Raw genomic sequence first — 72089 nt, 5'->3', positions numbered from 1 at the left:
TCAGTAACAGGGGGCGGAGCTGTGACAACCTCTCACACATGATATACAGGCTGGTTGTCCGTAGTAATAGATGAATAGCTGTGACTGTATATAAGATGTGTGGATCTCATGTCTGATCACAGTGTAATTATATTATATATCAGTGATGTCAGTAACAGGGGGCGGGGCTGTGACAACCTCTCACACATGATATACAGGCTGGTTGTCAGTAGTAATAGATGAATAGCTGTGACTGTATATAAGATGTGTGGATCTCATGTCTGATCACAATGTAATTATATTATATATCAGTGATGTCAGTAACAGGGGGCGGGGCTGTGACAACCTCTCACACATGATATACAGGCTGGTTGTCAGTAGTAATAGATGAATAGTTGTGACTGTATATAAGATGTGTGGATCTCATGTCTGATCACAGTGTAATTATATTATATATCAGTGATGTCAGTAACAGGGGGCGGGGCTGTGACAACCTCTCACACATGATATACAGGCTGGTTGTCAGTAGTAATAGATGAATAGCTGTGACTGTATATAAGATGTGTGGATCTCATGTCTGATCACAATGTAATTATATTATATATCAGTGATGTCAGTAACAGGGGGCGGGGCTGTGACAACCTCTCACACATGATATACAGGCTGGTTGTCAGTAGTAATAGATGAATAGCTGTTACTGTATATAAGATGTGTGGATCTCATGTCTGATCACAATGTAATTATATTATAGATCAGTGATGTCAGTAACAGGGGGCGGGGCTGTGACAACCTCTCACACATGATATACAGGCTGGTTGTCAGTAGTAATAGATGAATAGCTGTTACTGTATATTAGATGTGTGGATCTCATGTCTGATCACAATGTAATTATATTATAGATCAGTGATGTCAGTAACAGGGGGCGGGGCTGTGACAACCTCTCACACATGATATACAGGCTGGTTGTCAGTAGTAATAGATGAATAGCTGTTACTGTACATAAGATGTGTGGATCTCATGTCTGATCACAGTGTAATTATATTATATATCAGTGATGTCAGTAACAGGGGGCGGGGCTGTGACAACCTCTCACACATGATATACAGGCTGGTTGTCAGTAGTAATAGATGAATAGCTGTTACTGTATATAAGATGTGTGGATCTCATGTCTGATCACAATGTAATTATATTATATATCAGTGATGTCAGTAACAGGGGGCGGGGCTGTGACAACCTCTCACACATGATATACAGGGAGGTTGTCAGTAGTAATAGATGAATAGCTGTTACTGTATATAAGATGTGTGGATCTCATGTCTGATCACATGTAATTATATTATATATCAGTGATGTCAGTAACAGGAGGCGGGGCTGTGACAACCTCTCACACATGATATACAGGCTGGTTGTCAGTAGTAATAGATGAATAGCTGTTACTGTATATAAGATGTGTGGATCTCATGTCTGATCACAGTGTAATTATATTATATATCAGTGATGTCAGTAACAGGGGGCGGGGCTGTGACAACCTCTCACACATGATATACAGGCTGGTTGTCAGTAGTAATAGATGAATAGCTGTGACTGTATATAAGATGTGTGGATCTCATGTCTGATCACAGGTAATTATATTATATATCAGTGATGTCAGTAACAGGGGGCGGGGCTGTGACAACCTCTCACACATGATATACAGGCCGGTTGTCAGTAGTAATAGATGAATAGCTGTTACTGTATATAAGATGTGTGGATCTCATGTCTGATCACAGTGTAATTATATTATATATCAGTGATGTCAGTAACAGGGGGCGGGGCTGTGACAACCTCTCACACATGGTATACAGGCTGGCTGTCAGTAGTAATAGATGAATAGCTGTTACTGTATATAAGATGTGTGGATCTCATGTCTGATCACAGTGTAATTATATTATATATCAGTGATGTCAGTAACAGGGGGCGGGGCTGTGACAACCTCTCACACATGATATACAGGCTGGTTGTCAGTAGTAATAGATGAATAGCTGTTACTGTATATAAGATGTGTGGATCTCATGTCTGATCACAGTGTAATTATATTATATATCAGTGATGTCAGTAACAGGGGGCGGGGCTGTGACAACCTCTCACACATGATATACAGGCTGGTTGTCAGTAGTAATAGATGAATAGCTGTTACTGTATATAAGATGTGTGGATCTCATGTCTGATCACAATGTAATTATATTATATATCAGTGATGTCAGTAACAGGGGGCGGGGCTGTGACAACCTCTCACACATGATATACAGGCTGGTTGTCAGTAGTAATAGATGAATAGCTGTTACTGTATATAAGATGTGTGGATCTCATGTCTGATCACAATGTAATTATATTATATATCAGTGATGTCAGTAACAGGGGGCGGGGCTGTGACAACCTCTCACACATGATATACAGGCTGGTTGTCAGTAGTAATAGATGAATAGCTGTTACTGTATATAAGATGTGTGGATCTCATGTCTGATCACAATGTAATTATATTATATATCAGTGATGTCAGTAACAGGGGGCGGGGCTGTGACAACCTCTCACACATGATATACAGGGAGGTTGTCAGTAGTAATAGATGAATAGCTGTTACTGTATATAAGATGTGTGGATCTCATGTCTGATCACAGTGTAATTATATTATATATCAGTGATGTCAGTAACAGGGGGCGGGGCTGTGACAACCTCTCACACATGATATACAGGCTGGTTGTCAGTAGTAATAGATGAATAGCTGTTACTGTATATAAGATGTGTGGATCTCATGTCTGATCACAGTGTAATTATATTATATATCAGTGATGTCAGTAACAGGGGGCGGGGCTGTGACAACCTCTCACACATGGTATACAGGCTGGTTGTCAGTAGTAATAGATGAATAGCTGTGACTGTATATAAGATGTGTGGATCTCATGTCTGATCACAGTGTAATTATATTATATATCAGTGATGTCAGTAACAGGGGGCGGGGCTGTGACAACCTCTCACACATGATATACAGGGAGGTTGTCAGTAGTAATAGATGAATAGCTGTTACTGTATATAAGATGTGTGGATCTCATGTCTGATCACATGTAATTATATTATATATCAGTGATGTCAGTAACAGGGGGCGGGGCTGTGACAACCTCTCACACATGATATACAGGCTGGTTGTCAGTAGTGATAGATGAATAGCTGTTACTGTATATAAGATGTGTGGATCTCATGTCTGATCACAATGTAATTATATTATATATCAGTGATGTCAGTAACAGGGGGCGGGGCTGTGACAACCTCTCACACATGGTATACAGGCTGGTTGTCAGTAGTGATAGATGAATAGCTGTGACTGTATATAAGATGTGTGGATCTCATGTCTGATCACATGTAATTATATTATATATCAGTGATGTCAGTAACAGGGGGCGGAGCTGTGACAACCTCTCACACATGATATACAGGCTGGTTGTCAGTAGTAATAGATGAATAGCTGTTACTGTATATAAGATGTGTGGATCTCATGTCTGATCACAGTGTAATTATATTATATATCAGATGTCAGTAACAGGGGGCGGGGCTGTGACAACCTCTCACACATGGTATACAGGCTGGTTGTCAGTAGTAATAGATGAATAGCTGTTACTGTATATAAGGTGTGTGGATCTCATGTCTGATCACATGTAATTATATTATATATCAGTGATGTCAGTAACAGGGGGCGGGGCTGTGACAACCTCTCACACATGATATACAGGCGGGTTGTCAGTAGTAATAGATGAATAGCTGTTACTGTATATAAGATGTGTGGATCTCATGTCTGATCACATGTAATTATATTATATATCAGTGATGTCAGTAACAGGGGGCGGGGCTGTGACAACCTCTCACACATGATATACAGGCTGGTTGTCAGTAGTAATAGATGAATAGCTGTTACTGTATATAAGATGTGTGGATCTCATGTCTGATCACATGTAATTATATTATATATCAGTGATGTCAGTAACAGGGGGCGGAGCTGTGACAACCTCTCACACATGATATACAGGCTGGTTGTCAGTAGTAATAGATGAATAGCTGTTACTGTATATAAGATGTGTGGATCTCATGTCTGATCACAGTGTAATTATATTATATATCAGTGATGTCAGTAACAGGGGGCGGGGCTGTGACAACCTCTCACACATGATATACAGGCTGGTTGTCAGTAGTAATAGATGAATAGCTGTGACTGTATATAAGATGTGTGGATCTCATGTCTGATCACAGTGTAATTATATTATATATCAGTGATGTCAGTAACAGGGGGCGGAGCTGTGACAACCTCTCACACATGATATACAGGCCGGTTGTCAGTAGTAATAGATGAATAGCTGTGACTGTATATAAGATGTGTGGATCTCATGTCTGATCACAGTGTAATTATATTATATATCAGTGATGTCAGTAACAGGGGGCGGAGCTGTGACAACCTCTCACACATGATATACAGGCTGGTTGTCAGTAGTAATAGATGAATAGCTGTGACTGTATATAAGATGTGTGGATCTCATGTCTGATCACAATGTAATTATATTATATATCAGTGATGTCAGTAACAGGGGGCGGGGCTGTGACAACCTCTCACACATGATATACAGGCTGGTTGTCAGTAGTAATAGATGAATAGCTGTTACTGTATATAAGATGTGTGGATCTCATGTCTGATCACAATGTAATTATATTATATATCAGTGATGTCAGTAACAGGGGGCGGGGCTGTGACAACCTCTCACACATGGTATACAGGCTGGTTGTCAGTAGTAATAGATGAATAGCTGTGACTGTATATAAGATGTGTGGATCTCATGTCTGATCACATGTAATTATATTATATATCAGTGATGTCAGTAACAGGGGGCGGGGCTGTGACAACCTCTCACACATGATATACAGGCTGGTTGTCAGTAGTAATAGATGAATAGCTGTGACTGTATATAAGATGTGTGGATCTCATGTCTGATCACAGTGTAATTATATTATATATCAGTGATGTCAGTAACAGGGGGCGGGGCTGTGACAACCTCTCACACATGATATACAGGCTGGTTGTCAGTAGTAATAGATGAATAGCTGTTACTGTATATAAGATGTGTGGATCTCATGTCTGATCACAGTGTAATTATATTATATATCAGTGATGTCAGTAACAGGGGGCGGGGCTGTGACAACCTCTCACACATGGTATACAGGCTGGTTGTCAGTAGTAATAGATGAATAGCTGTGACTGTATATAAGATGTGTGGATCTCATGTCTGATCACAGTGTAATTATATTATATATCAGTGATGTCAGTAACAGGGGGCGGAGCTGTGACAACCTCTCACACATGATATACAGGCTGGTTGTCAGTAGTAATAGATGAATAGCTGTGACTGTATATAAGATGTGTGGATCTCATGTCTGATCACATGTAATTATATTATATATCAGTGATGTCAGTAACAGGGGGCGGGGCTGTGACAACCTCTCACACATGATATACAGGGAGGTTGTCAGTAGTAATAGATGAATAGCTGTTACTGTATATAAGATGTGTGGATCTCATGTCTGATCACAGTGTAATTATATTATATATCAGTGATGTCAGTAACAGGGGGCGGGGCTGTGACAACCTCTCACACATGATATACAGGCTGGTTGTCAGTAGTAATAGATGAATAGCTGTTACTGTATATAAGATGTGTGGATCTCATGTCTGATCACAGTGTAATTATATTATATATCAGTGATGTCAGTAACAGGGGGCGGGGCTGTGACAACCTCTCACACATGGTATACAGGCTGGTTGTCAGTAGTAATAGATGAATAGCTGTGACTGTATATAAGATGTGTGGATCTCATGTCTGATCACAGTGTAATTATATTATATATCAGTGATGTCAGTAACAGGGGGCGGGGCTGTGACAACCTCTCACACATGATATACAGGGAGGTTGTCAGTAGTAATAGATGAATAGCTGTTACTGTATATAAGATGTGTGGATCTCATGTCTGATCACAGTGTAATTATATTATATATCAGTGATGTCAGTAACAGGGGGCGGGGCTGTGACAACCTCTCACACATGATATACAGGCTGGTTTTCAGTAGTAATAGATGAATAGCTGTTACTGTATATAAGATGTGTGGATCTCATGTCTGATCACATGTAATTATATTATATATCAGTGATGTCAGTAACAGGGGGCGGGGCTGTGACAACCTCTCACACATGATATACAGGCTGGTTGTCAGTAGTGATAGATGAATAGCTGTTACTGTATATAAGATGTGTGGATCTCATGTCTGATCACAATGTAATTATATTATATATCAGTGATGTCAGTAACAGGGGGCGGGGCTGTGACAACCTCTCACACATGGTATACAGGCTGGTTGTCAGTAGTGATAGATGAATAGCTGTGACTGTATATAAGATGTGTGGATCTCATGTCTGATCACATGTAATTATATTATATATCAGTGATGTCAGTAACAGGGGGCGGAGCTGTGACAACCTCTCACACATGATATACAGGCTGGTTGTCAGTAGTAATAGATGAATAGCTGTTACTGTATATAAGATGTGTGGATCTCATGTCTGATCACAGTGTAATTATATTATATATCAGATGTCAGTAACAGGGGGCGGGGCTGTGACAACCTCTCACACATGGTATACAGGCTGGTTGTCAGTAGTAATAGATGAATAGCTGTTACTGTATATAAGGTGTGTGGATCTCATGTCTGATCACATGTAATTATATTATATATCAGTGATGTCAGTAACAGGGGGCGGGGCTGTGACAACCTCTCACACATGATATACAGGCGGGTTGTCAGTAGTAATAGATGAATAGCTGTTACTGTATATAAGATGTGTGGATCTCATGTCTGATCACATGTAATTATATTATATATCAGTGATGTCAGTAACAGGGGGCGGAGCTGTGACAACCTCTCACACATGATATACAGGCTGGTTGTCAGTAGTAATAGATGAATAGCTGTTACTGTATATAAGATGTGTGGATCTCATGTCTGATCACAGTGTAATTATATTATATATCAGTGATGTCAGTAACAGGGGGCGGGGCTGTGACAACCTCTCACACATGATATACAGGCTGGTTGTCAGTAGTAATAGATGAATAGCTGTGACTGTATATAAGATGTGTGGATCTCATGTCTGATCACAGTGTAATTATATTATATATCAGTGATGTCAGTAACAGGGGGCGGAGCTGTGACAACCTCTCACACATGATATACAGGCCGGTTGTCAGTAGTAATAGATGAATAGCTGTGACTGTATATAAGATGTGTGGATCTCATGTCTGATCACAGTGTAATTATATTATATATCAGTGATGTCAGTAACAGGGGGCGGAGCTGTGACAACCTCTCACACATGATATACAGGCTGGTTGTCAGTAGTAATAGATGAATAGCTGTGACTGTATATAAGATGTGTGGATCTCATGTCTGATCACAATGTAATTATATTATATATCAGTGATGTCAGTAACAGGGGGCGGGGCTGTGACAACCTCTCACACATGATATACAGGCTGGTTGTCAGTAGTAATAGATGAATAGCTGTTACTGTATATAAGATGTGTGGATCTCATGTCTGATCACAATGTAATTATATTATATATCAGTGATGTCAGTAACAGGGGGCGGGGCTGTGACAACCTCTCACACATGGTATACAGGCTGGTTGTCAGTAGTAATAGATGAATAGCTGTGACTGTATATAAGATGTGTGGATCTCATGTCTGATCACATGTAATTATATTATATATCAGTGATGTCAGTAACAGGGGGCGGGGCTGTGACAACCTCTCACACATGATATACAGGCTGGTTGTCAGTAGTAATAGATGAATAGCTGTGACTGTATATAAGATGTGTGGATCTCATGTCTGATCACAGTGTAATTATATTATATATCAGTGATGTCAGTAACAGGGGGCGGGGCTGTGACAACCTCTCACACATGATATACAGGCTGGTTGTCAGTAGTAATAGATGAATAGCTGTTACTGTATATAAGATGTGTGGATCTCATGTCTGATCACAGTGTAATTATATTATATATCAGTGATGTCAGTAACAGGGGGCGGGGCTGTGACAACCTCTCACACATGGTATACAGGCTGGTTGTCAGTAGTAATAGATGAATAGCTGTGACTGTATATAAGATGTGTGGATCTCATGTCTGATCACAGTGTAATTATATTATATATCAGTGATGTCAGTAACAGGGGGCGGAGCTGTGACAACCTCTCACACATGATATACAGGCTGGTTGTCAGTAGTAATAGATGAATAGCTGTGACTGTATATAAGATGTGTGGATCTCATGTCTGATCACATGTAATTATATTATATATCAGTGGTGTCAGTAACAGGGGGCGGAGCTGTGACAACCTCTCACACATGATATACAGGCTGGTTGTCAGTAGTAATAGATGAATAACTGTTACTGTATATAAGATGTGTGGATCTCATGTCTGATCACATGTAATTATATTATATATCAGTGATGTCAGTAACAGGGGGCGGAGCTGTGACAACCTCTCACACATGATATACTGGCTGGTTGTCAGTAGTAATAGATGAATAGCTGTTACTGTATATAAGATGTGTGGATCTCATGTCTGATCACATGTAATTATATTATATATCAGTGATGTCAGTAACAGGGGGCGGGGCTGTGACAACCTCTCACACATGATATACAGGCTGGTTGTCAGTAGTAATAGATGAGTAGCTGTTACTGTATATAAGATGTGTGGATCTCATGTCTGATCACAGTGTAATTATATTATATATCAGTGATGTCAGTAACAGGGGGCGGGGCTGTGACAACCTCTCACACATGATATACAGGCTGGTTGTCAGTAGTAATAGATGAATAGCTGTGACTGTATATAAGATGTGTGGATCTCATGTCTGATCACAGTGTAATTATATTATATATCAGTGATGTCAGTAACAGGGGGCGGGGCTGTGACAACCTCTCACACATGATATACGGGCTGGTTGTCAGTAGTAATAGATGAATAGCTGTTACTGTATATAAGATGTGTGGATCTCATGTCTGATCACAGTGTAATTATATTATATATCAGTGATGTCAGTAACAGGGGGCGGGGCTGTGACAACCTCTCACACATGATATACAGGCTGGTTGTCAGTAGTAATAGATGAATAGCTGTTACTGTATATAAGATGTGTGGATCTCATGTCTGATCACAGTGTAATTATATTATATATCAGTGATGTCAGTAACAGGGGGCGGGGCAGTGACAACCTCTCACACATGATATACAGGCTGGTTGTCAGTAGTAATAGATGAATAGCTGTTACTGTATATAAGATGTGTGGATCTCATGTCTGATCACATGTAATTATATTATATATCAGTGATGTCAGTAACAGGGGGCGGGGCTGTGACAACCTCTCACACATGATATACAGGCTGGTTGTCAGTAGTAATAGATGAATAGCTGTGACTGTATATAAGATGTGTGGATCTCATGTCTGATCACAGTGTAATTATATTATATATCAGTGATGTCAGTAACATGGAGCGGGGCTGTGACAACCTCTCACACATGATATACAGGCTGGTTGTCAGTAGTAATAGATGAATAGCTGTGACTGTATATAAGGTGTGTGGATCTCATGTCTGATCACAATGTAATTATATTATATATCAGTGATGTCAGTAACAGGGGGCGGGGCTGTGACAACCTCTCACACATGGTATACAGGCTGGCTGTCAGTAGTAATAGATGAATAGCTGTTACTGTATATAAGATGTGTGGATCTCATGTCTGATCACAGTGTAATTATATTATATATCAGTGATGTCAGTAACAGGGGGCGGAGCTGTGACAACCTCTCACACATGATATACAGGCTGGTTGTCAGTAGTAATAGATGAATAGCTGTTACTGTATATAAGATGTGTGGATCTCATGTCTGATCACATGTAATTATATTATATATCAGTGATGTCAGTAACAGGGGGCGGGGCTGTGACAACCTCTCACACATGATATACAGGCTGGTTGTCAGTAGTAATAGATGAATAGCTGTTACTGTATATAAGATGTGTGGATCTCATGTCTGATCACAGTGTAATTATATCATATATCAGTGATGTCAGTAACAGGGGGCGGGGCTGTGACAACCTCTCACACATGATATACAGGCTGGTTGTCAGTAGTAATAGATGAATAGCTGTTACTGAATATAAAATGTGTGGATCTCATGTCTGATCACAATGTAATTATATTATATATCAGTGATGTCAGTAACAGGGGGCGGGGCTGTGACAACCTCTCACACATGATATACAGGCTGGTTGTCAGTAGTAATAGATGAATAGCTGTGACTGTATATAAGATGTGTGGATCTCATGTCTGATCACAGTGTAATTATATTATATATCAGTGATGTCAGTAACAGGGGGCGGGGCTGTGACAACCTCTCACACATGGTATACAGGCTGGTTGTCAGTAGTAATAGATGAATAGCTGTTACTGTATATAAGGTGTGTGGATCTCATGTCTGATCACATGTAATTATATTATATATCAGTGATGTCAGTAACAGGGGGCGGAGCTGTGACAACCTCTCACACATGATATACAGGCTGGTTGTCAGTAGTAATAGATGAATAGCTGTGACTGTATATAAGATGTGTGGATCTCATGTCTGATCACAGTGTAATTATATTATATATCAGTGATGTCAGTAACAGGGGGCGGGGCTGTGACAACCTCTCACACATGATATACAGGCTGGTTGTCAGTAGTAATAGATGAATAGCTGTTACTGTATATAAGATGTGTGGATCTCATGTCTGATCACATGTAATTATATTATATATCAGTGATGTCAGTAACAGGGGGCGGGGCTGTGACAACCTCTCACACATGGTATACAGGCTGGTTGTCAGTAGTAATAGATGAATAGCTGTTACTGTATATAAGATGTGTGGATCTCATGTCTGATCACATGTAATTATATTATATATCAGTGATGTCAGTAACAGGGGGCGGGGCTGTGACAACCTCTCACACATGATATACAGGCTGGTTGTCAGTAGTAATAGATGAATAGCTGTGACTGTATATAAGATGTGTTGATCTCATGTCTGATCACATGTAATTATATTATATATCGGTGATGTCAGTATCAGGGGGCGGGGCTGTGACAACCTCTCACACATGGTATACAGGCTGGTTGTCAGTAGTAGTAGATGAATAGCTGTTACTGTATATAAGATGTGTGGATCTCATGTCTGATCACAATGTAATTATATTATATATCAGTGATGTCAGTAACAGGGGGCGGGGCTGTGACAACCTCTCACACATGATATACAGGCTGGTTGTCAGTAGTAATAGATGAATAGCTGTTACTGTATATAAGATGTGTGGATCTCATGTCTGATCACAATGTAATTATATTATATATCAGTGATGTCAGTAACAGGGGGCGGGGCTGTGACAACCTCTCACACATGATATACAGGCTGGTTGTCAGTAGTAATAGATGAATAGCTGTTACTGTATATAAGATGTGTGGATCTCATGTCTGATCACAATGTAATTATATTATATATCAGTGATGTCAGTAACAGGGGGCGGGGCTGTGACAACCTCTCACACATGATATACAGGCTGGTTGTCAGTAGTAATAGATGAATAGCTGTTACTGTATATAAGATGTGTGGATCTCATGTCTGATCACAGTGTAATTATATTATATATCGGTGATGTCAGTATCAGGGGGCGGGGCTGTGACACCCTCTGTGCACACAGGTGAGTGGGCGGGGTCAGTGGTGAGCTCACCTGTCGGACACCTGCTCCTGTGTCAGTTTCTTGTCGCTCTGTAGCAGGATGGAGACGTAATGGCGGATCATGCCGACAAAGAAAGTGATGAAGACGATGGGCAGGACCACCCACAGGCGGATGTTGGAGTCCAGTAGAAGCTCCGGCTCCGTCATGGTCTCGCTGATCTGCACAGAAAAATGATCATTTCCACATTTGTGTAGCAGTTCAGTCGTTGAAGGGCCGGTACGTCCCCCCGTGTGATGTGATGATGATGGATATTATATTACCGCACAGCCCCACATGGTATTATACAGACCCCGGGACGTCTCCGCTGCGGTCACGCATCCACCGAGTACCGGGCCGTTCTGAGAGGAGACACCGCCGCCACCCAATGCGTAAACCGCTAACGTGATTGGCTGCTCAGCACATCCACCTGGACTCTGGTTGGTCCACTTGTCTATCACTCACTGGCTTAGAATGTTTCTTATTATGACCGTAAGGTCTGACCAATCACTCTGCCGAGTAAGGCGGAAGTGGGTGTTTCCTAGTGTGCAGGGCCCCGCCGGCTGGCCGTCCGTAACCATGGTGATGGGGAGGCAGTAAGGTCCCTTCTGCAGCCGCCCTCCGGTCCTGTTCACACCTTGTAGTTTGGTCAGTGTTTGTGGAGTCATTATGCTGAGTCTGCGTTCACATCTGTACTGCAAAATAAATACAGGGAGAACACTACGGGAAAAGTGTCCTGCCGGGACCCCTCGTGCAACGAATCCGGCACTTCCATTGTTTTGTTTTGCTGATCCATGACTATGAACGCCATGGGGCCGGTAAATCACTGCACACCTCCCAACCGTCCCGGCCCCTGCGGCGGGACTGTGTGGAGGCAGCTATGGGGACATTATACTGTGTGGGGGCAGCTATGGGGACATTATACTGTGTGGGGGCAGCTATGGGGTATTATACTGTGTGGAGGCAGCTATGGGGGCATTATACTGTGTGGAGGCAGCTATGGGGGCATTATACTGTGTGGGGGCAGCTATGGTGGCATTATACTGTGTGGAGGCAGCTATGGGGACATTATACTGTGTGGAGGCAGCTATGGGGACATTATACTGTGTGGAGGCAGCTATGGGGGCATTATACTGTGTGGGGGCAGCTATGGGGACATTATACTGTGTGGAGGCAGCTATGGGGACATTATACTGTGTGGAGGCAGCTATGGGGGCATTATACTGTGTGGAGGCAGCTATGGGGGTATTATACTGTGTGGAGGCAGCTATGGGGGCATTATACTGTGTGGAGGCAGCTATGGGGGCATTATACTGTGTGGAGGCAGCTATGGTGGCATTATACTGTGTGGTGGCAGCTATGGGGACATTATACTGTGTGGAGGCAGCTATGGGGACATTATACTGTGTGGGGGCAGCTATGGGGACATTATACTGTGTGGAGGCAGCTATGGGGCATTATACTGTGTGGAGGCAGCTATGGGGCATTATACTGTGTGGAGGCAGCTATGGGGACATTATACTGTGTGGAGGCAGCTATGGGGACATTATACTGTGTGGAGGCAGCTATGGGGGCATTATACTGTGTGGGGGCAGCTATGGGGGCATTATACTGTGTGGAGGCAGCTATGAGGGCATTATACTGTGTGGGGGCAGCTATGGGGACATTATACTGTGTGGGGCAGCTATGGGGACATTATACTGTGTGGAGGCAGCTATGGGGACATTATACTGTGTGGAGGCAGCTATGGGGGCATTATACTGTGTGGTGGCAGCTATGGGGACATTATACTGTGTGGAGGCAGCTATGGGGATATTATACTGTGTGGGGGCAGCTATGGGGGCATTATACTGTGTGGGGGCAGCTATGGGGACATTATACTGTGTGGAGGCAGCTATGGGGACATTATACTGTGTGGGGGCAGCTATGGGGGCATTATACTGTGTGGGGGCAGCTATGGGGACATTATACTGTGTGGTGGCAGCTATGGGGACATTATACTGTGTGGAGGCAGCTATGGGGACATTATACTGTGTGGGGGCAGCTATGGGGACATTATACTGTGTGGAGGCAGCTATGGGGACATTATACTGTGTGGAGGCAGCTATGGGGACATTATACTGTGTGGAGGCAGCTATGGGGGCATTATACTGTGTGGAGGCAGCTATGGGGACATTATACTGTGTGGAGGCAGCTATGGGGACATTATACTGTGTGGAGGCAGCTATGGGGGACATTATACTGTGTGGAGGCAGCTATGGGAGCATTATACTGTGTGGAGGCAGCTATGGGACATTATACTGTGTGGGGGCAGCTATGGGGACATTATACTGTGTGGAGGCAGCTATGGGGACATTATACTGTGTGGGGGCAGCTATGGGGACATTATACTGTGTGGAGGCAGCTATGGGAGCATTATACTGTGTGGGGGCAGCTATGGGGACATTATACTGTGCGGAGGCAGCTATGGGACATTATACTGTGTGGAGGCAGCTATGGGGATATTATACTGTGGAGGGGCAGCTATGGGGACATTATACTGTGTGGAGGCAGCTATGGGGACATTATACTGTGTGGGGGCAGCTATGGGGACATTATACTGTGGAGGGGCAGCTATGGGGACATTATACTGTGTGGAGGCAGCTATGGGGACATTATACTGTGTGGGGGCAGCTATGGGGACATTATACTGTGGAGGGGCAGCTATGGGGACATTATACTGTGTGGTGGCAGCTATGGGGACATTATACTGTGTGGGGGCAGCTATGGGGGCATTATACTGTGTGGGGGCAACTATGGGGCATTATACTGTGGGGGGCAGCTATGGGGGCATTATACTGTGTGGGGGTAGCTATGGGGACATTATACTGTGTGGAGGCAGCTATGGGGACATTATACTGTGTGGGGGCAGCTATGGGGGCATTATACTGTGGGGGGCAGCTATGGGGGCATTATACTGTGTGGAGGCAGCTATGGGGGCATTATACTGTGGGGGGCAGCTATGGGGGCATTATACTGTGTGGGGGCAGCTATGGGGACATTATACTGTGTGGAGGCAGCTATGGGGCATTATACTGTGTGGGGGCAGCTATGGGGACATTATACTGTGTGGGTGCAGCTATGGGGACATTATACTGTGTGGAGGGCAGCTATGGGGACATTATACTGTGTGGGGGCAGCTATGGGGACATTATACTGTGTGGAGGCAGCTATGGGGACATTATACTGTGTGGAGGCAGCTATGGGTACATTATACTGTGTGGGGGCAGCTATGGGGGCATTATACTGTGGGGGGCAGCTATGGGGGCATTATACTGTGTGGGGGCAGCTATGGGGGGCATTATACTATGTGGAGGCAGCTATGGGGACATTATACTGTGTGGGGGCAGCTATGGGGACATTATACTGTGTGGAGGCAGCTATGGGTACATTATACTATGTGGGGGCAGCTATGGGGACATTATACTGTGTGGGGGCAGCTATGGGGGGCATTATACTGTGTGGGGGCAGCTATGGGGGCATTATACTGTGGGGGGCAGCTATGGGGGCATTATACTGTGTGGAGGCAGCTATGGGGACATTATACTGTGTGGAGGCGGCTATGGGGACATTATACTGTGTGGAGGCGGCTATGGGGACATTATACTGTGTGGAGGCGGCTATGGGGACATTATACTGTGTGGAGGCGGCTATGGGGACATTATACTGTGTGGGGGCAGCTATGGGGACATTATACTGTGTGGGGGCAGCTATGGGGACATTATACTGTGTGGAGGCAGCTATGGGGCATTATACTGTGTGGGGGCAGCTATGGGGACATTATACTGTGTGGGGGCAGCTATGGGGACACTATACTGTGTGGTGGCAGCTATGGGGACATTATACTGTGTGGAGGCAGCTATAGGGGCATTATACTGTGTGGGGGCAGCTATGGGGACATTATACTGTGTGGGGGCAGCTATGGGGATATTATACTGTGTGGGGGCAGCTATGGGGACATTATACTGTGTGGGGGCAGCTATGGGGACATTATACTGTGGAGGCAGCTATGGGGGCATTATACTGTGTGGGGGCAGCTATGGGGGCATTATACTGTGTGGAGGCAGCTATGGGGGCATTATACTGTGTGGGGGCAGCTATGGGGACATTATACTGTGTGGGGGCAGCTATGGGGGCATTATACTGTGTGGAGGCAGCTATGGGGGCATTATACTGTGTGGGGGCAGCTATGGGGGCATTATACTGTGTGGAGGCAGCTATGGGGGCATTATACTGTGTGGGGGCAGCTATGGGGGCATTATACTGTGTGGAGGCAGCTATGGGGGCATTATACTGTGTGGGGGCAGCTATGGGGACATTATACTGTGTGGGGGCAGCTATGGGGGCATTATACTGTGTGGAGGCAGCTATGGGGACATTATACTGTGTGGGGGCAGCTATGGGGGCATTATACTGTGTGGGGGCAGCTATGGGGGCATTATACTGTGTGGAGGCAGCTATGGGGACATTATACTGTGTGGAGGCAGCTATGGGGGCATTATACTGTGTGGAGGCAGCTATGGGGACATTATACTGTGTGGAGGCAGCTATGGGGGCATTATACTGTGTGGAGGCAGCTATGGGGATATTATACTGTGTGGAGGCAGCTATGGGGACATTATACTGTGTGGGGGCAGCTATGGGGGCATTATACTGTGTGGAGGCAGCTATGGGGACATTATACTGTGTGGGGGCAGCTATGGGGACATTATACTGTGTGGGGGCAGCTATGGGGACATTATACTGTGTGGGGGCAGCTATGGGGACATTATACTGTGTGGAGGCAGCTATGGGGACATTATACTGTGTGGAGGCAGCTATGGGGGTATTATACTGTGTGGAGGCAGCTATGGGGACATTATACTGTGTGGGGGCAGCTATGAGGACATTATACTGTGTGGGGGCAGCTATGGGGACATTATACTGTGTGGGGGCAGCTATGGGGACATTATACTGTGTGGGGGCAGCTATGGGGGCATTATACTGTGTGGAGGCAGCTATGGGGGCATTATACTGTGTGGGGGCAGCTATGGGGGCATTATACTGTGTGGAGGCAGCTATGGGGGCATTATACTGTGTGGGGGCAGCTATGGGGACATTATACTGTGTGGGGGCAGCTATGGGGGCATTATACTGTGTGGAGGCAGCTATGGGGGCAATATACTGTGTGGAGGCAGCTATGGGGACATTATACTGTGTGGAGGCAGCTATGGGGGCCTTATACTGTGTGGAGGCAGCTATGGGGACATTATACTGTGTGGAGGCAGCTATGGGGACATTATACTGTGTGGGGGCAGCTATGGGGACATTATACTGTGTGGAGGCAGCTATGGGGACATTATACTGTGTGGAGGCAGCTATGGGGGCATTATACTGTGTGGGGGCAGCTATGGGGACATTATACTGTGGAGGGGCAGCTATGGGGGCATTATACTGTGTGGAGGCAGCTATGGGGGCATTATACTGTGTGGAGGCAGCTATGGGGGCATTATACTGTGTGGAGGCAGATATGGGGGCATTATACTGTGTGGAGACAGCTATGGGGACATTATACTGTGTGGGGGCAGCTATGGGGGCATTATACTGTGTGGGGGCAGCTATGGGGGCATTATACTGTGTGGAGGCAGCTATGGGGGCATTATACTGTGGGGGGCAGCTATGGGGGCATTATACTGTGTGGGGGCAGCTATGGGGACATTATACTGTGTGGAGGCAGCTATGGGGACATTATACTGTGTGGGGGCAGCTATGGGGACATTATACTGTGTGGGGGCAGCTATGGGGGGCATTATACTATGTGGAGGCAGCTATGGGACATTATACTGTGTGGGGGCAGCTATGGGGCATTATACTGTGTGGGGGCAGCTATGGGGGCATTATACTGTGGGGGGGCAGCTATGGGGGCATTATACTGTGTGGAGGCAGCTATGGGGGCATTATACTGTGTGGAGGCAGCTATGGGGACATTATACTGTGTGGAGGCAGCTATGGGGGCATCTATGGGTGGCATTATACTGTGTGGAGGCAGCTATGGGGACATTATACTGTGTAGAGGCAGCTATGGGGACATTATACTGTGTGGGTGCAGCTATGGGGACATTATACTGTGTGGAGGCAGCTATGGGGACATTATACTGTGTGGAGGCAGCTATGGGTACATTATACTGTGTGGGGGCAGCTATGGGGGCATTATACTGTGGGGGGCAGCTATGGGGGCATTATACTGTGTGGGGGCAGCTATGGGGGGCATTATACTATGTGGAGGCAGCTATGGGGACATTATACTGTGTGGGGGCAGCTATGGGGACATTATACTGTGTGGAGGCAGCTATGGGTACATTATACTATGTGGGGGCAGCTATGGGGACATTATACTGTGTGGGGGCAGCTATGGGGGGCATTATACTGTGTGGGGGCAGCTATGGGGGCATTATACTGTGGGGGGCAGCTATGGGGGCATTATACTGTGTGGAGGCGGCTATGGGGACATTATACTGTGTGGAGGCGGCTATGGGGACATTATACTGTGTGGAGGCGGCTATGGGGACATTATACTGTGTGGAGGCGGCTATGGGGACATTATACTGTGTGGAGGCAGCTATGGGGACATTAAACTATGTGGAGGCAGCTATGGGGATATTATACTGTGTGGGGGCAGCTATGGGGACATTATACTGTGTGGGGGCAGCTATGGGGACATTATACTGTGTGGAGGCAGCTATGGGGCATTATACTGTGTGGGGGCAGCTATGGGGACATTATACTGTGTGGGGGCAGCTATGGGGACACTATACTGTGTGGTGGCAGCTATGGGGACATTATACTGTGTGGAGGCAGCTATAGGGGCATTATACTGTGTGGAGGCAGTTATGGGGGCATTATACTGTGTGGGGGCAGCTATGGGACATTATACTGTGTGGAGGCAGCTATGGGGACATTATACTGTGTGGAGGCAGCTATGGGGACATTATACTGTGTGGAGGCAGCTATGGGGGCATTATACTGTGTGGAGGCAGCTATGGGGACATTATACTGTGTGGGGGCAGCTATGGGGCCATTATACTGTGTGGAGGCAGCTATGGGGGCATTATACTGTGTGGAGGCAGCTATGGGGACACTATACTGTGTGGAGGCAGCTATGGGGACATTATACTGTGTGGGAACAGCTATGGGGGCATTATACTGTGTGGAGGCAGCTATGGGGGCATTATACTGTGTGGAGGCAGCTATGGGGATATTATACTGTGTGGAGGCAGCTATGGGGACATTATACTGTGTGGGGGCAGCTATGGGGGCATTATACTGTGTGGAGGCAGCTATGGGGACATTATACTGTGTGGGGGCAGCTATGGGGACATTATACTGTGTGGGGGCAGCTATGGGGACATTATACTGTGTGGGGGCAGCTATGGGGGCATTATACTGTGTGGAGGCAGCTATGGGGACATTATACTGTGTGGGGGCAGCTATGGGGACATTATACTGTGTGGGGGCAGCTATGGGGACATTACACTGTGTGGAGGCAGCTATGGGGACATTATACTGTGTGGAGGCAGCTATGGGGACATTATACTGTGTGGGGGCAGCTATGAGGACATTATACTGTGTGGGGGCAGCTATGGGGACATTATACTGTGTGGGGGCAGCTATGGGGACATTATACTGTGTGGGGGCAGCTATGGGGGCATTATACTGTGTGGAGGCAGCTATGGGGGCATTATACTGTGTGGGGGCAGCTATGGGGGCATTATACTGTGTGGGGGCAGCTATGGGGGCATTATACTGTGTGGAGGCAGCTATGGGGACATTATACTGTGTGGAGGCAGCTATGGGGACATTATACTGTGTGGATGCAGCTATGGGGACATTATACTGTGTGGAGGCAGCTGTGGGGACATTATACTGTGTGGAGGCAGCTATGGGGATATTATACTGTGTGGAGGCAGCTATGGGGATATTATACTGTGTGGAGGCAGCTATGGGGACATTATACTGTGTGGAGGCAGCTATGGGGGCATTATACTGTGTGGAGGCAGCTATGGGGACATTATACTGTGTGGAGGCAGCTATGGGGACATTATACTGTGTGGAGGCAGCTATGGGGACATTATACTGTGTGGAGGCAGCTATGGGGACATTATACTGTGTGGAGGCAGCTATGGGGACATTATACTGTGTGGAGGCAGCTATGGGGGCATTATACTGTGTGGAGGCAGCTATGGGGACATTATACTGTGTGGAGGCAGCTATGGGGGCATTATACTGTGTGGGGGCAGCTATGGGGACCTTATACTGTGTGGAGGCAGCTATGGGGACATTATACTGTGTGGGGGCAGCTATGGGGGCATTATACTGTGTGGAGGCAGCTATGGGGACATTATACTGTGTGGGGGCAGCTATGGGGGCATTATACTGTGTGGAGGCAGTTATGGGAGCATTATACTGTGTGGGGGCAGCTATGGGGGCATTATACTGTGTGGAGGCAGCTATGGGGACATTATACTGTGTGGGGGCAGCTATGGGGACATTATACTGTGTGGGGGCAGCTATGGGGGCATTATACTGTGTGGGGGCAGCTATGGGGACATTATACTGTGTGGAGGCAGCTATGGGGACATTATACTGTGTGGAGGCAGCTATGGGGACATTATACTGTGTGGGGGCAGCTATGGGGGCATTATACTGTGTGGAGGCAGTTATGGGAGCATTATACTGTGTGGGGGCAGCTATGGGGGCATTATACTGTGTGGGGGCAGCTATGGGGACATTATACTGTGTGGAGGCAGCTATGGGGACATTATACTGTGTGGAGGCAGCTATGGGGGCATTATACTGTGTGGGGGCAGCTATGGGGACATTATACTGTGTGGAGGCAGCTATGGGGACATTATACTGTGTGGGGGCAGCTATGGGGACATTATACTGTGTGGAGGCAGCTATGGGGGCATTATACTGTGTGGGGGCAGCTATGGGGACATTATACTGTGTGGAGGCAGCTATGGGGACATTATACTGTGTGGGGGCAGCTATGGGGACATTATACTGTGTGGGGGCAGCTATGGGGACATTATACTGTGTGGGGGCAGCTATGGGGACATTATACTGTGTGGAGGCAGATATGGGGACATTATACTGTGTGGAGGCAGCTATGGGGACATTATACTGTGTGGAGGCAGCTATGGGGACATTATACTGTGTGGAGGCAGCTATGGGGACATTATACTGTGTGGAGGCAGCTATGGGGACATTATACTGTGTGGGGGCATCTATGGGGACATTATACTGTGTGGAGGCAGCTATGGGGACATTATACTGTGTGGGGGCAGCTATGGGGACATTATACTGTGTGGAGGCAGCTATGGGGACATTATACTGTGTGGAGGCAGCTATGGGGGCATTATACTGTGTGGAGGCAGCTATGGGGGTATTATACTGTGTGGAGGCAGCTATGGGACATTATACTGTGTGGAGGCAGCTATGGGGACATTATACTGTGTGGAGGCAGCTATGGGAGCATTATACTGTGTGGAGGCAGCTATGGGGGCATTATACTGTGTGGGGGCAGCTATGGGAGCATTATACTGTGTGGAGGCAGCTATGGGGACATTATACTGTGTGGAGGCAGCTATGGGGCATTATACTGTGGAGGCAGCTATGGTGACATTATACTGTGTGGAGGCAGCTATGGGGGCATTATACTGGGTGGGGGCGGCTATGGGGGCATTATACTGTGTGGGGGCAGCTATGGGGACATTATACTGTGTGGAGGCAGCTATGGGACATTATACTGTGTGGAGGCAGCTATGGGGGCATTATACTGTGTGGGGGCAGCTATGGGAGCATTATACTGTGTGGAGGCAGCTATGGGGACATTATACTGTGTGGAGGCAGCTATGGGGACATTATACTGTGTGGGGGCAGCTATGGGGCATTATACTGTGTGGGGGCAGCTATGGGGACATTATACTGTGTGGAGGCAGCTATGGGGACATTATACTGTGTGGAGGCAGCTATGGGGCATTATACTGTGGAGGCAGCTATGGTGACATTATACTGTGTGGAGGCAGCTATGGGGGCAATATACTGTGTGGAGGCAGCTATGGGGACATTATACTGTGTGGAGGCAGCTATGGGGACATTATACTGTGTGGAGGCAGCTATGGGGACATTATACTGTGTGGAGGCAGCTATGGGGACATTATACTGTGTGGGGGCAGCTATGGGGGCATTATACTGTGTGGGGGCAGCTATGGGGACATTATACTGTGTGGGGGCAGCTATGGGGACATTATACTGTGGGGGGCAGCTATGGGGACATTATACTGTGTGGAGGCAGCTATGGGGACATTATACTGTGCGGAGGCAGCTATGGGGGCATTATACTGTGTGGAGGCAGCTATGGGGACATTATACTGTGCGGAGGCAGCTATGGGGGCATTATACTGTGTGGAGGCAGCTATGGGGGCATTATACTGTGTGGAGGCAGCTATGGGGGCATTATACTGTGTGGTGGCAGCTATGGGGGCATTATACTGTGTGGGGGCAGCTATGGGGACATTATACTGTGTGGGGGCAGCTATGGAGACATTATACTGTGTGGGGGCAGCTATGGGGGCATTATACTGTGTGGAGGCAGCTATGGGGGCATTATACTGTGTGGTGGCAGCTATGGGGACATTATACTGTGTGGAGGCAGCTATGGGGATATTATACTGTGTGGAGGCAGCTATGGGGATATTATACTGTGTGGAGGCAGCTATGGGGACATTATACTGTGTGGGGGCAGCTATGGGGGCATTATACTGTGTGGGGGCAGCTATGGGGGCATTATACTGTGTGGAGGCAGCTATGGGACATTATACTGTGTGGGGGCAGCTATGGGGACATTATACTGTGTGGGGGCAGCTATGGGGGCATTATACTGTGTGGGGGCAGCTATGGGGGCATTATACTGTGTGGAGGCAGCTATGGGGCATTATACTGTGTGGGGGCAGCTATGGGGGCATTATACTGTGTGGGGGCAGCTATGGGGACATTATACTGTGTGGAGGCAGCTATGGGGGCATTATACTGTGTGGAGGCAGCTATGGGGACATTATACTGTGTGGAGGCAGCTATGGGGGCATTATACTGTGTGGGGGCAGCTATGGGGACATTATACTGTGTGGGGGCAGCTATGGGGGCATTATACTGTGTGGGGGCAGCTATGGGGACATTATACTGTGTGGGGGCAGCTATGAGGACATTATACTGTGTGGAGGCAGCTATGGGGGCATTATACTGTGTGGGGGCAGCTATGAGGACATTATACTGTGTGGGGGCAGCTATGAGGACATTATACTGTGTGGAGGCAGCTATGGGGACATTATACTGTGTGGAGGCAGCTATGGGGACATTATACTGTGTGGGGGCAGCTATGGGGACATTATACTGTGTGGGGGCAGCTATGGGGATATTATACTGTGTGGAGGCAGCTATGGGGACATTATACTGTGTGGGGGCAGCTATGGGGATATTATACTGTGTGGAGGCAGCTATGGGGACATTATACTGTGTGGGGGCAGCTATGGGGATATTATACTGTGTGGAGGCAGCTATGGGGACATTATACTGTGTGGGGGCAGCTATGGGGACATTATACTGTGTGGGGGCAGCTATGGGGACATTATACTGTGTGGGGGCAGCTATGGGGACATTATACTGTGTGGAGGCAGCTATGGGGTATTATACTGTGTGGAGGCAGCTATGGGGGTATTATACTGTGTGGAGGCAGCTATGGGGACTTATACTGTGTGGAGGCAGCTATGGGGACATTATACTGTGTGGGGGCAGCTATGGGGACATTATACTGTGTGGAGGCAGCTATGGGGTATTATACTGTGTGGGGGCAGCTGTGGGGTATTATACTGTGTGGGGGCAGCTGTGGGGTATTATACTGTGTGGGGGCAGCTATGGGGGCATTATACTGTGTGGGGGCAGCTATGGGGACATTATACTGTGTGGGGGCAGCTATGGGGGCATTATACTGTGTGGAGGCAGCTATGGGGACATTATACTGTGTGGAGGCAGCTATGGGGACATTATACTGTGTGGGGGCAGCTATGGGGGCATTATACTGTGGAGGCAGCTATGGGGACATTATACTGTGTGGAGGCAGCTATGGGGGCATTATACTGTGTGGAGGCAGCTATGGGGGCATTATACTGTGTGGAGGCAGCTATGGGGACATTATACTGTGTGGGGGCAGCTATGGGGGCATTATACTGTGGAGGCAGCTATGGGGGCATTATACTGTGTGGAGGCAGCTATGGGGACATTATACTGTGTGGGGGCAGCTATGGGGGCATTATACTGTGTGGGGGCAGCTATGGGGGCATTATACTGTGGAGGCAGCTATGGGGGCATTATACTGTGTGGGGGCAGCTATGGGGGCATTATACTGTGTGAGGCAGCTATGGGGTATTATACTGTGTGGGGGCAGCTATGGGGACATTATACTGTGTGGAGGCAGCTATGGGGACATTATACTGTGTGGAGGCAGCTATGGGGACATTATACTGTGTGGGGGCAGCTATGGGGGCATTATACTGTGGAGGCAGCTATGGGGGCATTATACTGTGTGGAGGCAGCTATGGGGACATTATACTGTGTGGGGGCAGCTATGGGGACATTATACTGTGTGGAGGGCAGCTATGGGGACATTATACTGTGTGGGGGCAGCTATGGGGACATTATACTGTGTGGAGGCAGCTATGGGGACATTATACTGTGTGGGGGCAGCTATGGGGACATTATACTGTGTGGGGGCAGCTATGGGGGCATTATACTGTGTGGAGGCAGCTATGGGGACATTATACTGTGTGGGGGCAGCTATGGGGGCATTATACTGTGTGGGGGCAGCTATGGGGGCATTATACTGTGGAGGCAGCTATGGGGGCATTATACTGTGTGGAGGCAGCTATGGGGACATTATACTGTGTGGAGGCAGCTATGGGGACATTATACTGTGTGGGGGCAGCTATGGGGGCATTATACTGTGGAGGCAGCTATGGGGGCATTATACTGTGTGGAGGCAGCTATGGGGACATTATACTGTGTGGAGGCAGCTATGGGGACATTATACTGTGTGGGGGCAGCTATGAGGACATTATACTGTGTGGAGGCAGCTATGGGGACATTATACTGTGTGGAGGCAGCTATGGGGACATTATACTGTGTGGGGGCAGCTATGGGGGCATTATACTGTGGAGGCAGCTATGGGGACATTATACTGTGTGGGGGCAGCTATGGGGGCATTATACTGTGGAGGCAGCTATGGGGGCATTATACTGTGTGGAGGCAGCTATGGGGACATTATACTGTGTGGAGGCAGCTATGGGGACATTATACTGTGTGGGGGCAGCTATGGGGGCATTATACTGTGGAGGCAGCTATGGGGACATTATACTGTGTGGGGGCAGCTATGGGGGCATTATACTGTGGAGGCAGCTATGGGGGCATTATACTGTGTGGAGGCAGCTATGGGGACATTATACTGTGTGGGGGCAGCTATGGGGACATTATACTGTGTGGGGGCAGCTATGGGGACATTATACTGTGGAGGCAGCTATGGGGACATTATACTGTGTGGAGGCAGCTATGGGGACATTATACTGTGTGGAGGCAGCTATGGGGACATTATACTGTGGAGGCAGCTATGGGGACATTATACTGTGTGGAGGCAGCTATGGGGACATTATACTGTGGAGGCAGCTATGGGGACATTATACTGTGTGGAGGCAGCTATGGGGACATTATACTGTGGAGGCAGCTATGGGGGCATTATACTGTGTGGAGGCAGCTATGGGACATTATACTGTGTGGAGGCAGCTATGGGGACATTATACTGTGTAGAGGCAGCTATGGGGCATTATACTGTGTGGGGGCAGCTATGGGGACATTATACTGTGTGGAGGCAGCTATGGGGACATTATACTGTGTGGGGGCAGCTATGGGGGCATTATACTGTGGAGGCAGCTATGGGGACATTATACTGTGTGGGGGCAGCTATGGGGGCATTATACTGTGGAGGCAGCTATGGGGGCATTATACTGTGTGGAGGCAGCTATGGGGACATTATACTGTGTGGAGGCAGCTATGGGGACATTATACTGTGTGGGGGCAGCTATGGGGGCATTATACTGTGGAGGCAGCTATGGGGACATTATACTGTGTGGGGGCAGCTATGGGGGCATTATACTGTGGAGGCAGCTATGGGGGCATTATACTGTGTGGAGGCAGCTATGGGGACATTATACTGTGTGGGGGCAGCTATGGGGACATTATACTGTGTGGGGGCAGCTATGGGGACATTATACTGTGGAGGCAGCTATGGGGACATTATACTGTGTGGAGGCAGCTATGGGGACATTATACTGTGTGGAGGCAGCTATGGGGACATTATACTGTGGAGGCAGCTATGGGGACATTATACTGTGGAGGCAGCTATGGGGACATTATACTGTGTGGAGGCAGCTATGGGGACATTATACTGTGTGGAGGCAGCTATGGGGACATTATACTGTGTGGGGGCAGCTATGGGGATATTATACTGTGTGGAGGCAGCTATGGGGGCATTATACTGTGTGGGGGCAGCTATGGGGGCATTATACTGTGTGGAGGCAGCTGTGGGGACATTATACTGTGTGGAGGCAGCTATGGGGACATTATACTGTGTGGAGGCAGCTATGGGGACATTATACTGTGGAGGCAGCTATGGGGGCATTATACTGTGTGGAGGCAGCTATGGGACATTATACTGTGTGGAGGCAGCTATGGGGACATTATACTGTGTGGCGGCAGCTATGGGGACATTATACTGTGTGGGGGCAGCTATGGGGACATTATACTGTGTGGAGGCAGCTATGGGGGCATTATACTGTGTGGAGGCAGCTATGGGGGCATTATACTGTGTGGAGGCAGCTATGGGGACATTATACTGTGTGGAGGCAGCTATGGGGGCATTATACTGTGTGGAGGCAGCTATGGGGGCATTATACTGTGTGGAGGCAGCTATGGGGACATTATACTGTGTGGGGGCAGCTATGGGGGCATTATACTGTGTGGAGGCAGCTATGGGGACATTATACTGTGTGGGGGCAGCTATGGGGACATTATACTGTGTGGGGGCAGCTATGGGGACATTATACTGTGTGGAGGCAGCTATGGGGCATTATACTGTGTGGAGGCAGCTATGGGGACATTATACTGTGTGTGGAGGCAGCTATGGGGACATTATACTGTGTGGAGGCAGCTATGGGGACATTATACTGTGTGGAGGCATCTATGGGGACATTATACTGTGTGGGGGCAGCTATGGGGTATTATACTGTGTGGAGGCAGCTATGGGGGCATTATACTGTGTGGAGGCAGCTATGGGGACATTATACTGTGTGGAGGCAGCTATGGGGACATTATACTGTGTAGAGGCAGCTATGGGGCATTATACTGTGTGGGGGCAGCTATGGGGACATTATACTGTGTGGGGGCAGCTATGGGGGCATTATACTGTGTGGAGGCAGCTATGGGGACATTATACTGTGGAGGGGCAGCTATGGGGGCATTATACTGTGTGGGGGCAGCTATGGGGACATTATACTGTGTGGGGGCAGCTATGGGGGCATTATACTGTGTGGGGGCAGCTATGGGGACATTATACTGTGTGGAGGCAGCTATGGGGACATTATACTGTGTGGAGGCATCTATGGGGACATTATACTGTGTGGGGGCAGCTATGGGGTATTATACTGTGTGGGGGCAGCTATGGGGACATTATACTGTGTGGGGGCAGCTATGGGGTATTATACTGTGTGGGGGCAGCTATGGGGGCATTATACTGTGTGGAGGCAGCTATGGGGACATTATACTGTGTGGAGGCAGCTATGGGGACATTATACTGTGTGAGGGCAGCTATGGGGGCATTATACTGTGTGGGGGCAGCTATGGGGACATTATACTGTGTGGGGGCAGCTATGGGGGCATTATACTGTGTGGGGGCAGCTATGGGGACATTATACTGTGTGGAGGCAGCTATGGGGACATTATACTGTGTGGAGGCATCTATGGGGACATTATACTGTGTGGGGGCAGCTATGGGGTATTATACTGTGTGGAGGCAGCTATGGGGGCATTATACTGTGTGGAGGCAGCTATGGGGACATTATACTGTGTGGAGGCAGCTATGGGGACATTATACTGTGTAGAGGCAGCTATGGGGCATTATACTGTGTGGGGGCAGCTATGGGGACATTATACTGTGTGGGGGCAGCTATGGGGGCATTATACTGTGCCGGTAAACCACTGGTCTATCCGTGTTCTCATCACGCGGCCGGTGCCGGGAATCTCTTGGCGTCTTATTATTTGACTTTTTTTCACTTCGCTGATCATGTGGGGGCAGGGAGTGGCCGCTCGGGTGGGTCGTCTGTTTCATAAACGTTTTTGGCGCCACTGCGACATCTAGCGATAGGAAAGTAATACTGCAGTGAGATACAGTTTGGACGGTGGCTGACACCAGAGAGCTACCGTGCAGGCGACACTTCTCCCTGTGTGTATGATCTCGCCAGTGCTTCCAGGACAGCGGTCTGGAATAAAAGAGCGGCAAACCGACATCAGTTTAGTAGATGAAGGTAAAACCCGTAGAATCAGCGTTTAGGGCCTGTTCACACGGCGTGTCTCCTGTACATTGGATGTTTGTGTCGGGGACGTATTCGTAGAATGTCTTTATGGTATCGGTCGGCTTCACCGCTCATGTCCTGGATAGACTGCTCTCGGCAACTACATAATTATGTCCAGGAGCATCCAGGGAAAAAATGTCTACGTTTACCAGACGCCATGATAGCCGGTGGGTGGCGGGCGCCACTGCCCGGACTCCATCACAGCCTCCGTTTAACAGATACATTGGGGAGCGTCCGGGGCTCCTTGAAGGGGGATGATATATTTGTGCACCGTCTACAGGGGGAAACAAGGGACAGGGGCTCCCCGAGGATGATCCAGGGACGCTGCTTCTCCAATGGGGAATCCGACTGCTCTGAAGTTGTTTCCGTCGGGCCGCCACGATGGGCACATCTGACTGGGGGAGGGAGTTCTAGTAACACGGGCAGGGAGGACATCCAGATCCCCAGTGATAATGTTACGCAGTTCTGTCCCCGGAGCTCCCGACATACACGATACATAGAGCGGGTCCCATCACTCATAGGCTGATATGGCTGCCGGTAAACATTTTATCCAGCAAATAAATTGTAAAACCTGCCTGTCCTCTCATCATCCTCATCATCATCACTGCCTGTACTCTCATCATCATCATCACTGCCTGTACTCTCATCATCCTCCTCATCATCATCACTGCCTGTACTCTCATCATCATCATCATCACTGCCTGTACTCTCATCATCATCATCATCACTGCCTGTCCTCTCATCATCATCATCATCACTGCCTGTACTCTCATCATCATCATCATCATCATCATCATCACTGCCTGTACTCTCATCATCATCATCACTGCCTGTCCTCTCATCATCCTCATCATCATCACTGCCTGTCCTCTCATCATCACTGCCTGTCCTCTCATCATCACTGCCTGTCCTCTCATCATCACTGCCTGTCCTCTCATCATCATCATCATCACTGCCTGTACTCTCATCATCATCATCATCATCATCACTGCCTGTACTCTCATCATCATCATCATCACTGCCTGTACTATCATCATCATCATCACTGCCTGTCCTCTCATCATCATCATCACTGCCTGTCCTCTCATCATCATCATCATCATCATCACTGCCTGTCCTCTCATCATCATCATCACTGCCTGTACTATCATCATCATCATCACTGCCTGTCCTCTCATCATCACTGCCTGTCCTCTCATCATCATCATCACTGCCTGTCCTCTCATCATCATCATCATCATCATCATCACTGCCTGTACTCTCATAATCATCATCACTGCCTGTACTCTCATCATCATCATCACTGCCTGTACTCTCATCATCATCATCACTGCCTGTCCTCTCATCATCCTCCTCATCATCACTGCCTGTCCTCTCATCATCCTCCTCATCATCACTGCCTGTACTCTCATCATCCTCCTCATCATCACTGCCTGTACTCTCATCATCCTCCTCATCATCACTGCCTGTACTCTCATCATCATCATCATCATCACTGCCTGTACTCTCATAATCATCATCACTGCCTGTCCTCTCATCATCATCATCATCATCATCATCATCATCATCATCACTGCCTGTCCTCTCATCATCCTCATCATCATCATCACTGCCTGTACTCTCATCATCATCATCATCATCATCACTGCCTGTCCTCTCATCATCACTGCCTGTACTCTCATCATCATCATCACTGCCTGTACTCTCATCATCATCACTGCCTGTACTCTCATCATCCTCATCATCATCATCACTGCCTGTACTCTCATCATCATCACTGCCTGTCCTCTCATCATCCTCATCATCATCATCACTGCCTGTACTCTCATCATCCTCATCATCATCATCACTGCCTGTACTCTCATCATCATCATCACTGCCTGTCCTCTCATCATCATCATCACTGCCTGTCCTCTCATCATCATCATCATCATCATCATCACTGCCTGTACTCTCATCATCATCATCACTGCCTGTACTCTCATCATCATCACTGCCTGTACTCTCATCATCCTCATCATCATCATCACTGCCTGTACTCTCATCATCATCACTGCCTGTCCTCTCATCATCCTCATCATCATCATCACTGCCTGTACTCTCATCATCCTCATCATCATCATCACTGCCTGTCCTCTCATCATCCTCATCATCATCATCACTGCCTGTACTCTCATCATCATCACTGCCTGTCCTCTCATCATCCTCATCATCATCATCATCATCACTGCCTGTACTCTCATCATCATCATCATCATCACTGCCTGTCCTCTCATCATCATCATCATCATCATCACTGCCTGTACTCTCATCATCATCATCACTGCCTGTACTCTCATCATCATCATCATCATCACTGCCTGTACTCTCATCATCATCATCACTGCCTGTACTCTCATCATCATCATCATCATCATCCTCATCATCACTGCCTGTACTCTCATCATCATCCTCATCATCACTGCCTGTACTCTCATAATCATCATCACTGCCTGTCCTCTCATCATCATCATCATCATCATCATCATCATCATCATCACTGCCTGTCCTCTCATCATCACTGCCTGTACTCTCATCATCATCACTGCCTGTCCTCTCATCATCCTCATCATCATCATCACTGCCTGTACTCTCATCCTCATCACTGCCTGTACTCTCATCATCATCATCATCATCATCACTGCCTGTCCTCTCATCATCACTGCCTGTCCTCTCATCATCATCATCATCATCATCATCACTGCCTGTCCTCTCATCATCACTGCCTGTCCTCTCATTATCATCACTGCCTGTCCTCTCATTATCATCATCACTGCCTGTCCTCTCATCATCATCACTGCCTGTCCTCTCATCATCATCACTGCCTGTCCTCTCATCATCATCACTGCCTGTCCTCTCATCATCACTGCCTGTACTCTCATCATCATCACTGCCTGTCCTCTCATCATCCTCATCATCATCATCACTGCCTGTACTCTCATCATCCTCATCATCATCATCACTGCCTGTACTCTCATCATCATCATCATCACTGCCTGTCCTCTCATCATCCTCATCATCATCACTGCCTGTCCTCTCATCATCATCACTGCCTGTCCTCTCATCATCCTCATCATCATCATCACTGCCTGTACTCTCATCATCATCATCACTGCCTGTACTCTCATCATCATCATCACTGCCTGTACTCTCATCATCATCATCACTGCCTGTACTCTCATCATCATCATCACTGCCTGTACTCTCATCATCATCATCATCATCATCATCCTCATCATCACTGCCTGTACTCTCATCATCATCATCATCCTCATCATCACTGCCTGTACTCTCATAATCATCATCACTGCCTGTCCTCTCATCATCATCATCATCATCATCATCATCATCATCATCACTGCCTGTCCTCTCATCATCACTGCCTGTACTCTCATCATCATCACTGCCTGTCCTCTCATCATCCTCATCATCATCATCACTGCCTGTACTCTCATCCTCATCACTGCCTGTACTCTCATCATCATCATCATCATCATCACTGCCTGTCCTCTCATTATCATCACTGCCTGTCCTCTCATTATCATCATCACTGCCTGTCCTCTCATCATCATCACTGCCTGTCCTCTCATCATCACTGCCTGTACTCTCATCATCATCACTGCCTGTCCTCTCATCATCCTCATCATCATCATCACTGCCTGTACTCTCATCATCCTCATCATCATCATCACTGCCTGTACTCTCATCATCATCATCATCACTGCCTGTCCTCTCATCATCCTCATCATCATCATCACTGCCTGTACTCTCATCATCATCACTGCCTGTCCTCTCATCATCCTCATCATCATCATCATCACTGCCTGTACTCTCATCATCATCACTGCCTGTCCTCTCATCATCCTCATCATCATCATCACTGCCTGTACTCTCATCATCATCATCACTGCCTGTCCTCTCATCATCATCATCATCATCATCATCATCATCACTGCCTGTACTCTCATCATCATCATCACTGCCTGTACTCTCATCATCATCATCACTGCCTGTACTCTCATCATCATCATCATCCTCATCATCACTGCCTGTACTCTCATCATCATCATCATCATCATCATCCTCATCATCACTGCCTGTACTCTCATAATCATCATCATCATCATCCTCACTGCCTGTCCTCTCATCATCATCATCATCATCATCACTGCCTGTCCTCTCATCATCACTGCCTGTACTCTCATCATCATCACTGCCTGTCCTCTCATCATCCTCATCATCATCATCACTGCCTGTACTCTCATCATCCTCATCATCATCATCACTGCCTGTACTCTCATCCTCATCACTGCCTGTACTCTCATCATCATCATCATCACTGCCTGTCCTCTCATCATCACTGCCTGTCCTCTCATCATCATCATCATCATCATCACTGCCTGTCCTCTCATCATCACTGCCTGTCCTCTCATTATCATCACTGCCTGTCCTCTCATTATCATCATCATCATCATCATCATCATCATCACTGCCTGTCCTCTCATCATCATCACTGCCTGTCCTCTCATCATCATCACTGCCTGTCCTCTCATTATCATCACTGCCTGTCCTCTCATCATCATCATCATCACTGCCTGTCCTCTCATCATCATCACTGCCTGTCCTCTCATCATCATCACTGCCTGTCCTCTCATTATCATCACTGCCTGTCCTCTCATCATCATCATCATCACTGCCTGTCCTCTCATCATCATCATCACTGCCTGTCCTCTCATCATCATCACTGCCTGTCCTCTCATCATCATCACTGCCTGTCCTCTCATCATCATCACTGCCTGTCCTCTCATCATCATCATCATCACTGCCTGTCCTCTCATCATCATCATCATCACTGCCTGTCCTCTCATCATCATCATCACTGCCTGTACTCTCATCATCATCATCACTGCCTGTACTCTCATCATCATCACTGCCTGTACTCTCATTATCATCACTGCCTGTCCTCTCATTATCATCACTGCCTGTCCTCTCATCATCATCATCATCACTGCCTGTACTCTCATCATCATCACTGCCTGTACTCTCATCATCATCATCACTGCCTGTCCTATCATCATCACTGCCTGTCCTCTCATCATCATCATCACTGCCTGTCCTCTCATCATCATCATCACTGCTTGTACTCTCATCATCATCACTGCCTGTACTCTCATCATCATCATCACTGCCTGTCCTCTCATCATCATCATCACTGCCTGTACTCTCATCATCATCACTGCCTGTCCTCTCATCATCATCACTGCCTGTACTCTCATCATCATCACTGCCTGTCCTCTCATCATCATCATCATCACTGCCTGTCCTCTCATCATCATCATCACTGCCTGTCCTCTCATCATCATCACTGCCTGTACTCTCATCATCATCACTGCCTGTACTCTCATCATCATCACTGCCTGTCCTCTCATCATCATCACTGCCTGTCCTCTCATTATCATCATCACTGCCTGTCCTCTCATTATCATCATCACTGCCTGTCCTCTCATCATCATCACTGCCTGTCCTCTCATCATCACTGCCTGTCCTCTCATTATCATCATCACTGCCTGTACTCTCATCATCATCATCACTGCCTGTCCTCTCATCATCATCATCATCACTGCCTGTCCTCTCATCATCATCATCACTGCCTGTCCTCTCATCATCATCACTGCCTGTCCTCTCATTATCATCATCACTGCCTGTCCTCTCATCATCATCACTGCCTGTCCTCTCATCATCACTGCCTGTCCTCTCATTATCATCATCACTGCCTGTCCTCTCATCATCATCACTGCCTGTCCTCTCATTATCATCATCACTGCCTGTCCTCTCATCATCACTGCCTGTCCTCTCATCATCACTGCCTGTACTCTCATCATCATCACTGCCTGTCCTCTCATTATCATCATCACTGCCTGTCCTCTCATCATCATCACTGCCTGTCCTCTCATTATCATCACTGCCTGTCCTCTCATTATCATCACTGCCTGTCCTCTCATTATCATCACTGCCTGTCCTCTCATCATCACTGCCTGTCCTCTCATCATCATCACTGCCTGTCCTCTCATCATCATCACTGCCTGTCCTCTCATCATCATCATCACTGCCTGTCCTCTCATCATCATCATCACTGCCTGTCCTCTCATCATCATCATCACTGCCTGTACTCTCATCATCATCACTGCCTGTCCTCTCATTATCATCATCACTGCCTGTCCTCTCATCATCATCATCATCACTGCCTGTCCTCTCATCATCACTGCCTGTCCTCATCATCATCATCATCACTGCCTGTCCTCTCATCATCATCATCATCACTGCCTGTCCTCTCATTATCATCACTGCCTGTCCTCTCATCATCATCACTGCCTGTCCTCTCATCATCATCATCACTGCCTGTCCTCTCATCATCATCACTGCCTGTTACAGATCCATCTTCTCCTGCCTCCTATTATTCACAGTTTGCAGACATCTTCAGCAAGAAGGAGGTTGAGATGCTTCCCCCACACCGGGCGTACGACTGTCCAATTGAACTGGTTCCTAATGCTTCACCTCCCCGTGGACAGGCAAACCCCCTCTCCTTGCCAGAGACTCTGTCCATGTCCGCCTATATCAAGGAGAATCTTGAGAGGGGTTTCATACGAAAATCCTCACCCCCAGCCGGTTTTTTTCTTCGTAAAGAAAAAAGACGGATCTCTTCGACCCTGCATTGACTATCGCGGTCTCAACCAGATCACAGTCAAAAATAAATACCCTTTGCCATTGATCTCTGAATTATTTGCTCGTATACGAGGAGCCAGGATCTTCTCTAGACTTGCGTGGGGCCTACAACATGATCAGAATCTGTCAAGGTGACAAGTGGAACACGGCATTTAACACCCGAGACGGGCACTACGAATACCTGGTGATGCCCTTCGGCCTGTGTAACGCTCCCGCGGTCTTCCAAGAATTTGAGAATGATATCTTCCGAGATCTCCTCTATGTCTGTGTGGTTGTCTATATCGATGACATTTTGTTCTTCTCTCCAGATCTGACAGCACATCGGAGACATGTCCATCAGGTTATGTTGCGACTAAGAGAGAATCGCCTGTATGACAAATTGGAGAAGTGCATTTTTGAAAAAAATTCTCTGCCCTTCCTGGGCTATATCTTCTCGGACCAGGGCCTCAAGATGGATCCCGAGATAGTCAAGTCCTTCCTGGAATGGCCACGTCCTCAAGGCCTGCGGTCCATACAGCGTTTTTGGGATTCACCAACTTCTACCGGCAGTTTATCCCAAATTTCTCATCTGACGGCTCCCATCTCTACCCTTACCAATAAAGGTATGAATGCCAAAGTGTGGACTCCAGAGGCAGAATCAGCATTTAATAGCCTCAATAGTTCCTTCATTTCAGCCTCACGCCTGTTCCTGAGAAGCTTTAAAGGAAAGACCGTAGTGTGTGGCTATTATTCTAGACTTTTCTCTCCCGCAGAGCGCAATTATTCTATTGTGGATTAGAAATTACTGGCCATCAAGTTGGCACTGGAGGAGAGGAGATATCTGCTAGAGGGCGCAGCTCACCCCATCCTAATATACACTGATCACAAGAACCTCACCTATCTCCAGTCGGCTCAACGGCTAAGGTCCCGTCAAGCCAGGTGGTCGCTGTTCTTCACCTGTTTCAAGTTTGTGCTCCACTACCGTCCCGCTGACAGAAATGTGAGGGCTGATGCCCTGTCCAGGTCGTTTGAACCAGAGGACACTAGATATCCCTCAATGTATCATAGACCCATCCTGCATTGTTTCTTCTAATCCTCTGCAAGTTCGAGACATCCCTCCGGGTAGAACACAGCTCCAAACTGGCGGGGTACGTGGGGGTTCATAAGACTTCTGGTGGCCCACGCTGCCCAAAGATATTGTGGACCTTGTCTCTACCTGCACGGTGTGTGCTTCCAATAAGGTTGCTCACTCCAGGCTTGCCGGGTTTACTCCAACCTCTGCCTGTGCCCAATGCCCCCTGGCAGCACATTGCGATGGACTTTGTTACTGATCTTCCTCTCTCAGCAGGATGCAGTACGGTCTGGGTGGTGATGGATCGGTTCTTGAAGATGGCACATTTTATCCCGCTGACCGGCCTACCTTCTGCTCTTCGACTGGCGAATCCCTTCATCCAGCACATCTTCCGCTTGCATGGCTTACCCCTCCATATCGTTTCTGATTGTGGGGTTCAGTTCACCTCAAGATTCTGGAGAGCCCATTGTACAATCCTGGTGTAATGGTGGGGGGGGGTAGGGAAACGGACAAGTGAGCCCTAATCTACCCGCCACTCTGTCCCTGCCTACTTGCAACGACCCGCCCTAGACGACGGGGTACAACTGGGCGGCGGTCCCTGCGCTCAGTAAGTGCATGACAAACACGACAAACAAACAAGGGAATACAAGCAAGGGAAATGGGCAGTTGCTCGCGGAAACACCGTGAGCAACAGAGTAGTGAACGAGCCGAGTCAAGCCAGGAGAGTGCGAGGTACAAAGCGAAAAGCAGAAGAGTAGTCGGTAAGCCGGGGTCTGTATGGAGCAGGATCAAAAAGTAGCAGGAGCTGTAGCTGGGCCAGGAAACCTCAAGGAAAGAATTCACAAGCACAGATGGACAGGAAGAGCAGGCTTAAATAGACCGAGGGCGGGAGCTAGCTGAGTCTGGCCAGGTTGCGATAGGCTCTCCCACTCCTAAGCCTGCCAGCCTGAGTGGAGGAAGCTGGTGTCTGTCTCAGGGATGTACACTCAGGTGTTGACTGATTAATTCTGGGAGTTAACCCTGAAGCAGTGCCTGGCAGATCCTTTACAGTACCCCCCCTTTTATGAGGGGCCACCGGACCCTTTCTAAGTGGACCTGGCTTACTGGGGAAACGCAGGTGGAACCTCCTGACCAATACCCCAGCGTGAACATCCCGGGCGGGTACCCAAGTCCTCTCCTCGGGCCCGTATCCTCTCCAATGGACCAGGTACTGGAGGGAGCCTTGGACCATCTTGCTGTCCACGATCCTGGCCACCTCAAATTCCACCCCCTCAGGGGTGAGGACGGGAACAGGAGGTTTCCTCGAGGGGGCCAAGGACGGGGAGCAGCGTTTCAGGAGGGAGGCATGAAACACGTTGTGTATACGAAAAGACGGGGGTACCTCCAGCCGGAAAGAGACAGGACTGAGGACCTCAATGACCTTATACGGCCCAATAAACCGGGGAGCAAACTTTTTGGACGGAACCTTGAGACGCAAGTTCCTGGATGACAACCACACCAGATCCCCGACCACAAACAGGGGGTTAGCAGAACGTCTTCTATCGGCCTGAGCCTTCTGTATGCTCTGGGACGCCTCTAGGTTCTTCTGAACCTGGGCCCAGACTGTGCACAGATCCCGATGAACGACCTCCACCTCGGGATTGTTGGAACAACCAGGTGAAACGGAGGAGAACCGTGGATTAAACCCAAAATTACAGAAAAAGGGAGAGACCCCTGACGAGTTACTGACCCGGTTATTAAGGGAAAATTCGGCGAGGGGAATGAAAGAAACCCAATCAAATTGACAGTCAGAGACAAAACATCTTAAGTATTGTTCTAGAGACTGATTAGTCCTCTCCGTTTGGCCATTGGTTTCAGGATGGAAGGCAGAGGAGAAGGACAGATCAATCCCCAACTTATTACAGAAGGCTCTCCAAAACAATGAAACAAATTGTACCCCTCTGTCAGAAACAATATTGACGGGGACCCCATGGAGACGCAGGATGTGTTTGATAAACAAGGTAGCCAACGTCTTGGCGTTGGGTAGTTTCTTGAGGGGCACAAAGTGGCACATTTTACTGAAGCGGTCTACCACCACCCACACCACCGACTTGCCTTGGGATGGAGGCAAATCGGTGATAAAATCCATGGAGATATGTGTCCAAGGTCTCTGGGGAATGGGCAACGAACGCAGTAAGCCCGCTGGTCGGGACCTGGGAGTCTTGGACCTGGCACAAACCTCACAGGCGGCGACGTAGGCCTTAACGTCTTTAGGCAAACCAGGCCACCAATAATTTCTGGTAATGAGGTGTTTGGTACCCAGGATGCCTGGATGGCCAGATAGTGCGGAGTCGTGATTTTCCCTAAGTACCCTTAGCCGGAATTGCAGGGGAACAAACAGCTTGTTCTCAGGAAGGTTCCCAGGAGCTGAACCTTGATCAGCAGCAATTTCAGAGACTAAATCGGACTCGATAGAGGAAATGACTATACCTGGAGGCAAAATACAAACAGGATCTTCCTCCGAAGGAGGGCTGGCCATGAAGCTGCGCGACAGTGCATCCGCCTTAATATTTTTAGACCCGGCCCTATAGGTAACCAAAAAATTGAATCTGGTAAAAAACAACGCCCATCGAGCTTGTCTCGGGTTTAGCCTCCGGGCAGATTCTAGGAAAACCAGATTCTTGTGGTCGGTAAGGACCGTTACCTGGTGCCTAGCCCCCTCCAGGAAGTGGCGCCACTCTTCAAATGCCCATTTAATGGCTAAAAGTTCGCGGTTGCCAATATCATAGTTACACTCCGTGGGCGAAAACTTCCTAGAAAAGTAAGCACAGGGGCGGAGATGGGTGAGGGAGCTGGTACCCTGGGACAAGACGGCCCCCACTCCCACCTCGGACGCGTCAACCTCCACAATAAATGGCTCCCTTTGGTTGGGCTGAACCAGCACGGGGGCCGAGATAAAGCACTTCTTGAGGGTCTCAAAAGCCTGGACGGCCTCAGGGGGCCAATGGAGGACATCAGCACCCTTGCGAGTGAGGTCCGTAAGAGGCTTAGCGACGACCGAGAAGTTAGCAATAAATCTCCTGTAATAGTTAGCGAACCCCAAAAAACACTGTAGCGCTTTCAGGGAGGCAGGTTGGACCCATTCAGCCACAGCCTGAACCTTGGCAGGGTCCATGCGGAATTCATGAGGAGTGAGGATTTGACCTAAAAATGGTATCTCCTGTACCCCAAATACACATTTTTCGATTTTGGCAAACAGTTTGTTTTCTCGAAGGACCTGGAGCACTTTCCTGACATGCTCTATGTGGGAGGACCAGTCCCTGGAAAACACCAATATGTCATCAAGGTACACTACAAGAAATATCCCCAGGTAATTTCTCAAAATCTCATTTATGAAGTTCTGGAAGACCGCAGGGGCATTGCACAACCCAAAGGGCATGACGAGGTATTCGAAATGGCCTTCGGGCGTGTTAAACGCAGTCTTCCACTCATCCCCCTCTTTGATGCGAATAAGGTTATACGCCCCCCGTAGATCCAATTTAGAGAACCATTGGGCCCCCTGAACCTGATTAAAGAGATCAGGAATCAAAGGAAGGGGATACTGGTTCCTTACCGTGACCTTATTCAGGCCACGGTAGTCAATGCATGGCCTAAGACCCCCATCCTTCTTCCCTACGAAGAAGAAGCCAGCACCTACCGGAGAAGAAGAGGGACGAATGTAACCCTTGGCCAGGGATTCCTGGATATACTCCCTCATGGCTTCACGTTCGGGACAAGAAAGGTTAAATATCCTACCCTTAGGAAGCTTAGCTCCTGGTACCAATTCGATAGCGCAATCGTATTCTCTATGAGGCGGTAATACTTCGGAGGCCTCTTTAGAGAAAACATCAGCGAAGTCCTGAACAAACTCGGGTAGCGTATTCACCTCCTTAGGGGGAGAAATAGAATTAACAGAAAAACATGACGTACAACATTCATTACCCCATTTGGTTAGCTCCCCAGTATTCCAGTCAAACGTAGGATTATGCAACTGCAACCAGGGAAGACCTAGAACCAAATCGTACGATAATCCCTGCATCAATAGTACAGAGCATTGCTCCAAATGCATGGAGCCAACAAGGAGTTCAAAAACAGGGGTATGCTGTGTAAAATAACCATTAGCAAGAGGAGTGGAGTCGATACCCACTACCGGAACAGGTTTAGGCAAATCAATCAGAGGCATAGCGAGAGACATAGCAAATTCCACAGACATGATATTAGTAGAGGACCCTGAATCCACGAAGGCACTGCCGGTAGCAGACCTACCACCAAAAGAGACCTGAAAGGGAAGCAATATCTTAGTACGTTTCATATTTACGGGAAATACCTGTGCGCCCAAGTGACCTCCCCGATGATCACTTAGACGCGGGAGCTCTCTGGCAGCATTCTTACGCTTGGGACAGTTGTTTACTTGATGCTTGACATCCCCACAGTAGAAGCAGAGACCATTCTTCCTGCGGAATTCTCTACGTTGTTGAGGGGACACGGAGGCCCCGAGTTGCATAGGTATTTCTGAGTCTTTAGGGGAGAAACGAAGCAACGGGACTTCGGGAGGCATCATGGGGGAGTCGGAGGAAAAAACACATAAACGTTCACGTTGTCGTTCCCTGAGACGTCGGTCAAGTCGTACCACTAAAGCCATAACCTGGTCTAAGGAGTCAGAAGAGGGATAACTAACTAGCAGGTCTTTCAGGGCGTTCGACAGACCCAACCTAAACTGGCACCTTAAGGCAGGGTCATTCCACCGAGAAGCTACGCACCACTTCCGAAAGTCAGAGCAATACTCCTCAACAGGTCTCTTACCCTGACGTAAGGTCACCAGCTGACTCTCGGCAAAGGCAGTTCTGTCAGTCTCGTCATAAATAAGTCCGAGGGCAGAAAAGAAACAATCAACGGAGGAAAGTTCAGGGGCGCCAGGAGCCAAGGAGAAGGCCCACTCTTGGGGCCCTTCCTGGAGCCGGGACATAATTATACCCACCCGCTGGCTCTCAGAACCTGAGGAGTGAGGCTTTAAGCGAAAGTAAAGCTTACAACTCTCCCGAAAGGAGAGAAAAGTCCTCCGGTCACCTGAGAACCGGTCGGGCAACTTGAGGTGGGGTTCAAGGGGTGCGGTGAGGGGAACTACCAAGGTAGCATCAGGCTGGTTGACCCTCTGAGCCAGGGCCTGGACCTGTAGGGAGAGACCCTGCATTTGCTGAGCCAGGGTTTCACGGGGTTCCATAATGGTGTCAGGGACCAGGGTAGACTAGGTATAGGGCTTGTGAATTTGTAATGGTGGGGGGGGGTAGGGAAACGGACAAGTGAGCCCTAATCTACCCGCCACTCTGTCCCTGCCTACTTGCAACGACCCGCCCTAGACGACGGGGTACAACTGGGCGGCGGTCCCTGCGCTCAGTAAGTGCATGACAAACACGACAAACAAACAAGGGAATACAAGCAAGGGAAATGGGCAGTTGCTCGCGGAAACACCGTGAGCAACAGAGTAGTGAACGAGCCGAGTCAAGCCAGGAGAGTGCGAGGTACAAAGCGAAAAGCAGAAGAGTAGTCGGTAAGCCGGGGTCTGTATGGAGCAGGATCAAAAAGTAGCAGGAGCTGTAGCTGGGCCAGGAAACCTCAAGGAAAGAATTCACAAGCACAGATGGACAGGAAGAGCAGGCTTAAATAGACCGAGGGCGGGAGCTAGCTGAGTCTGGCCAGGTTGCGATAGGCTCTCCCACTCCTAAGCCTGCCAGCCTGAGTGGAGGAAGCTGGTGTCTGTCTCAGGGATGTACACTCAGGTGTTGACTGATTAATTCTGGGAGTTAACCCTGAAGCAGTGCCTGGCAGATCCTTTACACCTGGATGTGAAATTAGAATTTTTCCTCAGCCTACCATCCCCAGTCCAATGGGCAAGTCGAGAGGATTAATCAAATCATGGAGAATTATCTTCTTCGTCATTTCTTCTCCATGCACCACGATGACTGGGTACAGCTTCTTCCATGGGCCGAGTTCTCATACAACAACCACACAAGTGAGTCCACCACTTCCACACTGTTCTTCATTGTCTACAGCAACATCCACGAATGGCTCTTCCTGTTTCGGCTACATCCCTGTTACCCGCAGCTTATTCTGTATTTGGGGACTTTCTGCAAATCAGGAAGCAGACCCGGTCCTCTATTTTGCTGGCACACGAACACATGAAGCGAAAAGCGGATATAAAAATAAGCGAGCTGCCTCAGTATCTTACCAAAGTCTGGCTGTCTTCAGGTGCCTTCGTATAAATTTGCTCCCAGGTTCCTCGTCCTTTTGAGATCCTACAACAGATTAAACCTGCCTCCTATAAGCTGCGGCTGCCTCCTACCATCAAAATCCCCAACTCCTTTCATGTGTCCCTCCTGAAGCCTGTGGTGCTGAACCGCTACAGTAAGACTCCTAGTCCTGTGGTAGCACCCAGTGTTTCTTACGATGTGATCGAGGTAAAGGAGATTCTGGACTTTCTATTTAGTGGATTGGAGAGGGTTTGGTCTTGAGGAGAGGTCCTGGGAGCCGGAAGAAAATCTTAATGTGCCTACCTTCATTAAGAAATTCCTCTCGCTATGGACCCAAGAAGAGGGGGTGTAAGGGTTGGGTACTGCAACGGCCGCGTTCGTGGACCGCAAACCCCTCTCATCCTGCCGATGTCTACCTCCCCAGGGATGCAAGCACATGCGGCCGTCCTGCCCTGCAGTGACCACAAGGGTGTGCGTGCCAAGCACATTTCCGGCCTTAAAGGACCAACGCGCGCACATGTAAAGAATTTACTAATTACTCCCAGATCACCCTGGACTATAAGAAGGCCCTTGCCCTTTCACGCCTGTTTGAGCGTTATTCCTATGTTAGTCTTGCAAATGGTACTTTAGTCGTACCCTGTTCCCAGTGTTCCTGAGCCCTGCTAACTGTATCTTCTGTATTTGTTCCTGTGCCCTCTCTAGAGTTGTGTTGTGCTGTCTGCTACGCCTGAGGTCATACACCGTCTGGTGTCATCTTCCACACCTGGTACCTCCTGCCACGTTTTGCATCACTTGCCGTCAAAGTACGATCTGAGCCCAGCCTTGGTACTGTCTGGACTATTACAGGTACCCCTGTGCTTGGACTTTGTAGAAATTTGGCACACTGTTGTTTGGCCAGCTGCTAGTGGGCTGTTTGGCCTAGTGGGTCCACATTCCCACAGATCGTGACAGCTAAGCTCCCATATTTTTTTTAATGCACTTACTGCAGATTCTGGGAACCTCAACTGGTCACCTCATTTCGCTTGGTGAGGTGGCCGCTGGCTGCAGATTTCTGGTGTGGGCTAATGGAGAGGGGGCAGTGTGCATGCGCTCACTTACCGGTTTCCGTAACTCTGATAAAATAGAATGAATAGTCAAACGTATGCTCGGCCCCTCTCTCTACTAATCCCAGTGTGGAATCTGTGGCCAGCGGCCACCTCACCAGGCAAAATGGGGGTCGGGCACGCCAGCTATGCTGTTTCCGTAACTGCCATTCTCTTCTAGGGGATATCCGACCATGTAATCTGGAAGAGACCCTGGAGGCAGCGGGAACTGAGAAAGGTATAACGGGCTTTAGAGGTTCCCGATCGAAAGATAGGTGCGGGTCCCAGAGGTGGGATATCCTGTGGATATGCCATAAACGTCCAAGATGGGCAAACCCCTTTAAATCCACAAATGAGGCCCCATGCACACGAACGTAAAAACGCATAGACTTCTATTAGCCACGGGTACCTTCCTGTTTGCTTACGGGAAGGTGCCCGGGCCGTGGAAAAATATAGAACATGTCCTATTTCCGGCCGTAATTACGGCATGGGCAGGCCCATAGAAGTCTATGGGGCTCCCGTAATTGCAGGTGGCTACGTGTGTGCACCTGTAATTACGGGAGCGTTGCTAGGCGACGTCAGGGGATAGTCACTGTCCAGGGTGCTGAAAGAGTTAACTAATCGGCAGTCACTCAGCACCCGGGACAGTGACTACCGCTGGAGTTAATAGTATTAAACGTTAACTTACCCAGAACTCCCTGCTTCTTCCTCCAGTCCGGCCTCCCAGGATGACGTTTCATCCCATGTGACCGCTGCAGCCAATCACAGGCCAATCACAGGCTGCAGTGGTCACATGGACTGCCGGGTCATCCAGGGAGGTCGGGCTGGATGTCAAAAGAGGGACGCGTCGCCAAGACAACGGCCGGGGTATGTATGAACTTTTTACTTTCAATCGCTGCGGAAACTCTGCCCGAAAGGGCTGCCCCTTCTCTCTATCCAGCACTAATAGAGAGAAGGGGCTGCCAATGAGTGCAGAGAAAACGGGTCCGTAAATACGGGTGGAATACTGGTGACAACGGACCCCGGTATTTACGCCAGTATTTACGGGAGGAAAAACATACGTTCGTGTGATTTCTGACCCATATTTCCACGCAGGATCTTTTCCATCATGTGAAGGGCCATAGATCTTTCCATTATAAATGTTCTCTGTGTAGGATCCACTCCTGGATGTGGCGTAAGGCACAATTCTACTGCCGTGTTACATATTGTACCTGCGGACGCATAAGCAAAGACATGCAGAGATTCCGTACAAATCCCAAAGGAAAGTAGTTCTGGCTGCTCCATCTGACGCCATATGTACAGTGGCATAAAGAGGCATTGCTGCTTGGCGAGGGGCACTCACATACAGATCCCTCTGCAGCCTGTACTGCCACGTGCATTCAGCTGACCACCTCAGGTGTATGAGGGGAGCCTAAGAACAGACATTGGAAGATCGGGAGCGCTGCCAGTACTAAAAGGGAGAGAGGAATCTAGAGTAGCAAATTAATCTAGAAGTGTGCGCAGCAAGGGACAGAGGAATCTGGAGGGGGGACAGAGGAATCTGGAGGGGGGACAAAGGAATCTAGAAGTGTGCGCAGCGGGGAACAGAAGGAATCTAGAAAGGTGCAGAGCTGGGAGACAGGGGTCTCGAAGTGTGCGCAGAGGGGGGACAGGAATCTAGAGGGGGACAAAGGAATGTGGAGGGGGACAGAGGAGTCAAAGTATTCACAGCGGGGGTCAGAGGAGTCTAGAAAGATGCAGAGCTGGGAAAAGCGTAATCTAGAAATTTGCAGAGTTTAGGGACAGGAATCTAGAAGGGTGCACAGAGGGGGGACAGATGATGACTCTAAAGGGGACAAAGGAATCTAGAAGTTTGTGCAGTGGGGGGGGTCAGAGGAATCTAGAAAAGTGCAGAGCTGGGGCAGGAATCTAGAACGGTGCAGAGCTGGGGTCAGAGAAATTTAGAAAGGTGTGGTGCTGGGGACAGGAATCTAGAAGGTTGTCATGCTGGGGACAGAGTAATTTAGAAGGGTGCGTAGTTCCTGACAGAGGAATCTAGAAAGGTGCAGAGTGGAAGGACAGAGGAATCTATAGGGGTGCGGGGGCAGAGGAATCTAGAAAGCTCAGAATGGGGGGACCGAGGAATCTAAAGAGGTGTGGAGTAGAAGGACAGAGGAATTTAAGGGGGGGAAATCTAGAGAAGTGCAGAGTGGGGAAACAGGAATCTAGAAGGGTGTGGATGGGGGACAGGAATATAGAGGACAGCAGAATCTAGATAGGTGTGCAGCGAGGAACAGCAGAATCTAGAAAGGTAATGGGAGATAGAGGAATCTAGAAAGGTGCATAGTGGAGAGACAGGAGTCCAGAGGGGTGCGGAATAGGGGGATAGAGGAATGTAAAGTTGTGCGGGGGCAGAGGAATCTAAAAAGGTGCATAATGGGGGGACTGAGGAATCTATAAGGGTGTGGATTGGGGGGATAGGGGAATCTTGAAGAGTGGAGGGACAGAGTAATTTAAAGGGGTGGGAAAAGGAATCTAGAAAAGTGCAGAGTGGGAGTAACAGGAATCTAGAGGGGTGTGGATGGGTCACAGAGGAATCTAGAAGGGGACAGAGGAATCTAGAAGGGGACAGGAATCTAGAAGTGTGTGTAGCGGGGGACAGAGGAATCTAGAGGGGGGACAAAGTTATCCAGAAGTGTGCGCAGCGGGGGACAGAGGAAATTAGAAGGGTGTGCAGTGAAGGGTAGAGGAATCTAGAAGTGTGCGGAGCTGGGGCCAGAGGAATCTAGAGGGGGACAGGAAACTAGAAAGATGCGGAGCTACTGACTGAGGATTCTAAAAAGTTGCAGAGTGGAGGGACAGGAATCTAGAAGGATGCGCAGTGGGGGCAGTGGAATCTAGAAGGGTGCACAGAGGGGGGACAGACTAATCTAGAGGGGGTGTGGAGGGGACAAAGAAATCTAGCAGTGTGCACAGCGGGGGACAGGAATCTAGAGAGGTGTAAAGCGGGAACAGGAATCTAGAAAGGTGTGGATCTGGAGAATAGGAATCTAGAAATGGGAGGAGCTGGGACAGAGGAATCTAAAACGGTTCAGAATGGAGGGACAGGAATCTAGAGGGGTATGGGATAAGGAACGGAGAAATCTAAAGTGGTGCGGGGGACAGAGGAATCTAGCATACGAAGTGGGGGGAGGGATTTAAAGGGGTGTGAAGGGGGACAGGAATCTAGAAAGGTGCGGAGCTGGGGACAGAGGAATCTAGAAAGGTGCAGGGCTGGGGACAGAGGAATCTAGAAAGGTGCGGAGCTGGGGACAAGAATCTAGAAAGGTGCAGAGTGGAGGGACAGGAATCTAGAGGGGTGCGGAGCTGGTGATAGAGGAATCTAGAGCATGTGGAGTAGGGGACAGTGGAAACTGGAAGGGTACGGAGCAGGGGACAGGAATCTAGAAAGGTGCAGAGTGGAGGCACAGAAAAATATATAGGGTGCGGTGTAGGGGACAGGAATCTAGAAGTGCGGAGCTGGGGACAGGAATCTAGAGGGGGACAAAGGAATCTAGAAGTATGCAGATCTGGGGATAGGAATCTAGAAAGATGCAGAGCTGTGGACAGAGGAATCTTGAAAGTTGCAGAGTGTAGGGACAGGAATCTAGAAGGGTGCGCAGTGGGGGGGACAGACTAATCTGATGGGGACAAAGGAATCTAGAGGGGTAAAAGGAATCTAGAAGTGTGTGCAGCGGGGTACAGAGGAATCTAGAAAGGTGTAAAGCTAAGGACAGAGAAACCTGGAAATTACAGAGTGGAGGGACAGTCTAGAGCGGTGCGAAGTAAGGGACAGAAATCAAAAGTGCGGGGGCAGAGGAATCTAGAAAAGTGCAGAATGGGAGGACCGAGAAATCTATAAGTGTACATAGTGGGAGTACATAGAGGGGTGTGGAGTAGAGGGACAGAGGAATTTAAAGGGGTGTAAAGGGGGACAGAGGAATCTAGAGAAGTGGGGAAAACAGGAATCTAGAGGAACCTAGAAAGGTGCAAAGTGGAGGGACAGGAATATATAAGGGTACGGAGTAGGGGACAGAGGAATCTAAAGGGATGCAGGGCAGAGGAATCCAGAAAGGTGTAGCGTGGAGGGACAAAGGATGGGTCACAGAGGGTGTGGATGGGTCACAGAGGAATCTAGAAAAGTGTGCAGCGGGGGACAGCAGAATGTAGAAAGGTGTGCAGTGGGGGGGGGACAGGAATTTAGAAAAGTGCAGAGTGGCGCAACAGAGGAATATAGAGGGATGCGGAGTAGGGGACAGAGGAATCTAGAAAGGTGCAGAAATGGGGGGCCGAGGAATTTATAAGGGTGCGGATTGGGAAAAAGGAATCTAGAGAAGTGCAGAGTGGGGAAAACAGGAATCTAGAAGGGTGTGCAGTGGGGGACAGCAGAATCTAGAAAGATGCGCAGTAGGGGGCAGGAATCTGAAAAGGTGCAGCGCTGGAGACAGGAATCTAGGAAGGTGCGGATTGGGGGGACAGAGGAATCTAAAGGGGTGTGAATTTAAACAGGTGCAAAAGGGGGAAAAGGAATCTAGAAAAGTGGAGAGTGGGGAAAACCGGAATCTAGAGGGGTGTGGATGGGTCACAGAGGAATCTAGACGGAGAACAGGAATCTAAAGGTGGACAAAGGAATCTAGAAGGGTGCGCAGTGGGGGCAGCAGAATCTAGAAAGATGCGCAGAGGGGGCTGGAATCTAGAAGGGTATGGATTCGGGGACAGAGGAATCTAGGGGGGTGTGAATTTAAAGGTTTGCGAAGGGGGGAAAAGGAATCTAGAAAAGTTAAGAGTGGTGGAAACGGGAATCTAGTGGGGTGTGGATGGGTCACAGGAATCTGGGGGACAGGAACCTATAGGGGGACAAAGTTGGTTGACAGGAATTTAGTAGGGTGGGGACAGAAGAATCTAGAGGGGCTTGGAATAGGGGACAGAGGGGTGGGGGGCAGGAATCTAGAGGGGTGCAGAGCGGGATACAGATGAACGTAGAGGGGTGCCAATTCGGGGACAAGAAACATAGAGGAAGTGCAATGTGGAGGGACACAAATCTAAAAGTTCGAGGAGTTTTTACAGCCACACGTGATAGCCACACCCAAATTGGGACCCCTCTAATGGGCTTTTCCAGGGGCCACTTACGACACAGCGTCTTCTACAATGTAATGTTCTATGTCTGAGCACAATCACTGGAGCAGACAACGCAGGAGCGGTCAGATCTTCTAGAATTTCATCTGGTGGGTTGGGGGGTTTATTACTAAAGGAAAGTACTAAAACTACCCAAATCACATGTGCGAGGTCAGGGGCCTGGAACTACAGAGCTCTGCACCAGGCAGAATGTACCCTGCACTATGAGATGGAACTGCTGGAGGCGGAGCTTAAAGGTGAAGTCCCCTCCCACTGTCCCCTGTGTGATGTCCAGGTGAAGGTTCTGTAGAGAGTGCCGATCACATAAATGATCAGTGCCACGTGAGCCGCATCTTACCTGGCTGATGTCTTTCTCCCGCAGGTGAGGTGATGGCCTCGTACCAGCTCTGGTCTCCATGGACCCCGTTAGATGAGAGCTTACAGTATATAAGAGGCGCTACCCCCAGACCCTGCGGCAGACATCCCCTGCCAGCGGCACATGCTTCATGTGCGGACAGCCGAGAGTTCAGGTCAGGACGGAGATGTGCATACAAGGGGATCATAGCCCCCCACCCACTGCCGCTCCGGGGCCTTGATGTGGTCTTCAGCAACTTCATCACCGTTCAGCCTCCCAGGTGGTGCGGCTCTCTCTGTGTATCTGACACGTCCGCCTTCTCCAGAGTCATCGGCAGGGAGCAGCAGTTGTCAGGATTCAAGGGGACGGACGTGACGAGGGCCGTCCACATATGTAAACAGCTGCTACGTGCCATCCTCCTGCTCTACACAATCTACAAGAAATGCACCTTTACAGTACATCAGTGCTAATAAAGACCCTGCCGACCCCAGGAAAGAGTTCATGTACATTATGAGTCACCACAGCACCGCTCATATTCTGAAATACTCTGTGCTGCTGGGGACCCTGCTCCATCCAATATCTAACCTCCCAAGAGATCAGCAAACTCTTCTCCTGACATACTCTGTGCTGCTGGGGAACCTGTTCCTTCCACTATGTAGCTCTAAGTCTGTGACCTCCCACAAGGTCCGCACGCCCCATTATGGAACCAGGTCCACAGCAGCACAGACACGGAAAAGGGAAGGTCGAGCGTGCGGTCCCATCTGGGGGTTAAGTTATAGAGCAGGAGCGGCTGAGCCGGGTGGAATATAATTGTGTGGTAAAGGTTCAGGATAACCTGGAATTTATTCATTTAATCCCTGCTCACTGTGGGCGATCTCACCCCGTGATGCCAGCTATTTCTGAGTGCACACTAATACAGGAGGGATGTTAATGATCCTGTCACCGGTAGCTCTTCCTTGGAGCACTTTTGGTAGGTACTAACCATTACAAACCGGGAACACCCCGCAAGACCGAGAACACCCCTCAAGACCGGGAACACCCCGCAAGACCGGGAACACCCCACAAGACCGGGAACACCCCGCAAGACCGAGAACACCCCACAAGACCGGGAACACCCCGCAAGACCGGGAACACCTCGCAATACCGGGAACACCCCGCAAGACCAGGAACACCCCACAAGACCGGGAACACCCCGCAAGACCAGGTACACCGCGCAAGACCGGGAACACCGCGCAAGACCGGGAACACCCCGCGAGACCGGGAACACCCCACGAGACCGGGAACACCCTGCAAGACCCGGAAAACCTCACAATACCGAGAACACCCCACAAAACCGGGTATAGCCCAAAAGACCGGGAACACTCCATAATACTCAGAACACCCCACAATACCAGGAACACCACCCAAGACCGGGAACACCCCACAAAACCGGACAGAATTTTGAGGCAGAATTTTCAGCTTCTCCATGTTTCCTGCTTCCAACAAGAACTGATTGATCGCCTGCTGCCTAATATATCACCCCCCTAATATATCACCGCTAATATATCCCCCTAATATATCACCCCCCCTAATATATCACCGCTAATATATCCCCCTAATATATCACCCCCCCTAATATATCACCGCTAATATACCCCCCCTAATATATTCCCCCTAGTATATCACATTCCACCCTAATATATCCCCACTAATATTTTCCCCTAATATATCCCCCCTCATATATTACCCCTAATATATCACCCCCTAATATACCCACTAATTTATTCCCCCCAATATATCCAGCCTAATATATCCCTCTCCTAATATATCCTCCTAATACATCCCCCCCCCCCTTGGTTTCTCAGCAAACTGCTGAGGCTTTTGTTAAGTCTGTTTTCCTGGATTTCTATGGCATCACAGGTAGGAGCGGTAGAGGGACTTGTTATTTCCTCCCCGCTCCAGTGCAGGGTTCCCCTTTAGCCCATATTAGTACCATTGTGCTCACTGAGATATTTAGGGCTGCAGTGAATTCTGTCCAGTATCAGAACCTGGGAATCCACACAAGAATAGTGTAGAACGCCGCCCCGAGGATAGCGTAGAACGCCTCCCTGAGGATAGCGTAGAACGCCTCCCCGAGGATAGCGTAGAACGCCTCCCCGAGGATAGCGTAAAGCTCCTCCCCGAGGATAGCGTAAAACTCCTCCCCGAGGATAGCGTAGAACGCCTCCCCGAGGATAGCGTAGAACGCCTCCCCGAGGGTAGCGTTGAACGGCCCCCCTAGGATAGCGAAGAACGCCTCCCCGAGGATAGCGTAGAACGCCTCCCCGAGGATAGCGTAGAACGCCTCCCCGAGGATAGCGTAGAACGCCTCCCCGAGGATAGCGTAGAACGCCTCCCCGAGGATAGCGTAGAACGCCTCCCCGAGGATAGCGAAGAACGCCTCCCCGAGGATAGCGAAGAACGCCTCCCCGAGCATAGCGAAGAACGCCTCCCCGAGCATAGCGAAGAACGCCTCCCCGAGCATAGCGAAGAACGCCTCCCCGATCATAGCGTAGAACGCCGCCCCGAGCATAGCGAAGAACGCCTCACCCGAGGATAGCGTAGAACGCCTCCCCGAGCATAGCGAAGAACGCCTCCCCGAGCATAGCGTAGAACGCCTCCCCGAGGATAGCGAAGAACGCCTCCCCGAGCATAGCGAAGAACGCCTCCCCGAGGATAGCGAAGAACGCCTCCCCGAGGATAGCGAAGAACGCCTCCCCGAGGATAGCGAAGAACGCCTCCCCGAGCATAGCGAAGAACGCCTCCCCGAGGATAGCGAAGAACGCCTCCCCGAGCATAGCGAAGAACGCCTCCCCGATCATAGCGTAGAACGCCGCCCCGAGCATAGCGAAGAACGCCTCCCCGAAGATAGCGAAGAACGCCTCACCCGAGCATAGCGAAGAACGCCTCCCCGAAGATAGCGAAGAACGCCTCACCCGAGGATAGCGTAGAACGCCTCCCCGAGCATAGCGAAGAACGCCTCCCCGAAGATAGCGTAGAACGCCGCCCCGAGGATAGCGTAGAACGCCGCCCCGAGGATAGCGTAGAACGCCGCCCCGAAGATAGCATAGAACGCCGCCCCGAAGATAGCGTAGAACGCCGCCCCGAGTAGCGCTGCACTCTGCTTTATTAGAAGACTGAAAACTGGCGCGTGTTCTTTGAAAAGTCGACTTCTGTCCAACAAAGCCAGACAAGCTAATTAAGCAAAGGGTGCAGGCCACATACACCGGCAACAAAGTAGCGCTCTACATCAGCAACAAAGTAGCGCTCTGCATCAGGAACAAAATAGCGCTCTGCATCAGGAACAAAGTAGCGCTCTGCATCAGCAACAAAGTAGCGCTCTACATCAGGAACAAAATAGCGCTCTGCATCAGGAACAAAGTAGCGCTCTGCATCAGGAACAAAGTAGCGCTCTACATCAGGAACAAAGTAGCGCTCTACATCAGGAACAAAGTAGCGCTCTGCATCAGGAACAAAGTAGCGCTCTGCATCAGGAACAAAGTAGCGCTCTGCATCAGCAACAGAGTATCGCTCTGCATCAGGAACAAAGTAGCGTTCTGCATCAGCAACAAAGTAGCGCTCTGCATCAGGAACAAAATAGCGCTCTGCATCAGCAACAAAGTAGCGCTCTGCATCAGCAACAAAGTAGCGCTCTGCATCAGGAACAAAGTAGCGCTCTGCATCAGGAACAAAGTAGCGCTCTGCATCAGCAACAAAGTAGCGCTCTACATCATGAACAAAGTAGCGCTCTGCATCAGCAACAAAGTAGCGCTCTAGATCAGGAACAAAGTAGCGCTCTGCATCAGCAACAAAGTAGCGCTCTAGATCAGGAACAAAGTAGCGCTCTAGATCAGGAACAAAGTAGCGCTCTAGATCAGGAACAAAGTAGCGCTCTAGATCAGGAACAAAGTAGCGCTCTGCATCAGGAACAAAGTAGCGCTCTGCATCAGGAACAAAGTAGCGCTCTGCATCAGGAACAAAGTAGCGCTCTGCATCAGGAACAAAGTAGCGCTCTGCATCAGGGACAAAGTAGCGCTCTGCATCAGCGACAAAGTAGCGCTCTGCATCATGAACAAAGTAGCGCTCTGCATCATGAACAAAGTAGCGCTCTGCATCAGCAACAAAGTAGCGCTCTACATCAGGAACAAAGTAGCGCTCTGCATCATGAACAAAATAGCGCTCTGCATCAGGAACAAAGTAGCGCTCTACATCAGGGACAAAGTAGCGCTCTGCATCAGCAACAAAGTAGCGCTCTGCATCAGCAACAAAGTAGCGCTCTGCATCAGCGACAAAGTAGCGCTCTGCATCAGGGACAAAGTAGCGCTTCGGCCAATTGCTACACAGCAGGGAACAGTTTGTTGACAGAGTAAATTGCACCACGTAGAGAGACTCAGATGATCCATCCAGAACACGTGGAGGAAAGGTCTCCAGATGTGGAACGTGACTTACAATAGATGACACCAGATGATGAGACGGAGGACTACCTCACAGCGTGTGAAAGTCTCTGATGACCGGCTGGAGGACTATGCAAAGCTGAAGGCAGAGATTCCTTCTGGTCCAGGGGTTACAGCTGTTTCTTCGTGCCCAGAGGGTCCATAACTATTATACCTCAGACACGTCCCCGCGGTATTACACCTCAGACACGTCCCCGCAGTGTTACACCTCAGACACGTCCCCGCAGTGTTACACCTCAGACACGTCCCCGCAGTGTTACACCTCAGACACGTCCCCGCAGTGTTACACCTCAGGCACGTCCCCGCGGTGTTATACCTCAGACACGTCCCCGCAGTGTTACACCTCAGGCACGTCCCGTGTATGTGGCCTGCACCCTTTGCTTAATTAGCTTGTCTGGCTTTCTTGGACAGAAGTCGACTTTTCCCAGAACACGCGTCAGTTTTCAGTCTTCTAATAAAGCAGAGTGCAGCGCTCCTCGGGGCGGCGTTCTACGCTATCTTCGGGGCGGCGTTCTACGCTATCTTCGGGGCGGCGTTCTACGCTATCCTCGGGCGGCGTTCTACGCTATCTTCGGGGCGGCGTTCTACGCTATCCTCGGAGAGGCGTTTTACGCTATCCTCGGGGAGGCGTTCTTCGCTATCCTCGGGGAGGCGTTCTTCGCTATCCTCGGGGAGGCGTTCTTCGCTATCCTCGGGGAGCCGTTCTACGCTATCCTCGGGGAGGCGTTCTACGCTATGCTCGGGGAGGCGTTCTTCGCTATGCTCGGGGAGGCGTTCTACGCTATCCTCGGGTGAGGCGTTGTTCGCTATCTTCGGGGAGGCGTTCTACGCTATGCTCGGGGAGGCGTTCTTCGCTATGCTCGGGGAGGCGTTCTACGCTATCCTCGGGTGAGGCGTTGTTCGCTATCTTCGGGGAGGCGTTCTTCGCTATCCTCGGGGAGGCGTTCTACGCTATGCTCGGGGAGGCGTTCTTCGCTATGCTCGGGGAGGCGTTCTTCGCTATGCTCGGGGAGGCGTTCTACGCTATCCTCGGGGAGGCGTTCTACGCTATCCTCGGGGAGGCGTTCTACGCTATCCTCGGGGAGGCGTTCTTCGCTATCCTCGGGGAGGCGTTCTACGCTATCCTCGGGGAGGCGTTCTACGCTATCCTCGGGGAGGCGTTCTACGCTATCCTCGGGGAGGCGTTCTACGCTATCCTCGGGGAGGCGTTCTTCGCTATGCTCGGGAGGCGTTCTACGCTATCCTCGGGGAGGCGTTCTTCGCTATGCTCGGGGAGGCGTTCTACGCTATCCTCGGGGCGGAATTCTACGCTATCCTCGGGGCGGCATTCTACACTATTCTTGTGTGGATTCCCAGGTTCTGATACTGGACAGAATTCACTTCAGCCCTAAATATCTCAGTGAGCACAATGGTACTAATATGGGCTAAAGGGGAACCCTGCACTGGAGCGGGGAGGAAATAACAAGTCCCTCTACCGCTCCTACCTGTGATGCCATAGAAATCCAGGAAAACAGACTTAACAAAAGCCTCAGCAGTTTGCTGAGAAACCAAGGGGGGGGGGATGTATTAGGAGGATATATTAGGAGAGGGATATATTAGGCTGGATATATTGGGGGGAATAAAATTAGTGGGTATATTAGGGGGTGATATATTAGGGGTAATATATGAGGGGGGATATATTATGGGAAAATATTAGGGTGGAATGTGATATACTAGGGGGAATATATTAGGGGGGGTATATTAGCGGTGATATATTAGGGGGATATATTAGCGGTGATATATTAGGGGGGGGTGATATATTAGGGGGATATATTAGCGGTGATATATTAGGGGGTTGATATATTAGGCAGCAGGCGATCAATCAGTTCTTGTTGGAAGCAGGAAACATGGAGAAGCTGAAAATTCTGCCTCAAAATTCTGTCCGGTTTTGTGGGGTGTTCCCGGTCTTGGGTGGTGTTCCTGGTATTGTGGGGTGTTCCCGGTCTTTTGGGCGTGCCTGAGACACGTCCCCGCAGTGTTACACCTCAGACATGTCCCCGCAGTGTTACACCTCAGACATGTCCCCTGCATCAGGAGCACCAAACCTTTGACACCTTCTGGTAAGAACGTTCCATTTATTGGGGGAGAGCGGAAGATAAAGCCGATAGAAGGAAAAGTTCTAGAGGTTTCTTGTTGGCAAAAAACATGTGGTTCTCCCAAGTGGTCAAATGGCCCTAGAAAGGAGTCCCCACAAGGACACCAGATCCAGTGCTGGAGACGCCATGAAGTGGGACATGTTGTGATACTTATCAAAGAGATTCAAGGAGTCACCTGAATAAATTGTAATATTGCGGCCTTTTACACACATACATAGATACACATTGCCCTCCTCAGAGCCCATGGGTGTGATGCAGGTCGCGTCAGCCGCTATTTGTTTAAATAGTAATTATAGTAATGTGGCGTTATAGTAATGTAGTGTTATAGTAATGTAGTGTTATAGTAATGTAGTGTTATAGTAATGTAGTGTTATAGTAATGTAGTGTTATAGTAATGTAGTGTTATAGTAATGTAGTGTTATAGTAATGTAGTGTTTATAGTAATGTAGCGTTATAGTAATGTAGTGTTATAGTAATGTAGTGTTATAGTAATGTAGTGTTATAGTAATGTAATGTTATAGTAATGTAGTGTTATAGTAATGTGGTGTTATAGTAATGTAGTGTTATAGTAATGTAATGTTATAGTAATGTAGTGTTATAGTAATGTAGTGTTATAGTAATGTAGTGTTATAGTAATGTAGTGTTATAGTAATGTAGTGTTATAGTAATGTAGTGTTATAGTAATGTAATGTTATAGTAATGTAGTGTTATAGTAATGTAGTGTTATAGTAATGTAGTGTTATAGTAATGTAGTATTATAGTAATGTAGTGTTATAGTAATGTAGTGTTATAGTAATGTAGTGTTATAGTAATGTGGCGTTATAGTAATGTAGTGTATAGTAATGTAGTGTTATAGTAATGTAGTGTTATAGTAATGTAGTGTTATAGTAATATAGTGTTATAGTAATGTAGTGTTATAGTAATGTAGTGTTATAGTAATGTAGCGTTATAGTAATGTAGTGTTATAGTAATATAGTGTTATAGTAATGTAGTGTTATAGTAATGTAGTGTTATAGTAATGTAGCGTTATAGTAATGTAGTGTTATAGTAATGTAGTGTTATAGTAATGTAGTGTTATAGTAATGTGGTGTTATAGTAATGTAGTGTTATAGTAATGTAGTGTTACAGTAATGTAGTAGTGTTATAGTAATGTAGTGTTATAGTAATGTAGCGTTATAGTAATGTAGCGTTATAGTAATGTAGCGTTATAGTAATGTAGCGTTATAGTAATGTAGTGTTATAGTAATGTAGTGTTATAGTAATGTAGTGTTATAGTAATGTAGCGTTATAGTAATGTAGCGTTATAGTAATGTAGTGTTACAGTAATGTAGTGTTACAGTAATGTAGTAGTGTTATAGTAATGTAGTGTTATAGTAATGTAGCGTTATAGTAATGTAGCGTTATAGTAATGTAATGTTATAGTAATGTAGTGTTATAGTAATGTAATGTTATAGTAATGTAGTATTATAGTAATGCAGTGTTATAGTAATGTAATGTTATAGTAATGTAGCGTTATAGTAATGTAGCATTATAGTAATGTAGCGTTATAGTAATGTAGCGTTATAGTAATGTAGTAATGTAGTATTATAGTAATGTAGTCTTATAGTAATGCAGTGTTATAGTAATGTAGTGTTATAGTAATGTAGTGTATAGTAATGTAGTGTTATAGTAATGTAGTGTTATAGTGATGTAGTATTATAGTAATGTAGTATTATAGTAATGTAGTGTATAGTAATGTAGTGTTATAGTGATGTAGTATTATAGTAATGTAGTATTATAGTAATGTAGTATTATAGTAATGCAGTGTTATAGTAATGTAGCGTTATAGTAATGTAGTGTTATAGTAATGTAGTGTTATAGTAATGTAGCGTTATAGTAATGTAGTGTTATAGTAATGTAGTGTTATAGTAATGTAGTCTTATAGTAATGTAGTGTTATAGTAATGTAGCGTTATAGTAATGTAGCGTTATAGTAATGTAGTGTTATAGTAATGTAGTGTTATAGTAATGTAGTGTTATAGTAATGTAGTGTTATAGTAATGTAGTGTTATAGTAATGTAGTGTTATAGTAATGTAGTGTTATAGGAATGTAGTATTATAGTAATGTAGTGTTATAGTAATGTAGTGTTATAGTAATGTAGTGTTATAGTAATGTAGTATTATTATAGTAATGTAGTGTTCTAGTAATGCAGTGTTATAGTAATGTAGTGTTATAGTAATGTAGTGTATAGTAATGTAGTGTTATAGGAATGTAGTATTATAGTAATGTAGTGTTATAGTAATGTAGTGTTATAGTAATGTAGTGTTATAGTAATGTAGTGTTATAGTAATGTAGTGTTATAGTAATGTAGTGTTATAGTAATGTAGTGTTATAGTAATGTAGCGTTATAGTAATGTAGTGTTATAGTAATGTAGTGTTATAGTAATGTAGCGTTATAGTAATGTAGTGTTATAGTAATGTAGTGTTATAGTAATGTAGTGTTATAGTAATGTAGTGTTATAGTAATGTAGTGTTATAGTAATGTAGTGTTATAGTAATGCAGTGTTATAGTAATGTAGTCTTATAGTAATGTAGTATTATAGTAATGTAGTGTTATAGTAATGTAGTGTTATAGTAATGTAGTGTTATAGTAATGTAGTGTTATAGTAATGTAGTGTTATAGTAATGTAGTGTTATTATAGTAATGTAGTGTTATAGTAATGTAGTGTTATAGTAATGTAGTGTTATAGTAATGTAGTGTATAGTAATGTAGTGTTATAGTAATGTAGTGTATAGTAATGTAGTGTTATAGTAATGTAGTGTTATAGTGATGTAGTATTATAGTAATGTAGTATTATAGTAATGTAGTGTTATAGTAATGTAGTGTTATAGTGATGTAGTATTATAGTAATGTAGTATTATAGTAATGTAGTATTATAGTATGCAGTGTTATAGTAATGTAGCGTTATAGTAATGTAGCCTTATAGTAATGTAGTGTTATAGTAATGTAGCGTTATAGTAATGTAGCGTTATAGTAATGTAGTGTTATAGTAATGTAGTGTTATAGTAATGTAGTGTTATAGTAATGTAGTGTTATAGTAATGTAGTGTTATAGTAATGTAGTGTTATAGTAATGCAGTGTTATAGTAATGTAGTCTTATAGTAATGTAGTATTATAGTAATGTAGTGTTATAGTAATGTAGTGTTATAGTAATGTAGTGTTATAGTAATGTAGTGTTATAGTAATGTAGTGTTATAGTAATGTAGTGTTATTATAGTAATGTAGTGTTATAGTAATGTAGTGTTATAGTAATGTAGTGTTATAGTAATGTAGTATTATAGTAATGTAGCGTTATAGTAATGTAGTGTTATAGTAATGTAGTGTATAGTAATGTAGTGTTATAGTAATGTAGTGTTATAGTAATGTAGTGTATAGTAATGTAGTGTTATAGTAATGTAGTGTTATAGTAATGTAGTGTTATAGTAATGTAGTGTATAGTAATGTAGTGTTATAGTAATGTAGTGTTATAGTAATGTAGTGTTATAGTAATGTAGTGTTATAGTAATGTAGTGTTATAGTAATGTAGTGTTATAGTAATGTAGTGTTATAGTAATGTAGTATTATAGTAATGTAGCGTTATAGTAATGTAGTGTTATAGTAATGTAGTGTATAGTAATGTAGTGTTATAGTAATGTAGTGTTATAGTAATGTAGTGTATAGTAATGTAGTGTTATAGTAATGTAGTGTTATAGTATGTAGTAGTGTTATAGTAATGTAGTGTTATAGTAATGTAGTGTTATAGTAATGTAGCGTTATAGTAATGTAGTGTTATAGTAATGTAGCGTTATAGTAATGTAGCGTTATAGTAATGTAGCGTTACAGTAATGTAGCGTTATAGTAATGTAGCGTTATAGTAATGTAGTGTTATAGTAATGTAGTGTTATAGTAACGTAGTGTTATAGTAATGTAGTGTTATAGTAATGTAGTGTTATAGTAATGTAGTGTTATAGTAATGTAGTGTTATAGTAATGTAGTGTTATAGTAATGTGGCGTTATAGTAATGTAGTATTATAGTAATGTAGTGTTATAGTAATGCAGTGTTATAGTAATGTAGTGTTATAGTAATGTAGTATTATAGTAATGTAGTGTTATAGTAATGTAGTGTTATAGTAATGTAGTGTTATAGTAATGTAGTGTTATAGTAATGTAGTATTATAGTAATGTAGTGTTATAGTAATGTAGTGTTATAGTAATGTAGTGTTATAGTAATGTAGTGTTATAGTAATGTAGTGTTATAGTAATGTAGTATTATAGTAATGTAGCGTTATAGTAATGTAGTGTTATAGTAATGTAGTGTTATAGTAATGTAGCGTTATAGTAATGTAGTGTTATAGTAATGTAGTGTTATAGTAATGTAGTATTATAGTAATGTAGTGTTATAGTAATGTGGTGTTATAGTAATGTAGTATTATAGTAATGTAGTGTTATAGTAATGTAGTGTTATAGTAATGTAGCGTTATAGTAATGTAGCGTTATAGTAATGTAGTGTTATAGTAATGTATTGTTGTGTTATAGTAATGTAGTGTTATAGTAGTGTAGTGTTATAGTAATGTAGTGTTATAGTAATGTAGTGTTATAGTAATGTAGTGTTATAGTAATGTAGTGTTATAGTAATGTAGTGTTATAGTAATGTAGTGTTATAGTAATGTAGTATTATAGTAATGTAGCGTTATAGTAATGTAGTGTTATAGTAATGTAGTGTTATAGTAATGTAGCGTTATAGTAATGTAGTGTTATAGTAATGTAGTGTTATAGTAATGTAGTATTATAGTAATGTAGTGTTATAGTAATGTGGTGTTATAGTAATGTAGTATTATAGTAATGTAGTGTTATAGTAATGTAGTGTTATAGTAATGTAGCGTTATAGTAATGTAGCGTTATAGTAATGTAGTGTTATAGTAATGTATTGTTGTGTTATAGTAATGTAGTGTTATAGTAGTGTAGTGTTATAGTAATGTAGTGTTATAGTAATGTAGTGTTATAGTAATGTAGTGTTATAGTAATGTAGTGTTATAGTAATGTAGCGTTATAGTAATGTGGTGTTATAGTAATGTAGTATTATAGTAATGTAGTGTTATAGTAATGTAGTGTTATAGTAATGTAGTGTTATAGTAATGTAGTGTTATAGTAATGTAGTGTTATAGTAATGTAGTGTATAGTAATGTAGTGTTATAGTAATGTGGTGTTATAGTAATGTAGTGTTATAGTAATGTAGTGTTATAGTAATGTAGCGTTATAGTAATGTAGTGTTATAGTAATGTAGTATTATAGTAATGTAGTGTTATAGTAATGTAGTGTTATAGTAATGTAGTATTATAGTAATGTAGTGTTATAGTAATGTAGTGTTATAGTAATGTAGTGTATAGTAATGTAGTGTATAGTAATGTAGTGTTATAGTAATGTAGTGTTATAGTAATGTAGTGTTATAGTAATGTAGTGTTATAGTAATGTAGTGTTATAGTAATGTAGTGTTATAGTAATGTAGTGTTATAGTAATGTAGTATTATAGTAATGTAGTGTTATAGTAATGTAGTGTTATAGTAATGTAGTGTATAGTAATGTAGCGTTATAGTAATGTAGCGTTATAGTAATGTAGTGTTATAGTAATGTAGTGTTATAGTAATGTAGTGTTATAGTAATGTAGCGTTATAGTAATGTAGCGTTATAGTAATGTCGTGTTATAGTAATGTAGTATTATAGTAATGTAGTGTTATAGTAATGTAGTGTTATAGTAATGTAGCGTTATAGTAATGTAGTGTTATAGTAATGTAGTGTTATAGTAATGTAGTGTATAGTAATGTAGTGTTATAGTAATGTAGTATTATAGTAATGTAGTGTTATAGTAATGTAGTGTTATAGTAATGTAGTGTTATAGTAATGTAGTGTTATAGTAATGTAGTGTTATAGAATGTAGTGTTATAGTAATGTAGTGTTATAGTAATGTAGTATTATAGTAATGTGGTGTATAGTAATGTAGCGTTATAGTAATGTAGCGTTATAGTAATGTGGTGTTATAGTAATGTAGTGTTATAGTAATGTAGTGTTATAGTAATGTAGTGTATAGTAATGTAGTGTTATAGTAATGTAGTGTTATAGTAATGTAGTGTTATAGTAATGTGGTGTTATAGTAATGTGGTGTTATAGTAATGTAGTGTTATAGTAATGTAGCGTTATAGTAATGTAGCGTTATAGTAATGTAGCGTTATAGTAATGTAGCGTTATAGTAATGTAGCGTTATAGTAATGTAGCGTTATAGTAATGTAGCGTTATAGTAATGTAGCGTTATAGTAATGTAGCGTTATAGTAATGTGGTGTTATAGTAATGTAGTGTTATAGTAATGTAGTGTTATAGTAATGTAGTGTTATAGTAATGTAGTGTTATAGTAATGTAGTGTTATAGTAATGTAGTGTTATAGTAATGTGGTGTTATAGTAATGTGGTGTTATAGTAATGTAGTGTTATAGTAATGTAGCGTTATAGTAATGTAGCGTTATAGTAATGTAGCGTTATAGTAATGTAGCGTTATAGTAATGTAGCGTTATAGTAATGTAGCGTTATAGTAATGTAGCGTTATAGTAATGTAGCGTTATAGTAATGTAGCGTTATAGTAATGTAGCGTTATAGTAATGTAGCGTTATAGTAATGTAGTGTTATAGTAATGTAGTGTTATAGTAATGTAGTGTTATAGTAATGTAGTGTTATAGTAATGTAGTGTTATAGTAATGTAGCGTTATAGTAATGTAGCGTTATAGTAATGTAGTGTTATAGTAGTTGTAGTGTTATAGTAATGTAGTGTTATAGTAATGTAGTGTTATAGTAATGTAGTGTTATAGTAATGTAGTGTTATAGTAATGTAGTGTTATAGTAATGTAGTGTTATAGTAATGTAGTGTTATAGTAATGTAGTGTTATAGTAATGTAGTGTTATAGTAATGTAGTGTTATAGTAATGTAGTGTTATAGTAATGTAGTGTTATAGTAATGTAGTGTTATAGTAATGTAGTGTTATAGTAATGTAGTGTTATAGTAATGTAGTGTTATAGTAATGTAGTGTTATAGTAATGTAGTGTTATAGTAATGTAGTGTTATAGTAATGTAGTGTTATAGTAATGTAGTGTTATAGTAATGTAGTGTTATAGTAATGTAGTGTTATAGTAATGTAGTGTTATAGTAATGTAGTGTATAATAGTAATGTAGTGTTATAGTAATGTAGTGTTATAGTAATGTAGTGTTATAGTAATGTAGTGTTATAGTAATGTAGTGTTATAGTAATGTAGTGTTATAGTAGTGTAGTGTTATAGTAATGTAGTGTTATAGTAATGTAGTGTTATAGTAATGTAGTGTTATAGTAATGTAGTGTTATAGTAATGTAGTGTTATAGTAATGTAGTGTTATAGTAATGTAGTGTTATAGTAATGTAGTGTTATAGTAATGTAGTGTTATATAGTAATGTAGTGTTATAGTAATGTAGTGTTATAATAGTAATGTAGTGTTATAGTAATGTAGTGTTATAGTAATGTAGTATTATAGTAATGTAGTGTTATAGTAATGTAGTGTTATAGTAATGTAGTGTTATAGTAGTGTAGTGTTATAGTAATGTAGTGTTATAGTAATGTAGTGTTATAGTAATGTAGTGTTATAGTAATGTAGTGTTATAGTAATGTAGTGTTATAGTAATGTAGTGTTATAGTAATGTAGTGTTATAGTAATGTAGTGTTATAGTAATGTAGTGTTATAGTAATGTAGTATTATAGTAATGTAGTAGTGTTATAGTAATGTAGTGTTATAGTAATGTAGTGTTATAGTAATGTAGTGTTATAGTAATGTAGTGTTATAGTAATGTAGTGTTATAGTAATGTAGTGTTATAGTAATGTAGTGTTATAGTAATGTAGTGTTATAGTAATGTAGTATTATAGTAATGCAGTGTTATAGTAATGTAGTGTTATAGTAATGTAGTGTTATAGTAATGTAGTGTTATAGTAATGTAGTGTTATAGTAATGTGGTGTTATAGTAATGTAGTGTTATAGTAATGTAGTATTATAGTAATGTAGTGTTATAGTAATGTAGTGTTATAGTAATGTAGTGTTATAGTAGTGTAGTGTTATAGTAATGTAGTGTTATAGTAATGTAGTGTTATAGTAATGTAGTGTTATAGTAATGTAGTGTTATAGTAATGTAGTGTTATAGTAATGTAGTGTTATAGTAATGTAGTGTTATAGTAATGTAGTGTTATAGTAATGTAGTGTTATAGTAATGTAGTATTATAGTAATGTAGTAGTGTTATAGTAATGTAGTGTTATAGTAATGTAGTGTTATAGTAATGTAGTGTTATAGTAATGTAGTGTTATAGTAATGTAGTGTTATAGTAATGTAGTGTTATAGTAATGTAGTGTTATAGTAATGTAGTGTTATAGTAATGTAGTGTTATAGTAATGTAGTGTTATAGTAATGTAGTGTTATAGTAATGTAGTGTTATAGTAATGTAGTGTTATAGTAATGTAGTGTTATAGTAATGTAGTGTTATTATAGTAATGTAGTGTTATTATAGTAATGTAGTGTTATAGTAATGTAGTGTTATAGTAATGTAGTGTTATTATAGTAATGTAGTGTTATTATAGTAATGTAGTGTTATAGTAATGTAGTGTTATTATAGTAATGTAGTGTTATAGTAATGTAGTGTTATAGTAATGTAGTGTTATAGTAATGTAGTGTTATAGTAATGTAGTGTTATAGTAATGTAGTGTTATAGTAATGTAGCGTTATAGTAATGTAGCGTTATAGTAATGTAGCGTTATAGTAATGTAGCGTTATAGTAATGTAGTAATGTAGTATTATAGTAATGTAGTGTTATAGTAATGTAGCGTTATAGTAATGTGGCGTTATAGTAATGCGGTGTTATAGTAATGCGGTGTTATAGTAATGTAGTGTTATAGTAATGCGGTGTTATAGTAATGCGGTGTTATAGTAATGTAGTGTTACAGTAATGTAGTTATAGTAATGTAGTGTTATAGTAATGTGGTGTTATAGTAATGTAGTGTTATAGTAATGTAGTGTTATAGTAATGCAGTGTTATAGTAATGTAGTGTTATAGTAATGTAGTGTTATAGTAATGTAGTGTTATAGTAATGTAGTGTTATAGTAATGTAGTGTTATAGTAATGTAGTGTTATAGTAATGTAGTGTTATAGTAATGTAGTGTTATAGTAATGTAGCGTTATAGTAATGTAGCGTTATAGTAATGTAGCGTTATAGTAATGTAGCGTTATAGTAATGTAGCGTTATAGTAATGTAGCGTTATAGTAATGTAGTGTTATAGTAATGCAGTGTTATAGTAATGCAGTGTTATAGTAATGTAGTGTTATAGTAATGTAGTGTATAGTAATGTAGTGTTATAGTAATGTAGTGTTATAGTAATGCAGTGTTATAGTAATGTAGTGTTATAGTAATGTAGTGTTATAGTAATGTAGTGTTATAGTAATGTAGTGTTATAGTAATGTAGTGTTATAGTAATGCAGTGTTATAGTAATGTAGTGTTATAGTAATGTAGTGTTATAGTAATGTAGTGTTATAGTAATGTAGTGTTATAGTAATGTAATGTTATAGTAATGTAGTGTTATAGTAATGTAATGTTATAGTAATGTAGTGTTATAGTAATGTAGTGTTATAGTAATGTAGTGTTATAGTAATGTAGTGTTATAGTAATGTAGTGTTATAGTAATGTGGTGTTATAGTAATGTAGTGTTATAGTAATGTAGTGTTATAGTAATGTAGTGTTATAGTAATGTAGTGTTATAGTAATGTAGTGTTATAGTAATGTAGCGTTATAGTAATGTAGTGTTATAGTAATGTAGTGTTATAGTAATGTAATGTTATAGTAATGTAGTGTTATAGTAATGTAGCGTTATAGTAATGTAGTGTTATAGTAATGCAGTGTTATAGTAATGCAGCGTTATAGTAATGTAGCGTTATAGTAATGTAGCGTTATAGTAATGTAGCGTTATAGTAATGTAGCGTTATAGTAATGTAGCGTTATAGTAATGTAGCGTTATAGTAATGTAGCGTTATAGTAATGTAGTGTTATAGTAATGTAGCGTTATAGTAATGTAGTGTTATAGTAATGTAGTGTTATAGTAATGTAGTGTTATAGTAATGTAATGTTATAGTAATGTAGTGTTATAGTAATGTAATGTTATAGTAATGTAATGTTATAGTAATGTAGTGTTATAGTAATGTAGTGTTATAGTAATGTAGTGTTATAGTAATGTAGTGTTATAGTAATGTAGTGTTATAGTAATGTAATGTTATAGTAATGTAGTGTTATAGTAATGTAGTGTATAGTAATGTAGTGTTATAGTAATGTAGTGTTATAGTAATGTAGTGTTATAGTAATGTAGTATTATAGTAATGTAGTGTTATAGTAATGTAGTGTTATAGTAATGTAGTGTTATAGTAATGTAGTGTTATAGTAATGTAATGTTATAGTAATGTAGTGTTATAGTAATGTAGTGTTATAGTAATGTAGTGTTATAGTAATGTAGTGTTATAGTAATGTATTATAGTAATGTAGTGTTATAGTAATGTAGTGTTATAGTAATGTAGTGTTATAGTAATGTAGTGTTATAGTAATATAGTGTTATAGTAATGTAGTGATATAGTAATGTAGTGTTATAGTAATGTAGTGTTATAGTAATGTAGTATTGTTATAGTAATGTAGTGTTATAGTAATGTAGTGTTATAGTAATGTAGTAGTGTTATAGTAATGTAGTGTTATAGTAATGTAGTGTTATAGTAATGTAGTGTTATAGTAATGTAGTGTTATAGTAATGTAGTAGCGTTATAGTAATGTAGTGTTATAGTAATGTAGTATTGTTATAGTAATGTAGTGTTATAGTAATGTAGTGTTATAGTAATGTAGTGTTATAGTAATGTAGTATTGTTATAGTAATGTAGTGTTATAGTAATGTAGTGTTATAGTAATGTAGTGTTATAGTAATGTAGTGTTATAGTAATGTAGTGTTATAGTAATGTAGTGTTATAGTAATGTAGTGTTATAGTAATGTAGTGTTATAGTAATATAGTGTTATAGTAATGTAGTGTTATAGTAATGTAGTGTTATAGTAATGTAGTGTATAGTAATGTAGTGTTATAGTGATGTAGTATTATAGTGATGTAGTGTTATAGTAATGTGGTGTATAGTAATGTAATGTTATAGTAATGTAGTGTTATAGTAATGTAGTGTTATAGTAATGTAGTGTTATAGTAATGTAGTGTTATAGTAATGTAATGTTATAGTAATGTAGTGTTATAGTAATGTAATGTTATAGTAATGTAATGTTATAGTAATGTAGTGTTATAGTAATGTAGTGTTATAGTAATGTAGTGTTATAGTAATGTAGTGTTATAGTAATGTAGTGTTATAGTAATGTAATGTTATAGTAATGTAGTGTTATAGTAATGTAATGTTATAGTAATGTAATGTTATAGTAATGTAGTGTTATAGTAATGTAGTGTTATAGTAATGCAGTGTTATAGTAATGTAGTGTTATAGTAATGTAGTGTTATAGTAATGCAGTGTTATAGTAATGCAGCGTTATAGTAATGTAGCGTTATAGTAATGTAGCGTTATAGTAATGTAGCGTTATAGTAATGTAGCGTTATAGTAATGTAGCGTTATAGTAATGTAGCGTTATAGTAATGTAGCGTTATAGTAATGTGGCGTTATAGTAATGTGGCGTTATAGTAATGTGGCGTTATAGTAATGTAGCGTTATAGTAATGTAGCGTTATAGTAATGTAGCGTTATAGTAATGTAGCGTTATAGTAATGTAGCGTTATAGTAATGTAGCGTTATAGTAATGTAGCGTTATAGTAATGTAGCGTTATAGTAATGTAGCGTTATAGTAATGTAGCGTTATAGTAATGTAGCGTTATAGTAATGTAGCGTTATAGTAATGTAGCGTTATAGTAATGTAGCGTTATAGTAATGTAGCGTTATAGTAATGTAGCGTTATAGTAATGTAGCGTTATAGTAATGTAGCGTTATAGTAATGTAGCGTTATAGTAATGTAGTGTTATAGTAATGTAGTGTTATAGTAATGTGGTGTTATAGTAATGTAGTGTTATAGTAATGTAGCGTTATAGTAATGTAGTGATATAGTAATGTAGTGTTATAGTAATGTAGTGTTATAGTAATGTAGCGTTATAGTAATGTAGTGTTATAGTAATGTAGTGTTATAGTAATGTAGCGTTATAGTAATGTAGCGTTATAGTAATGTAGTGTTATAGTAATGTAGTGTTATAGTAATGTAGTGTTATAGTAATGTAGTATTATAGTAATGTAGTGTTATAGTAATGTAGTGTTATAGTAATGTAGTGTTATAGTAATGTAGTGTTATAGTAATGTAGTGTTATAGTAATGTAGTGTTATAGTAATGTAGTGTTATAGTAATGTAGTGTTATAGTAATGTAGCGTTATAGTAATGTAGCGTTATCGTAATGTAGCGTTATAGTAATGTAGTGTTATAGTAATGTAGTGTTATAGTAATGTAGTGTTATAGTAATGTAGCGTTATAGTAATGTAGCGTTATCGTAATGTAGCGTTATAGTAATGTAGCGGTATAGTAATGTAGTGTTATAGTAATGTAGTGTTATAGTAATGTAGTGTTATAGTAATGTAGTGTTATAGTAATGTAGCGTTATAGTAATGTAGTGTTATAGTAATGTAGTGTTATAGTAATGTAGCGTTATAGTAATGTAGCGTTATAGTAATGTAGCGTTATAGTAATGTAGCGTTATAGTAATGTAGCGTTATAGTAATGTAGCGTTATAGTAATGTAGCGTTATAGTAATGTAGCGTTATAGTAATGTAGCGTTATAGTAATGTAGCGTTATAGTAATGTAGTGTTATAGTAATGTAGCGTTATAGTAATGTAGCGTTATAGTAATGTAGCGTTATAGTAATGTAGCGTTATAGTAATGTAGCGTTATAGTAATGTAGCGTTATAGTAATGTAGCGTTATAGTAATGTAGTGTTATAGTAATGTAGCGTTATAGTAATGTAGTGTTATAGTAATGTAGTGTTATAGTAATGTAGCGTTATAGTAATGTAGTGTTATAGTAATGTAGTGTATAGTAATGTAGCGTTATAGTAATGTAGTGTTATAGTAATGTAGTGTTATAGTAATGTAGCGTTATAGTAATGTAGTGTTATAGTAATGTAGCGTTATAGTAATGTAGCGTTATAGTAATGTAGTAATGTAGTATTATAGTAATGTAGTGTTATAGTAATGTAGTGTTATAGTAATGTAGTGTTATAGTAATGTAGTGTTATAGTAATGTAGTGTTATTATAGTAATGTAGTGTTATAGTAATGTAGTGTTATAGTAATGTAGCGTTATAGTAATGTAGCGTTATAGTAATGTAGCGTTATAGTAATGTAGTGTTATAGTAATGTAGCGTTATAGTAATGTAGTAATGTAGTATTATAGTAATGTAGCGTTATAGTAATGTGGCGTTATAGTAATGCGGCGTTATAGTAATGCGGTGTTATAGTAATGCGGTGTTATAGTAATGCGGTGTTATAGTAATGCGGTGTTATAGTAATGTAGTGTTATAGTAATGTAGTATTATAGTAATGTAGTATTATAGTAATGTAATGTTATAGTAATGCAGTGTTATAGTAATGTAGTGTTATAGTAATGTAGCGTTATAGTAATGTAGCGTTATAGTAATGTAGCGTTATAGTAATGTAGCGTTATAGTAATGTAGCGTTATAGTAATGTAGCGTTATAGTAATGTAGCGTTATAGTAATGTAGCGTTATAGTAATGTAGTGTTATAGTAATGTAGTGTTATAGTAATGTAGTATTATAGTAATGTAGTGTTATAGTAATGTAGTATTATAGTAATGTAGTGTTATAGTAATGTAGTGTTATAGTAATGTAGCGTTATAGTAATGTAGTGATATAGTAATGTAGTGATATAGTAATGTAGTGTTATAGTAATGCAGTGTTATAGTAATGCAGTGTTATAGTAATGTAGCGTTATAGTAATGTAGTGTTATAGTAATGTAGCGTTATAGTAATGTAGCGTTATAGTAATGTAGCGTTATAGTAATGTAGTGTTATAGTAATGTAGTGTTATAGTAATGTAGCGTTATAGTAATGCAGTGTTATAGTAATGTAGCGTTATAGTAATGTAGCGTTATAGTAATGTAGTGTTATAGTAATGTAGCGTTATAGTAATGTGGCGTTATAGTAATGTGGTGTTATAGTAATGTAGTGTATAGTAATGTAGTGTTATAGTAATGTAGCGTTATAGTAATGTAGTGTTATAGTAATGTAGTATTATAGTAATGTAGTGTTATAGTAATGTAGTGTTATAGTAATGTAGTGTTATTATAGTAATGTAGTGTTATAGTAATGTAGTGTTATAGTAATGTAGCGTTATAGTAATGTAGCGTTATAGTAATGTAGTGTTATAGTAATGCAGTGTTATAGTAATGCAGTGTTATAGTAATGTAGTGTTATAGTAATGTAGTGTTATAATAATGTAGTGTTATAGTAATGTAGTGTTATAATAATGTAGTATTATAGTAATGTAGTGTTATAGTAATGTAGTGTTATAGTAATGTAGCGTTATAGTAATGTAGCGTTATAGTAATGTAGCGTTATAGTAATGTGGCGTTATAGTAATGTGGTGTTATAGTAATGTGGTGTTATAGTAATGTAGTGTTATTATAGTAATGTAGTGTTATAGTAATGTAGTGTTATAGTAATGTAGTGTTATAGTAATGTAGTGTTATAGTAATGCAGCGTTATAGTAATGTAGCGTTATCGTAATGTAGCGTTATAGTAATGTAGCGTTATAGTAATGTAGTGTTATTATAGTAATGTAGTGTTATTATAGTAATGTAGTGTTATAGTAATGTAGCGTTATAGAAAATGTAGTGTTATAGTAATGTAGTGTTATAGTAATGTAGTGTTATAGTAATGTAGCGTTATAGTAATGTAGCGTTATAGTAATGTAGCGTTATAGTAATGTAGTGTTATAGTAATGTAGTGTTATAGTAATGTAGTGTTATAGTAATGTAGTGTTATAGTAATGTAGTGTTATAGTAATGTAGTGTTATAGTAATGTAGTGTTATAGTAATGTAGTGTTATAGTAATGTAGCGTTATAGTAATGTAGTGTTATAGTAATGCAGTGTTATAGTAATGCAGTGTTATAGTAATGTAGCGTTATAGTAATGTAGCGTTATAGTAATGTAGCGTTATAGTAATGTAGCGTTATAGTAATGTAGTGTTATAGTAATGTAGTGTATAGTAATGTAGTGTTATAGTAATGTAGTATTATAGTAATGTAGTGTATAGTAATGTAGTGTTATAGTAATGTAGCGTTATAGTAATGTAGTGTTATAGTAATGTAGTGTTATAGTAATGTAGTGTTATAGTAATGTAGTGTTATAGTAATGTAGTGTTATAGTAATGTAGTGTTATAGTAATGCAGTGTTATAGTAATGCAGTGTTATAGTAAATGTAGTGTTATAGTATTGTAGTGTTATAGTAATATAGTGTTATAGTAATGTAGTGTTATAGTAATGTAGTGTTATAGTAATGTAGCGTTATAGTAATGTAGCGTTATAGTAATGTAGCGTTATAGTAATGTAGTGTATAGTAATGTAGTGTTATAGTAATGTAGTATTATAGTAATGTAGCGTTATAGTAATGTAGCGTTATAGTAATGTAGCGTTATAGTAATGTAGTGTATAGTAATGTAGTGTTATAGTAATGTAGTGTTATAGTAATGTAGCGTTATAGTAATGTAGTGTTATAGTAATGTAGTGTTATAGTAATGCAGTGTTATAGTAATGTAGTGTTATAGTAATGTAGTGTTATTATAGTAATGTAGTGTTATAGTAATGTAGTGTATAGTAATGTAGTGTTATAGTAATGTAGTGTTATAGTAATGTAGTGTTATAGTAATGTAGCGTTATAGTAATGTAGCGTTATAGTAATGTAGTGTTATAGTAATGTAATGTTATAGTAATGCAGTGTTATAGTAATGTAGCGTTATAGTAATGTAGCGTTATAGTAATGTAGCGTTATAGTAATGTAGTGTTATAGTAATGTAGCGTTATAGTAATGTAGTGTTATAGTAATGTAGTGTTATAGTAA

General features: G+C 43.9%; 1 protein-coding gene across 3 annotated transcripts; it reads left to right on the top strand.

The window, feature by feature from the left end:
• Window positions 1–12347: 12347 nt before the first annotated feature.
• Window positions 12348–49755, top strand: FANCD2OS (FANCD2 opposite strand). 3 transcript variants are annotated; one of them, XR_012878948.1, is made up of 3 exons: window positions 12348–12519; window positions 43404–43547; window positions 43965–44024. XR_012878948.1 is itself a non-coding variant. In XM_075849412.1 (2 exons), the coding sequence occupies exons 1-2, from the start codon at window positions 28499–28501 to the stop codon at window positions 49739–49741; spliced, it is 519 nt and encodes a 172-aa protein (XP_075705527.1). In that variant the 5' UTR covers window positions 28426–28498; the 3' UTR covers window positions 49742–49755. The 3 variants fall into 3 exon arrangements, 1 of the variants encoding a protein (XP_075705527.1); XR_012878947.1 differs by lacking the exon at window positions 12348–12519 and adding an exon at window positions 28487–28574; XM_075849412.1 differs by lacking the exons at window positions 12348–12519; window positions 43404–43547; window positions 43965–44024 and adding exons at window positions 28426–28574; window positions 49299–49755.
• Window positions 49756–72089: the final 22334 nt, after the last annotated feature.

The sequence above is a fragment of the Rhinoderma darwinii genome, unplaced genomic scaffold (assembly GCF_050947455.1).
Source record: "Rhinoderma darwinii isolate aRhiDar2 unplaced genomic scaffold, aRhiDar2.hap1 Scaffold_800, whole genome shotgun sequence".
Classification (NCBI taxonomy): Eukaryota; Metazoa; Chordata; class Amphibia; order Anura; family Rhinodermatidae; genus Rhinoderma; species Rhinoderma darwinii.
This window is presented reverse-complemented; position numbering and strand designations above follow the sequence as displayed.

Excerpts from the sequence above, each read along its gene's own strand:
- FANCD2OS (XM_075849412.1), top strand. The coding sequence starts at position 28,499 with ATGATCTCGCCAGTGCTTCCAGGACAGCGGTCTGGAATAAAAGAGCGG. Across the intron at positions 28,575-49,298 it reads CATCAGTTTAGTAGATGAAG|GTGAGGTGATGGCCTCGTAC; the intron begins GTAAAACCCGTA and ends TTTCTCCCGCAG.